Genomic DNA, 65,734 nt, shown 5'->3' with positions numbered 1-65,734 from the left:
TTTTTTAGGGAATTAAGAAGCTAGGAGCTTTTAGCTCATCATGTTTTTAGATAAGAAAGCATTTAAAAGTAGCTATTTTTATGGCATTCGAACTCGTGATCTTGAAGATGCTCTCTTCTATAATGTTAGTTAGTAAGCGAGATTTGGTTTTAAGCCGACCATCGTCTTGATGCAACCAATACCACCTAAGAACAACCTAGCACCAAGGTTAGGCTCTCTAATCTTCTGCTGCAAAGCTTCATGGTAATCATTAGCCAACAAGCTACCAGCATTGCTCAACACAGCAATCACAGAGCTAATGTTCGAAGTCGAAATGGCTCTCCTCAGACAGCTCTGCAACACGTAGAACACATCGTCCACCATTGATGTGGTAAGGCTGTCCGGTACATGCTCATTAATCCTTTTGGCTTTCCTCACATTCTCAACCATAAAGAACCCTTCTAGTATCACATAGAATCCCGTCACGTCCTGAATCACTTTGCTAAAGCTACCATTTCTAAACGCTTTCGTAGCTCTTGGTAACAACTCAGCATCAACTGACGTCAAAGACTTGATCTTTGACACCATGAACTCTGTATAATCCTCACCTAACTGCATCAGAGACAGTATCTCCTCCACGTAGAGCTCTACTTCTCTCGGGTCTGGTCTTTCAGAAGCACCACCAGCAAGCAGATTCAAATTGGAGAGTTGTTGATATCAGAAGCCAACCTAGCTAGCTTCCTAAACTCCATGTACTTCTTCAAGATCAACGAACCTCTAGAATCACATTCCTCTTGCAACTCACATATAGCATAAACAACACCGTCTTCTCCCGCATAGACCTCTCAAGATCTCATCGTTCTCTTCAATAGCCATGACAATGTCCTTAAACAAATTAGTTAAACTTCCAACGAAGTTCACTTGCTCGACTCCTTGCTCCATGAGCTCAACCACATTCTCATATTCCATCCTCCCTCTCATCGCAATCACCTAAAATTATATGAAAAGAAAACTAAAATTTCATAGAAACTGCGGATGTCGTCTCCTAAAAGGTGTGAAAGTTTCCCACAAAATTGACCTTCTAACTAAATTGAATAATATTTACAAATTGTACACACGTACGAGTGTGTTAGAAACTTGTGAAAGTTTCAATATATATGTAAGAACGTTTACACATTTATCTCCAGTAATCTCACGTCATGTACAATATGTCAATGTCTATCTATATAATTATTTAAACTATTATTTTATGAAGTAATTTTCCGCATTCGAGCTTTCACATTAAAAATTAGAGTGGTTAAAATAATTGTTAGAGCGGTTAAAGTCATTGTTACCTCTAAACATTAATGTATTTGTGGAAGCACTGAGACATGGTGGTCAAAGTTTAAAGTCTTCTACACCCAAGTATGGGGTACGAACCCCAGACAACGCAATTTCTACAGGAAGGAGTCTAGGTTTCAATTCCCAGAGAATGTGAATTATGCAAAAAATTAGAGAAAATGCTTACAGGAGATCTTCAGCATGGTGCAAGGAGTACCGTCAGGAATGGATCTTATAGGGCTACTCAGAATGATGCAGTCAGGCGTGAATCTTCATAAAACAGGTAGAATTTTCGGCTGTAATATCGTCTATGTAATGTTTCTCATAATTTGTAATAACATAATTAACGAGACAAAAAAAATTAATGTATTTTAAAAAAAGGATAATTCTTATATATTTTGTGTTGTTATCCGAAGAATATATATTTTAATACATTTTAAAAATAGATGAAAAAATTTAAAAATTTAAGATTTAAAGGAAAATTGCCAAAAATAGTATTTTCAAAGTACCACTTCATATGTTTACACTAACCACTTTTATCATTATCTTTAACGAAGAGTAAAAGACATTTATAACCCTTTGATTAACTATGACAAAAAAAACTTATCGTTAACTAATTTAAACTTAAAACATCAACTCTAAACCCTAAATCATCAACTCTAAACTCTAAACCTTAAAACATCAACTCTAAACCCTAAACCCCGAAACATCAACTGTAACCCTAAACCCTAAATCCTAAACCTTCAAATCTAAACCCTAAAACATCAACTCTAAACCCTAAACCCCGAAACATAAACTCTAACTCTAAACCCTAAAACATCAACTCTAAACGTAAACCCTAAACACTATGTTTTTTCTGAAATTCAAACCCTAAAACCTTAAACATTCAAATCTAAACCTTAAAACATCAACTCTTAACCCTAAAAGTAAACCCAAAAACCCTAAACCTTCAAATCTAAACCTTAAAACATCAACTCTAGGTTTTAGGGTTTAGGGTTTAGGGTTTAGAGTTGATGTTTTAGGGTTTATGGTTAATTTTTTAGGGTTTAGGGTTTAGAGTTTACTTTTTAGGGTTTAGGGTTTAGTGTTGATAGTTTAGGGTTTAATGTTTATGGTTTAGGGTTTAGAGTTGAAGGTTTAGGGTTTAGGGTTTAGAGTTGATGTTTCTGGGTTTAAGGTTTAGAGTTGATGTTTCAGGGTTTACGGTTTGGTTTTCAAAAAAAAAGTAGGTTTTAGGATTGATGGTTTAGGGTTTAGGGTTCATATTTCAAAAGAAAAGGGTTTATGATTGATGTTTTAGGGTTTAGAGTTGAGTTTTAGGGTTTAGAGTTTGAATTTCAAAATAGTATAATTCGAAAAAAATTTAAAAAGTTATTTTTATATTTTTAGTTTTTTTATTTATTTAATTATTTAATTATTATATATATAAAGAACAATGACATAAGAGCATGATTAACCCTGGTCTCTTAACTGGGGTTCTTATCTCATGATTTGACACTATTTTTTTTTTTTACACTTTTCGGCTAAGAGACGACTCTTATATCTCTTATTAAGAGACAGTTCTTAGTTTTTCTTAGTTAAAATCTAAGAAAAGTTAGGAACTGTCTCTTAGCCGAAGCTAAGAACCCGGTTATGAGACTGAGGTTAATCATGGTTTAAGAGTCTTTTACCACTTAATGAAGAAGATATTTTTGAAAATGTCCCTTCAGTAGTGGTAAAGATGAAAACTGGTAATATGAAAGTGGTAAAAATAAAATTTTCCCAAATTTAAAATATATTATGTTATGCAAAATATACTTCACATCATAATATTTTTAAAATAAATATAAATCTCTATTTGGAAAAAAGTTTCATGACTACACGAAATTTACTATAATATGGTGGAAACCATCCAATGTATGATAATGTGTCAACAACTACACAAAGTTTATGTCAATATATGTCACATGTACGAAATAAATAATAATATGGTGGCAACATCACAATCGGGTTTAATTGATTTTAAGCTAAGTTAATGGGGTCAATCCGTAATTTATTAAACTTAATACATTTAATAATTTATTAAGTTTAATAAACTTAATTGATTTTGATAATAAACTTAATAATTTATTAAACTTACTTAATAAACTTTATTAACTTTGTTAAACTTATTAAAATTAATAAATTTATTAAACTTAATCATTTATTAATAAAATTAATCATTTAATAAACTTAATAAATGATTAAGTTTATTAATTTTAATAAATTTATTAATTTTAATAAGTTTAATAAAATTATTAAGTTTATTAAGTAAGTTTAATAAATTATTAAGTTTATTATCAAAATCAATTAAGTTTATTAAACTTAATAAATTACGGATTGACCCCATTAACTTAGCTTAAAATCAATTAAACCTGATTGTGATGTTGCCACCATATTATTATTTACTTCGTGCATGTGACATTTATTAACATAAGCTTCGTGTAGTTGTTGACACATTATCATACATTGGATGGTTTCCTCCATACTATAGTAAATTTCGTGTAGCTAGAAAACTTTTTTCCTTATTTTTATGTATATATGAAGGTTTTCAAGTTTGTATTAATAAAAGATATTTTATTAAAGTAAAAACATTATTGTATATAAAAAATTGATATTTAATTAAATATTAAATATTTCAAAAAGCAAGACAATAATTGATTTAATGATTTTTGAACTGATAATATATTAAGTTACAATTTTTTAAAAAATATAAAATCCACTAGTGCGGTCCGCACCCCGCGATGAAACAAAAAACTTGGACTAAACTTTAATAAACAAAGACGAATTGAATGCGCCCCTATTCCATATCTTTACAAATAGAATAGGCTATGGAAAAATAATATTAAATTTTAAAATAACAATTATATCTAAAAGTATAATAAAAATGATGATACAGAAAAATGAACATTTTAACTTTAGAATATATATCTGACATTTAGGCTAAAATTAATATATTATAGAATACATAAATGAATATTGACTCATACCACTTTTTATCAATCTCTAGTAAATGTATACATTTCTAAATGAATTAAGAATTATACCATCAACTGTAAAAATGTTTTCAAACTGTTTAGGCCATTTAATATAATTAATTAATATTCAAAGTTTATATAATTGGCTAACATAAGGGTAAACATGTTAACTTAATGATTGATCAAATTGTTATAAATTATGAAAATAGATAATGATTAATCGTGCATGAACACATTTTAAAAATAATATTTTAACATTTGTCAATTTGAGGTTATACAAAATATCTTTGGAAAATGAACAACATAATTTTCTCTCTTTTTTGTGTCTTTGTATGTATCAATGTCCACAACTCTTATATAGACAAAAAATTTTAACAATTATATTTAGAAGTTTGCAATGGTTAATCATACAATGGTTGATCATCAAATATTGTAATGTTTAACTATTTCAGAGTTATAGAACATTTACACAGGCTGACAAAGAACATTTACATTGTTGCAAATATTTATCTGAGAATGCAATGATGCATTTAAATAATTACTAGATTTTGACCCGCGCAACCGCGCGGGTGTTTGTTTTTACTCTTTTTATACATAAATTATTATTTTTAAACATTAGTGGTATATTTTTTTAACATTAATCATATACTTAAATGTTTATATAACTATTTCAAATATAATAATATTATATTTTACATGTTATAATCAATCATTTGATTAAAACCGTATGTATTTTTACTTCTTATTATATATTTATCTTATTGTATTTGCATTTAGTTATTAAGCAAATTAATATATTCATGAAAAAACATATTTGAAAATATTTTGTATTTAATTTATGCTAAATTCTGACCCGTGTTTCAAAGCTGTATTTCTTTTTACTAATATTTTTAAGTTTATTCAATTTAGATAATATATTATTGTATATACAAAAGTCTAAAATATGTTACTTTTTAGACATGTATTATAAGGTTTGTTAATTTTAAGCCGTTCTATCATCATATTATATTTTTAAAATAAATAATTTATATTTATGAAAATAAAATTTATAAATTTATCAATTGAATATACTTTTATCATATTTATTTAAGTATAATAATTGTATTTTAACATGATCATGACATAAAGTGGATAAAATAGGATATAATTTATTTATTTTTTATTTTATAAACGATAACTTAAAATACATTAAATTATTGTTAAAATACTTTTACACAGATTTATTAGAATTTAAAATGAAAATATATTATGATTAAAGTAGTTACAAAGATTTTATATTATAAAGAAATACATGTTAATTTTTATACATGTATTATATATTTTGCTTAATCCATCTTACCAACATATTAGATTTTATTTTTGAACATAAATTTTTTATACTTATGAAAATAAAATTTATAAATTTAATACAGTTTTATTATACTTAGCTCAATATAATAATTTTCTTTTAATATGATTGATTATTGTTATATAATATATAAAATATTACAGAATTTTTTATTTTTTATTTTATAAACGATTACTGAATTTATTAATGTATAATAATATTTCAAACTAATTTCGAAATTAGTGAAAAATATTTAAATATAATTTCGAAAATGAAGATCCTGTAAAGATCTTTTAAAACAGATTTGTTAGATTTTTAAAATAAAAAGGATATCAAAAGATATTATGATAAAAGTATTTTAAAAATTCTATGTATTATTAGTCTTAATAAAATACATTTAATAAAATTTCTAAGTGATGGTCCAAATTAAAAAAAAAATCACACATGAAAAAAGTCATGACTTCTCTTTTAATATATAAGATAATATTTATCTGAGAATGCAATAGATCAAATTAGGTTAATTAACCACCAAATTAACCTTACTTTTATGGGCCCGCTTCTAATCGCTGAGTCAAACTTTGATCTTCGTTAAACTATTTTTTCAAATATTTTTTTATTTATATTATTGATGGACCTAACTCACATTCAAAAACTACTTCTTGAATAAATGATTGTTCATACATATATATATTGCCCAAGGAACCTCATCACAACCGATGTGAGATGTTTAATAGCCCCTCTCGAAATGTAGGTGGAAAACGGTCCATCGCAAACAACCAAAGTTCAACATCTCGGATATACCACAGTAATATAGGCCACTTGTACATGCTAAATAGGTAGGAAACGTTATGTGGAAAAATATGTTGGGCTTTAACCATTGTTTATATACTGTCCAAGGAACTTCATCACCACCTACGTGGAATGTTTAATAATTTATATTCAATCTTCCTCCGCTTCTTACAATAATCATGTGGTATACAATTCTTCGCCAAAATAGTTTATAGAAATATGGTAACGTAAATATATATAAAAAAATGGAACCAGGTGACGTTACTATATTGGTTATTTATTGTTGGAGTATTGACCAATGATGTAGTTTTACCATACTGAGTTTTACTAAATGCAATTTCATTTCTGGCAATAGCAAAATTCCTACAGCGGTTCAAAAAGGACTGTAAACTTTATCCTGGAATCTACTGGGGGAAAATAATAATGACATTAACCCACATGAATAATGTGATTTCTCATATATGGTCTGCAACTAAATGATTATGAGTTATGATATGAAATAGTAGTTGGTTGTTGATTCATTCATTAATAACTACTAATTGACTTGGTTAGAGTTTGGATTCTACCAATATCGCGTAGGATTTAATGGAAGAGCTATAAATTTAATAATTTATGCATGCTTTTGTTATTTACGACTAAAATTGGGAGACACGACTAAAATGGACCAAAGTTCATTAATTTGGAAATCATGTTAGACATGGAGTCCATACAGGCACTACGTTTCCATATAATTAAAAATGGAATCTCTATTTTGCTTGATGCTAGCTTTGCAAAATAACATCAGAAAATGAGTTTTTTTTTTTGTATAAATTGCTAATGACAATATATATATATATATAAATAAAGTTAATTATTAGCTAAATTTTGCAATATTAATAGAAAATGACAGTACAATAAAGCTTTCTTTTCATAATATATTTCATCTAACAAAGTTCCAGATATCATAATTTTATTTGGATTGCACCCAATATTCTTTTTATAAGATCGGTCATATTTCTGTTTATTTAGACATTACAAATATTTCTCTAAGCAAAAACAAAGTCATATGAGTATCTGATTGGTTCACAATTTTATCCTTTTTTTTTGTTCGAAGGTTCACAATTTTATCATTTATTCATTTGTAACATGATTGGTAAACAAAATGTTCCTGCATAAATACCATAAGATTCATGAACAGCAAGAATATGACTAGATCAAAGCTATTGATAGATAAAACGTCAATATCATATATCCATCAGAAAATCTATACACATAAATTTTTTGAATGTTCATATATAGTTTTAATATTGAGTGAATTGACTTAAAATCCAAAAAAAAAGATGAAATTAGTAAACTATTTTTGATGGAACAAGTTTTGTGTCTATCAACGAATGCATCATGGTATGGAATTTAGAACATTAATTTAATTAGAGAAAAAAATATGTATACAGAATGTAATTTCACTTTAATATTTGGCTTCCGTAATATCATTGGCATTTATAAATTACGCATCAATATACCGAATTAATTGATCAAGTCACCTCCGACATGATCGCTGAATTAACGGATGCCATTTTGAAAATCCACAAGATTTAAAAATCATTGCAGAATTCATTGTTTTAAGAATAAGACATGTAATTAACTAGTATTTAATTACTACCCCAGTAAAAATAACAAAGTTAATTCTTATATAGATCTGAGCGGTCGTATTTTTATTTGGAAATATTTCGTTCTAATATGCAATTATATCTTAGTTAAAATCCACTATTAAATCAAAGATTATACATGCCAATTGGAGAAATCATGTCTACATAGTAGATGTGCTTAGATTTTTTTTTTGTAAGAATGTTAAGTAGATGTGCTTAGATCGTTAAAGACCATACTGGATCGATAAGCCTTCACATGCTCCACAAACAGAATTGTTACGGAACTTCGATGTGTTACGTGATTAAAAATTTATGAGATTTGCATATCTCGGATGTGAATATGGGATGATTACATCAAACTACCAAGCTATGATTATAGTGATTTCTAAACCTCAAGAATGGCCGATATACCATGTTCTGCTTGAGTTATAAGTCGTCTCCACAATGGCTTTATGAACTGTGCCTTTTGAAGTAGAAGCCATTAATTTACACGTGCTTGAAACATCAACAAGAATATTACAAATGGTGATGTTTGAATTCTCTGTTCCTTCTTGACTTTTTTGTGTAAGAAACTCTCTTCTACATTTTCCATTATCTTTACTTGTATAGTTGATAGTCCAACCAGTTTTATATTTAAATTAATGAAAAATAAAGATGTAGTCCAAACTATCCAAAGAAGAAGTGTTTGTGTTATTAGTTAACATTATGAAGCATTGGTCAAGATAATGGCTAGAACCTTTGACATTATACAAAGTTATCGGGCAACATCGGCTTGAATTTCTTCAAGGGAACGACCTCGAGTCTCTGGTACCATTTTTATCACAAATAGGATGCCCATACCCGATATCATTGAATATATGAAAAACACACCTGTGATTTTACATACATCAACAAAGTATTAAATTGGTCAATAATTAAATAACTGAATTTACTTGGTTACTTGTCAAAATGAAGTGAATTACCACAAGAGCTCCACTGGAAGAGGAAGTTGAATGTGTACGAAACGAACCAATTAGAGGACCAGCTAGTTATATTGCATAGCGTCCCTGATGAACCCTTTATATTCATCGGTGTCATCTAATTATCCCACAATGAAAAATTGAAATACGGAAATTAATATTTGGTAAGTGTATATCAGTCATCAGTTATGTTTTCTAAAATTAATTCGACGGTATACATATATTGTTGTGCCTATTAAAACCTAACTATTTTGTTTAACTATTTAATTATGTAGTTACAATCATATTGAAAACCACGATTACCTCGGAGACAATGACCCATGGAATACCTCCTATTCCAATTGTGATCGAAGTTAGAAACACCTGCAATAATTTTCCGTAATTGTTTATCGAATAGTCTGTATTATATCTTAAGAAAACAAACTAAAGTTTACTTATAAATAAATTATTTGTGATTAAATATTTTTAACAATTTAAACTAATACTAGTAATTTAATAAATTTATGTTTTTAAATTTATAATTTATTATTATTAGTTAATAAAATACATTAAAATATTTGTATTTTTAAAACATTCGTTTTGAAAAATAGATGGTAGCATTAGTTAACATTAAAATTATCAAAGCAAGACTATTTAATCTCTTTGAATAGAAGAAACTTATTACGTACCAGCACTCCGATCAGTGTTGAAATCGAGGTGTAATTGTCGAGTAAAGCATAACTCTGTAAATTAGTTTGATTGCTTCAGTTATATATTGGAAAAAATATAAGCTGAATTTATATCAGACATTTTTTTTTGAACTGAACATCAGCCATATGTTAACTAATATAGTAATTCTTTTAGGTAAACAAAAACACCTGAAACAAAAACGACAGCCCTGTGATGAATGACCCCAGACACATCATGCCCGTCGCAACCTACAAGTATTTCACATAAACAAAACGACGTTAATATCTTATTTCTCGACTGTATTTAATATCGTTTTTAACATTAAACATATTTTATATAGTTTCGTTTAACACTAGGACCATTTAACAACAGGGATTAAAAATAAGCCAAAACCATTAAAAGAGGTCGTCTCCCAAATTTATCCACGATTATCAATCCGAAAATGCTCATCGTGGCTTGCACCACGGTAGCTATCGTCACTCCTACGTTGTTAGGAAACCCTGTGAAATAATTAAATTGCAGATTATTTTCCTCTATAAAAATTAATTTTTAATTAATCCTTGTTCAGTAAGGGACTTAAATTTTACTGTGTACCAGCTTTGTTAAAAATCGAGCTCATGTAAAATGTATAACCACTGAGACCTCCGAGTTGTTGCAGTACTAGCAATCCAATCCCCACCTAAAGATAACCGATTCATTCAGTAACACGTTTTTGTTAAAAGAAACTACAATTTTCATCAAACACTTACAATAACAGCACGAGAATATCGCGGTTTGAAGAGTTCAAGAAGACCATCTTCTTTGGATTCTTGAAGTTTTTCCATATATTTCTGAAAAAGAAGAAGACTATTTTATTTTTAAAACTAAAAGATGCCAATTTCGTAAACATGTTTTTTACTTTGATTTCTGCAGCTTCTTTGGTGATATTAGTGCTGTTTCCTCGTAGACGTTGGAGTGCAACTTCCGACTCTTTAACCCGACCATTTCTAGACTATAAATTACAAAACCACCAAACCTATTAAAAATGTTGCTATTCACTCACAATTAAGCATGTTGGAGCTGACCATGAAAAAACGACAAGACTAATTAATTACCAGCCACCTAGGAGACTCCGGTATAAAGACCAAACCGGCGAATTCTAGAACACAAGGAACTGTACCTGCACAACTCGTATCAACTTGATTTAGAGTACATTTAAAATTATAAGAACATGGTGCTAAATTTAATTAAATCGTTTTATAATTTTTGGTAGAAAAAGTAAAAACAAATTACTGAAGAGAGCTAAGTTCTGCCATGAAATTACTGATCCAACAAGGAAACTGAAGGCCATGCTAGCACACATCACAAGCTGTAAGAAAAAAATATTAGAAACTTTTAAAATATATTAGTAGTAACGACATCGTATTTAGCGGTATTACCATGCTAACCGCAGAGAACGCGCCTCTGATTCTTTTGGGTGCAATTTCTACAATGTAGACGGGCACCTGTAGATCGAGATTACATATATTTGGAGTTAATAATTAACTCAAACGTTGCTTATATCCTTATAGGTTACTAGACCCTACTTAACTCAAACTTTGCTTCTAGCCTTTTAGGTCACTAAACCCTAATTATCAATTACTCCGTTTTATAAAGTTACATGTTTTAAAAAACAAAATTGGTTAAAAATACATTTGTGTAATACTCCCTCTGTTTTTAAAAGATGCATATTCTAAACTTTTTAAATATATTAAGAAAACTCATTAAATATGCATTGTTTTTTGTGAATAATAGTTTTTCATAACTTTTAACCAATAGAAATTCAATAAACACCATTAATTTTTTTGAAACTTACAATTTTTCATAAAATCATACATTGAAAAAGTAAAAATATATCTTTTTGAAACAATTTTTTTCTCCAATACATACATTTTTTAGGAACGGAGAGACTACATGTTTTATCAACTAATAATGATAGTTGCAAACTTAAAAAAAAACTTAATTAAAATTATTAAATTCTTACTCTCTCCGTTTCATACTAAGTGTTGTTTTAACTTTTAAATTTTATTTTATTATAAGTGTTATTTTACATTTTCAAAACAAATATGAATAATTTCATTTTCTAATTTTTATTCTTACTTTAACTCATTAATTAAAAAATCAACTAAAATAAAAAATTATATAGGAGCAAAACAAAATAATATTTAAATGATACTTATAATGAAACATATAGATAGAGTATTAGTTAGAATTATGGAAAGTATAATTATAAAATTTATGCATTTATTATATATATTTTTATTAATGTGTAAAAGTTTTAAAATATGTATTATATTGAAACCGAAAGAGTATTAAATTAGTGAACATACCACATAAGAAGTTACGCCAGATGCAACTCCGAGAAGAAATCGTCCAATATCAAGTGACCAAGTCGCCTAGCATATTATTATATTAAACCATTTATTAGTAGATACATAAAGCTTTAAGAAAACATGTTAGCAAATGTACTTCGTCTGTTTTTATTTTCTAAAACTAGTCTAGACTTTTGATTCAAGATATATTTTGTTTTATATACATTAATGTCAGGCGTTGAAACTCCAAACCGGAGATGTAAGTTTTCTCATCAATTAAGAAAACATGTTAGCAAATGTACTTCCTCTGTTTTTAAATATAAGATTTTTTAGGTAAAACACATTTATTAAGAAAATTATTTTTTATTTAAAAAATATCATTAAAATTTTAAATTAAAAACTATTCAACCAATTACAAAATAAAACTGTTAAATTTGATTGGTTACACAGTTTTTGATAAACTTAAAAATACTTAAAAATATGAAAACATCCTACATATTGAAACACAAAAACTATTCTAAACATTTTTTATTTAGGAACAGAGAGAATATTATTTTGTGATTAACTATTTCTTATAATTTTTAGCTAATCAAAATTCAGTAAACATAATTAATGTCTTCAAAATTTATAATTTACTATTTATATTGAAAATGTGAAATAGGTATTTTTTACAAACAAATTATTTTTCTAAAATATGGATTATATTGAAACAAATGGAGTATTTCATAAACATTAACACCAATATGCGAAAAAATACATTATATATAAGAAATTAAGAAATTTTGACTTTGCTGACAAAAAGAATTTGACTGATTTTTAGAAACCTGAGAGAAGGCTATCATAAGCCAGCCGGCCATGCAAAATGAATTTGACACCCACAATGCCTGCACATTGAATCACTCATCAAAACCTAGTTTTCTTGGAATATAAATGTATAAACATGGGATTGTAAATTAGTTTTAGGAAAATGAGTAAATGGGCTTACGCCTCTCCGACCAAAAAGATCGGCGAATCTTCCCGACAACGCGGCTCCCACGAGTCCACCAATTGTTAATACAGATCCAAAGAATGAAAACTGCATCCGTATAAAGAACAATAATTTTGATTACTTTTTTTATTTGTTATTCAACGTAATAATATATTCTCTCTTTTTTTGTAATAATAATCTTTTAAAAATCACTGAATATCAGCAAGCCGGCAAGTAAAATCAACAATTCAACACTGACCTCAGCCAACGAGAGATTTAGTCCTTCCATCATCCCAGTTTGAGCTGGTGACGTAAAGCCGGCCTGCCAAAAGAAAAAACAAATTAAAAGCTAAAAAGTCTTGTAAAATTATACAAAAAATGTCAGCTATCGTGTGACAGCAAAAATCTACATCAAATGATAAACAGTTTTCTTGAAAATTGACACTCCAAGAGAAATAGAAACAGAAGAAAACATGTAAGTCAGAAATCTTCCAAACATAAATGATTTGTCATTGGATATCTAACCTACTTAGTACTATACTACATGACATAACCAAATCAACAAATTAAGTTATTATAATATAACATACAATTATGTATGAAACATACGTCAATAGTTTTTGTTCTTTATCTATTCTATTAGCTAGCACCCGGTTTATAACCCTAGCAAACACAAGAGAGAAAGCATGAAAAGTGAAGATGTGGAAACTTACGGCAGTGCCATAGGAGAAAGTGCCCCAGAGAGCAGTTACGGTTGTGAGGAGTAAAACAAACGTGACGGGGCCGTCATCGTCTCCGCCATTGACACGAGTCTTCTTATCTGACTCGATGTCTTCTTGAATCCTCACTTTCTGAAGCAGTGGTTCTTTCCCCATGGCTGTGATCACCAGTTTGAGAGACAATTTACTGAGAGCTATCGCTTTTTCTTACAAGAAAAGAGAACTTAAGTAGAACGATTATTGGGCTAATTCCATTTAACGTGTATGAGAAATGACAGATTACGAGGAGTTTTTTTTTTTTTTTTTTTGACGTCTACGAGGAGTTTTTTTAAAGTATAAACAAACTTGAACATATATAGAACCATTCAAATGACCCAAGTTGTGGAAAAATGAGAGATAAATAACACGTGTTTTATCATTTATGGGTCTACATGACTACATCAAATGGTAATATAATATTATTTCGTATATTAATATTTAATTGACCGGGTATAAATTTGGATTTAGAACAATTAATTGCGTAGGATTAGTTGTGCAATTATTATGCTTCTGCATACTTTTCTCAGATTTATGAAATTGAACAATTGGGGAGACATAGTTTTTTGTTATTTAGTACGACTAACGATGGCAAAGTTAGTTTAATTTGGAAATCATCCCGGACGTGGAGGCCACAAAGTAGATAGACACTAAGACATCTTACGCTTCCAATGTCGCACAGTTTTATAACATTTAGTTTTGTTTTTAAACATCAATAAAATCTCAATATATAATAGCAAGAAACCATTTTGCTTCTTCAAATAACACACATATGATTTTATTTTGTTATTATTTATGTAGATCACCTACAGGAAAGTTAGTTATTTTTAGCTGATATTCTTTTGGTAATTATGATATAAATTAATACTGTATAATAGATTTTAATCTTACAAAGTGTTAAATATTACAATTTGTATTTCTCAAGCAAATAAATAAAGTTACAACACATACCTGATGCTCAAGGTTTTTCACGGTTATATATAATAAAATTGGTAAACAAGATGTTCAAGCGTATAAAGATATCAGAAGATTTCTTAAGCAAGTAACAAAAGTTACAACACATACTTGATGTTCATAGTTTTTCTCAGTGTTATATATAATGAAATTAGTAAAGAAAATGTTCATGCGTAAATATAAGATATCAAGAATTCTGAAGAGCGTGAATGTGACCGGCTCGATATCATAGACAGATAAAATGTTAATTCCATCCATCTATCTATCGAATCTATGTACAACCATGCATTGAATGTTCAAATATGATTTTAATATATAGCTTATGCAAAGCATTTGCATTATTAGATTTGCGATTTATAAATCCAAACCATATAATATTACAGAATTAACTGATTTTCTTTTTATCAAACCACATACGATATTATATTTGGGTGATGAGATGCCAACATTCCACAACAGTGATGATTTTAATGTCTTAATTCAAAACATCTGAAAAATTCAACCAACCAAATTTTGTTAATTCAAGTAAAAAAGTACTCGAAGCATTCGCCAAAAAAGTACTCAAAGCAAAACCTAAAAATCGTATAATCAAATAATGTTTTAGATGAAACTAATATTACATGAGGTTTTAGGTTAGAGATTATGAACTTCATCCGAAAACTTTATGATAATCTAAAAAGTCTTCAAAAGTTTGAATCTTCTAGTATATATGGCAAAATGATCGCAAGATAAATATACAAATAAAGATTACAAAACCAAAGTCGAACGTTTCTTGACAGCATAACCTATACAATATCATTTGATTCCAAAGGCTTGGCATCAAGTAACTTTATATTCTTTATACTCAACAACAAGTTCTCTTTCAATATTGTTTATAACAAACTTAAGCAAATTTGTATTTGATTCATGTTAAACTACCTATCCGTGTTACAAAAATAATGTTCATAGAGATGTTTCAGCTATTGTTCACGATCGTGGCGGTTGAAGCCGCCCTGATCTTAACACTCGGGTTTGGGACTCCAGTAAGAAGAGTGGTGGTGAAATTGCTTGACCTGCTGAAGCAAGGCCGAGGACCACTGGTTACAAAGACGGTTGCAGCCACTATGCTTGTGTTGTTTGGATCGGTTCTGTTCAGCACGATTCAGATCAACACAAGAGTCTCCGAGTCTGGTGGTGTAGCTAACCCGACTGATCAAGTCATGTTTGCGAATCGCCTCCTCGAATCTTTCCTCATGGGTAAATAATATTTTATTTTTGAAAAGCGTGGGTAGATAATATAAACTCTTTTTTTTGGAATACAAGTATTATACACAACTTACATTTAATATACAACTAAATTTTGACCCGCACGTACGTGCAGATATTTTTTCATTTTATAAATGTATTTGATTTTATTACAAATTTTTTAAATATATGATTTCCATTTTAGTGTTATATATTGTGTTATTCTATAATATTATTGTTTTTATTTCTTTTTCTATATTATTAATATATAGTGATTTGTTTAATACATTTTACTTTGCTATTATTTTTATTACTTACGAATATATTTTCAAGATAGGTACAATAAAATAACAATATGAAATAGTCAAATAGAGAACACCCTCCAAAATTTGTTTTTTTTTCTTTAATTTATACATTTTCTATATAATCAATTTTAAAATTTATTTATTTATATTATAAAAATATGTTTAAGATAATTTATATTTACATGTTTTATTTTAAAAAATATACTTTAACATATATCATTTTAGTATTTTACAGGAATTATGAGTAAAAAATACTGTTTTGTTTAAATAATATAGACCTATTATTTTAGTGAATTTTGTACATAGTAGCATCTATCAATTTATTTTAGGCAATTTCATTGTGTATATGATAATTTTTTGTATGTTATGATATTAATTTTTTAAATTAAGATTTCAAAATATTATATCACTTTAATTTTTAAAACATATTTAGCTTATTTATTCGTAATGCATTTCAAAAAGTTATTCTTTATTATCTCTGATTTTATCATTTAAAAATTTTGAAATATTATCATTTTGAGTTTGAATATTTATTTTTAAAAATTGTATATTTTGTCAAGAAAACTTTGAAAAATTAACTATTTTTGAGTTTGGAAGATTACTTGAATTTTGAATTTGTTTTATAACTATATTAATACATTATTTTATTTAAAATAAAATTGAAATTTTGGTAATATTTTCTAAATTTTTCTAAATTTCATAGTTTTCTAATAACATATTTTTAAATTTGTATATGAGCTAAATATTATATACCATTATTTATATGTATAAACAATTTTAAACAACATATTGTTGAGAGTTTCAAAATAAATAAAAAGATAACATATAGTTGTAGATATAAAAGTTTAAACTATGTTACTAAATTTATTTTTTGTATAAAATTATTATATTGTTTACGAATTTTAACTCATTTTAATGATGAGTGATAATTTATTTAAATATAACGATTTAAAAAGATAAATTTGTTAATTTACCTATTTAATATAATTTTGTCAAATATATTTTGTTAAATATAATTCATAAATTAATAGATTAGTTTTTAAAATATTAGATTACTTTAATTTTTTACAACATATAGTTTGTTTTTCGTGGTGCATTTCAAAAAGTTATTCTTTATTATCTATGATTATATTTTGTAAAATTTTAAATATTTATTTTATATTACCATTTTGTGTTTATATATTTATTTTTAAAATTTAATATTTTGTCAAGAAAAAATTTGGAAAATTACACAACTATTTTTGAGTTTGGAAGATTACATGAATTTTGAATTTGTTTTTCTTACTACATTAATACATTATTTTATTAAAACAAATTTGAACTTTTGGTAATTTTTTCTCAACAAATTTGATTATAATTATAAAAATCTATTAATTAAAATTTGATTTCTGATTATTATTTTAAATGAATTATTACTTTCATAGTTTTCTAATAACATATTTTTAAAATAGTATATGCGATAAAGCTTATTATATACCATTATATTTTGTGTATAAAACATTTTTAAACAACATATTGTTGAGAATTTCAAAATAAATAAAAACATAACATATAGTTGTAGATATAAAATTTTAACCTATGTTACTAAATTTATGTTTGTATAGAAATATTATATAGTTTACGAATTTTAACCCATTTTAATGATGAGTGATAATTTATTTAAATGAAACAACTTTTAAAAATAAAATTTGTTAATTTACCTATTTAATATATTATTTTTCATATGTAATTCATAATTCAGTTCTATTTTTATATAATACAGAATATAATTATAAAATTTATAAAAATAGTATATAATTTTTTTTCTTCTTTTAGAATAAAATTATAATTGACGTTGATTTATAATAATATTATATTACTAATTACGAAATTAATTAGTGTGTTATTTTAGAAAACTATTTAAAATTTTAGTAAGATTTTGTTAGATTATTTATCAACATATTTTGTTATAATTAAAAAATAAAATTCTAAGTAATGTTGGTTTATTATAAATGTAAATAATCAAATATGTCACATTAACTAATTCTTTAAGTGGTTCTACTATGACTTGTTAATAGTAGATAAAAAATAGAACCATAAATTAATGTTTATTGTTGTAAAAAACATTTAAGGATTTTTAATGTTCAAAACCCTCAACTAAGTTTGTTTTGGGTAAAAACCCTCCAAACTAAGTATTTAACGAAAGAATTCACAAACTAACTTTATTTAGTGAATTAAACCCTCATAGGTCATAATTACCTCTACTACCGGTAATTTTTATTTTAGGAGTTTCTACATTAAGTAAACATAGTTGAGGGGTTTTACCATTAAAAATAAAAAAAATTCAAAATTTATAATATTATCTAAAAATTTGTAGCTTAAATTTTTAAAATTAGTAACTTAAATTTTTAATTTAAAATTAGTAACTTAAATTTTAAAATTAGCGTTTTTAATTTTTTTTGTAAATATATGAGTTTGATGTGTTTTTAACATCAGTATTATATATGTAAAACCCATAAAATAAATACATAACAGCAACATTAGTTTAATTTTTATTTTATTTTCTGGGTTTTTACATTTTAAATTTATACATATATAATGTTGATGTTAAAGACACATCAAACTCATATATTTACAAAACAATTAAAAATGCTAATTTTGAAAATTGAAGTCACTAATTTTTAGATAATATTATAAAATTTTGATTTTTTTTAATGGTAAGACCCCTCAACTATGTTTATTTAATGTAGAAACTCATAAACTAAAGACTTACCGGTAGTAATGATAATTATGACGTGCTAGGGTTTAATTCATTAAATAAAGTTAGTTTAGAATTTTTTTCGTTAAATACTTAGTTTGAGAGGTTTTACCTAAAACAAACTTAGTTGAGTGGTTTTAACGTTAAAAATCTAAAAATTAATAGATTAGATTTCTTGCGTTTTATTTGATTGTTTTAAAAAAAACAAAATCTTGTGTGTGTGTGTGTGTGAAAAGGGACTGTGTTGTTCTTGGCATTGGTGATGGACAGAATGCATTACTACACAAGAGAGCTTCAAATCACAAGAAGAAACTTGGAGGTTGCAGTAAAGAAGACCAAAACAGCTGCTTAATGCAAACAAATTGAGATCTAGAATTCAACTATAAATTTGTAAATAATTATCAAAATTGATTTGAATTTCAAATCACACATGTACATCTCTATAAAACCCATATCGATAAACTCAATTATGTATCTGATCCGATCTATCAACGCATTCGAACTGATCTTGTAGGACGGTATTTCAAGTATAAAGCATTATCCTAATTTGATCAGAATTCAAGTTTATATAAAAAAAAAACTCAAAAAAAAAAAAATCCAAAAATCAATTTCAAAGAAGTTTTCGAAACCTAAACAAAACAATTTAAATACCTAATTTCATATTCATTTTGATTTAATTTCTAAAAAAAACTGAATCAAAACATTATTAACTAGTTGATATCCGCACCTTGTGCGGATTATTATATCTATACATCTAACATTTTTTAATTCTAAAATGTATTTTTATAAAATAATAATAATTAAATTAGATACAAATTTTAAATTATTATAAATTATAAAATTTCAATATTCATATTGGTAATCAATGTATTAAATTGTATTATTTTGTTTCATATTTTTATTTATGTGATGTAGATTTTGGATCAAAATTTTTTATAGTAATAACTAAATTAGGAAATTTTGTATGTGAAATTAACACATTAACACATATTGTATTTGGACTGAAAAGAAATCATGTGGTACTAAAAAGATTATAAAAAAATCACAAATATAAAACAGTAACAAATAGAAATAGTTTAGTAATGTTCAATCTGATAAAACCAAACTATTCAAAATCAAACCAAACAGAAATAGAGGAAATAGTCTGGATTTGGAAGTACTGAGGATGTTATTTTTAGAAAACAGGAGTATATGAATATTGATCAGTATATTAAGGGATCAAACCAAATAAACAAAAGAAAACGATTAATTTGGATATATTAGTATACTTATATATAAATTTTATAATAATATGTATTTGATCAATATTTTCAGTAAACATCAGAGAAATTGGCTATAATATTAGTCATTAAAATTATAAAATAAGAGAAAAGTAATGATGATATTATCGGTAGATATTGTTAATATATATTTATTAATTCCTAAATATCATGAAAATTATATATTAAAATATATTTTAAAAAAATATTAGTATATATATATTGGTAAAATAGGTTAATGTTTATTAATTATTTTAAATATCATGATAAATATATAGATATCAAAATAAACAAATTAAGTAATAATATTAATTAAACTGAGGATTTATCCAAACATTATGGAAAAGATGAAAAATAAGCAAATTAACTAAAAAAACTGATTAATTCAAATATATTAGTATACTTATATATAAATGTTATCATAATCTGTATTTGATCAATATTTTCAGTAAAAATCAAAGAAATTAGCTATAATATTAGTCACTAAAATTATAAAATGAGAGAAAAGTAATGATGATATTATCGGTATATATTATTAATATCTATTTATTAATTAAATATCCTAAATATCATGTTTATCATATATTAAAATATATTTTTAAAAAATATAAGTATATATTTATGGAAAATTGCACCCTATATACATGAAAAAAAAAATGCATTAACTAACCAAAATTTCCCCCTCTCTCTTACTTTCTCTTCCTATCTCTCTCTACTCTCTCTCCCAAAATCTAATTTTTCATTTTTTTTTGGTTATTTGGCAAATAAGCCCTATATTTATCGGTACAATAGGTTCTTGTTTATCATGATTTTAAATATCATGATAAATATATATATCAAAAAAAAATTAATAAAACTAATGATTTATACTAAAATCATAGAAGAGATGACAAGTAAGCAAATTAACTAAAATCATGAAAAAATGATAAATAAGACAAATCACTTCATAAATAGTAGTATAGATAGATAGATTGAATAGGCCGGCGTTGAAACCTTTATGTTCAAGATTTTTGAAATTCTTGAACAATCGGTTCTAAGATTGGACCGGTTTTTATTTGCGCTCGGTTTGGTTCAAGTTCAAATCCAAGAAAAAAAATCCAAAGGGAGAGTGAACTCGTTCACATCACGAGTTGACTCAAAAAACCTCTTATCTTAAACCCTCCTGACTGTCTATTAAACAAATCCTGCTGTAGAGTAGAGAGCTCTCTCTGGCACCAACGAGAAAAAATGGTTTCCCTCTCTAACCAAACCTCGTTTTCTTTCTACCCAAACAACCTTTTCGTTTCCGACAAGACCCGCCTGGGCATCCCCGGAATCAACTTCCCCAGAAAAATCAAGGTGAAAGTGACATGCTTCGCCGCCGACCAACCGCGCCAGCAAAAGCAACAGAAGAAGAAGAAGAGTCAGAGCACTAATAGCGATGCCGATTCCGGAGTCGACCCAGTTGGGTTTCTCACCAAACTCGGAATCGCCGACAGAATCTTCGCTCAGTTTCTCCGTGAAAGGTTAAAAAAATCTCATCTTTGATCAGAAAATGGTAGAACAAAGAGTTCAAAGTTGTAATCTTTCTACACGAGTTACACTCTAAAACACATCTTACACTACATTCGAAGTTATAAAGTTCGAAACTTTAGCTCTTTAGCTACACTTATCTGTATAAAACGGTAGAACAAAGAGTTTAAAGTTGTAATCTTTGCTACAGTTATGTATATAAAGCGTGTTCCTTTTGTTAAACCCTGTAGGCATAAAGCTATAAAAGACCTTAAAGATGAGCTTCTCAAACGTCACTTCGATCTCAGAGATCTTGCTTCAGGGTATGTATCCCAGTATCCTAGTATCTCACTCACTATATTAGCTAGCAAAATGGTTTTGTCTAATGTATTGAATCCTTCTCCGTGTAGGTTTGAGTTACTAGGGATGCATAGACACATGGAACACCGTGTTGATTTCATAGACTGGGGTCCAGGTGCTCGTTACGGTGCTATAATCGGAGACTTCAACGGATGGTCTCCAACAGAAAACTCTGCTAGAGAAGGATTATTTGGCCATGATGACTTTGGCTATTGGTTCATTATTCTTGAAGATAAGTTAAGAGAAGGCGAAGAACCAGAAGAACTATACTTCCAGCAGTACAACTACGTGGATGACTATGATAAAGGAGACAGCGGTGTAACAGCGGAAGAGGTTTTCCAGAGAGCCAATGATGAGTATTGGGAGCCTGGCGAGGACCGGTTTATCAAGAACCGGTACGAAGTTCCTGCAAAACTATACGAGCAGCTGTTTGGTCCCAACAGTCCACAGACGTTAGAAGATCTAGGTGAGATACCAGACGCAGAGACGAGGTATAAGCAGTACAAGGAGGAGCATAAGAATGATCCACCGAGTAATCTACCTCCATGCGACATCATTGATGACGGTCGAGGGAAACCATATGATATCTATAACGTCGTGACATCTCCGGAATGGACAAAGAAGTTTTATGAGAAGTCACCTCCGATTCCGTATTGGTTAGAGACGCGTAAAGGAAGGAAGGCGTGGTTGGAAAAGTACATTCCTGCTGTTCCACATGGAAGCAAGTATAGATTGTATTTCAACACTCCTGATGGACCGCTTGAACGGGTGCCTGCTTGGGCTACATATGTGCAACCAGGTATAGATAGCATCTGCTTATCTTTTATTTGTTATGTTGATGTTTTCATGGTAATGTATCAAGCATTTAGTCACTGATCTCTAAACAGAGGACGAGGGGAAGCAAGCTTATGCAATTCACTGGGAACCTTCTCCTGAGTCTGCATACAAGTGGAAACACTCCAAGCCAGACAAACCAAAGTCATTGCGCATATACGAATGTCATGTTGGAATCAGTGGGTCTGAGGCAAAGATTTCATCTTTCGAGGAATTTACCAAGAAGGTACCTTACCTCCTAATGCGTCCATTGTATTCTTGTTATGCACATATCTTACTCTTTCTTTGGCTTATGAAACATCAGGTCCTTCCTCATGTGAAAAGAGCAGGATACAATGCAATCCAGTTGATTGGTATCCCTGAGCACAAGGATTATTACACTGTCGGTTATAGGGTCAGCATGCTAAAACTCCTCTCTTTAAAGTTTGTATTTCTTTCCTCATTTGCCATAATTCGTATCCATCACCATTTCAGGTTACTAATTTCTTTGCTGTCAGTAGCCGATATGGAACGCCAGATGACTTCAAACGCTTAGTTGATGAAGCACATGGTAAGTGTTTCTGGTGTCTCTTTTAATGTTGCCAGAGGCTTTGAGTCAAACTTGTTGTTAATGAAGCATATAATAAGTTGAACTAATCTACATACAGGCCTAGGACTCCTTGTCTTCTTAGACATTGTGCAGTCTTATGCAGCAGCTGATCAAATGGTTGGGCTTTCGCTTTTTGATGGTTCAAACGATTGCTATTTTCATCATGGTAATGTTCCATAATTATCAATTTACTTTAAATATCTTTCATGCTTTTGGATGTTCAAACAGTGTTCCTTTATTTTAATTTGTTGATGGCCTAGTCATCGCTATGTAACTGGAAAATAAGCAACATAGTTATTGTGCTACAACCAACGTATATTCATAGCCTTTTGAAGTCTAAAGATGGCCTCAAATATGTTCGACATAGTTGAATATGACCGAGCGTTTCTTAAACACCATGTTCCATTATTCATCTTGCAAACAGGTAAAAGGGGGCATCACAAACACTGGGGCACACGGATGTTCAAATACGGCGACTTGGATGTTTTTCATTTTCTCATTTCAAATCTGAACTGGTAAAGGCAACCACATTGTTATGTGGTTTGTGAATAATGTATTGGGTGTACTCACTCTTTGGTCTAGTAGAAAAGTATCTTGCACTTCGTTGGGATAAGGAATCTGATGCTGTGGCAATTGGATTTTGTAGGTGGATTACAGAGTATCAAGTTGATGGTTACCAATTTCACTCGCTTGCCTCGATGATCTACACGCACAATGGTTTTGCTCCTTTTAACAGCGGTTTTGATGAGTAAGACATCTCCATTCTTTAGATGCTTTGTGTAATTCGGATTTTGGTGACAGTTTGGTCAAATTGTTGATGCTTGTCCTGCTGCAGCTATTGCAATCAGTATGTTGACCGAGATGCTCTGATGTACCTCATTTTGGCCAATGAAATCTTGCACGATTTGCATCCAGATATAATAACCATTGCTGAGGATGTAAGCTACACATCCTTCTTCCTTTGTCAATAAGTTGCACATCATTTTAATGTTCCTTAATTAAAGCATAGTTAGGTTGGGCATATGGCGCTTATGCATTGCTTTCAGTTAAGCCATATTTTGTTTAAATTATACTAGTTTAATGAAAATCAATGAGTAACAGATAACATGCATATATGCATTTTCTCATGTACAACCCATAACAGCAACCACTGTGTCGACTGGCTTGTGTAATGCCAATTAAGTTGACCATAGGTACTGAAAAAAGTTTTCTGACAAATTCTCTTTTATGAATCCCAGCTGTATCAGTGGTTAAAAAATAGAATTTTTTGTTGATTTTCTACATACATTCAGATTTTTTCTGCATCGTTGGGGTTAGTTACATTATGCAGTCACTGTGGAACTTAATGAAGTTTCTTTTTGCAATTAGGCAACATATTACCCTGGGTTGTGTGAGCCAGTTTCTCAAGGTGGGCTAGGATTTGATTATTATGTGAACCTTTCTGCGACAGAAATGTGGGTTTCTCTCCTTGACACCGTACCGGATAGCGAATGGAGCATGAGCAAGGTCTTAGCTTTTCAAATTTAATTGTTAGATATGACAGAACAAGACTTTGGTCCCTTTCTCTGATGTTTTGCCAGTGCTGCAGATTGTCAGTACATTGGTGGCTAACAAAGAGTATGCAGACAAGATGCTCAGCTATGCCGAAAGTCACAACCAAGTATTTACTCTGTGACTTTAGATGTCTAAACCTTTATGCTATCTACCATACCACTTTACTTATAGGTTTCCTTGACATTGTTGTGTGTTCTATTTTCCCCACTAGTCCATATCAGGAGGGCGTTCATTTGCTGAAATCTTGTTTGGTGGAGTCCAAAATGAGATTAAGTTGCTAGACAGGGGCGTTTCATTACATAAGGTACCCCTTTCGTTAGATATCTTCTACGCCTTTACACACTACATACATAACTTAGGATAATTCTTATTCTACAACTTGTGGGAGGAAACAAATACAAAATTCATTTAGCTGGACCCAGTTCCTTAGGTGCTTTTTCGTGCTTTTATTTCACTTGGTTTCTGAAAGTCTTTGTTTCTTGTCTTTGTTTAAACCAGATGATTAGACTTCTTACGTTTACAATTGGTGGCCGTGCTTACCTCAACTTCATGGGAAATGAATTTGGACATCCTGAGGTAACTCCATGTTCTCACTGTTCTAAAGACATCATTTTCATATTTCTGACATGTTGTCCTTGTGTCAGAGGGTTGAGTTTCCTACACAGAGCAATAAATTCTCGTTTTCGCTGGCTAACCGCCGCTGGGACCTGCTGGAAAGTGGAATCCATCATCAGCTGTTTTCCTTTGACAAGGTATCTGCCGTGACATTTATTTATACAACTACTGCTTCCATATCCATCAATTTGGTAGCCTCTCCGGAAAACTGCTTGTGCTTGTAAACTGTCGTAGCAGTTAGTACTGTACTAGTCTATGAAGGAGGCGAATGAATGTTACCATGAATACTCGAGAACTTGACCTTAAAAAGATTTACTGCCAATGATACTCAGTGGCAACTAATTGTATATTTTTATCTTGCTGTCTTATAAACGTACACATCCTTATTAAAATTGTACATCTTTACATGTAATGTAAGGAGTAGAAACTGTTGCAACCCTTATTTACTCTTGGATCAGAAGAAATGCTTGTAGTTACTGATCTTATTATTATATTTGTAGGACCTAATGGACTTGGATAAAAGCAAGGGCATCCTTTCAAGAGGTCTTCCCAGCATCCACCATGTGAATGATGCAAATATGGTATTTGACTCCCGTTGCTTGCTTTTTTCAACTTAAAATTGTTTGGGTTCACGGTATGAACCAGAAGATATATATTCAAAGTGCCCACTGGCATGCTAAGCAGTGTTTGCAAATTGCCTTTATATGCAATATTTTCTAGGTTTGTAAAGAAAGAAATAGAACCAGTTGCCCTCTCTCATCATAATGATGATATCTCTAAACACATGTACAGATACGAGATCAGAAATTAACAGTATATCAAACATATGCATCAGGAATAAAAGGGTTTGGACAATGTACTTACAACTTATTGTTCATCATCTACAGGTAATTTCATTCTCGAGGGGTCCTTTCTTGTTTATCTTTAACTTCCACCCATCGAATTCATATGAAAAGTATGGTGTCGGCGTAGAGGAAGCTGGTGAATATACCGTAAGTTTTTTTCCCTTTCTGTGTATATATATATATATATATTCTACCCTTCAACCATCATGATAAAAGCCTATAATTACTGTAAAGGCTTTCTTATGCATTTAACCTGGGAATATTACCTGGATTCTGCAGATGATACTGAACTCTGATGAAGCGAAATATGGGGGTCAGGGACTTCTAAAGGAGGACCAGTATCTTCAACGGTCGATTAGCAAGAGGTCTATAATTTTCACATAGTTTTTTTTTTTGGATCAAACACAGTTTTTTTTTAAAGTGCTAGTTCTCATTGAAATAAAGATGTGGCCTGTTCATCATTCTGAACCAAATCCACGTTTTTGCAGGATTGATGGTCAAAGAAATTGCTTAGAGGTGTTTTTGCCAAGCAGGACTGCACAAGTCAGTTCTCTCTCTCTATAATATCTATGTTGCTTCCCATTTACAACTTCATACATTGATTCAAGCTCCATTTTTATATTTCCAGGTTTACAAGTTGACCCGGATTCTCCGAATATGATCCGCTCCCTATGTATGACGTATACATGCACCAAACATGTTTTTTATGCGAAACTAGCTCTGAATCCAAGGTCAGTACGAGAGTGCTACATAGACATGTCTCTTGCAAGCACTGATGGGAATAGAGAAGATTGTCAGTCATGGCATTAACAGATGAGCGTTGAAGAAACAAGAAGTTCGTGCCTCCTTGTGTACATCAAAAGAAAACAAATCTGTTGAACCAGCTGCATGTAATGGAAAGTTTAACATATGAACATTTTTTTATGGCTTTCACTGATGCAATGTAATGAAGTTCTAGGTACTTTGAGCCTTTGGTAATGGGTATATAGATGGGTTAACTATATTTCTCAACAAAACCTTTGCTTTCCGCAAGTAACCCAGCTTCTTAGTTATATAAACTTATAATTGTTTACCAAGTCAAAAAAAAAAAATTCCAAGGCAAACATGTTATAAATGTTTAAACAGAAGAGTCTTGTGCTTGTGCTTCTGAAGCATCCACAGGTACTTCTCCGAAAAGGTCATCATACGAAACAGGTACTCTGATCCTCTCATGAACAGATTTCCTTTCTTTTTGCGGGTTGGATTCAGTCTGCTCAACTACCGGCATAGCACACATATCAGGGATCAGAGCTTCATCAGAAGATGCATTTGCGGAGGCAAGTCCTTCGGAGGAGCTACCCTCATCTTTTTTTGGCCCTAACTTGGGTCTTGTGTTAGGATACCTGAATTGCTTCTGCAAAGTATCAAAAGTGTAAGAAACAGAGATAAGAGAGGCGTAAAAAAGAAAACATGGCATCACATAATCTCCATGATGACATTTCTTCAATTAAGCTAAAGAAACAGGATATATCAAAGCATGTTGTGATAAGAAAATAGGCAAGAACAAACCTCAAAATCCTTGGTCTTTTTCATTATCTCTCTGTAAGATGCGGGTTGTCTCGCTTTGATGATGTTCCACAACACACCACCTCCTGATCGTTTCCTACTACCATCAGCAGTCACCTGACCTCCACATGTCTCGATTGCTTCCACCTGAGACAAACATATAGGCCTATTCATCACCAATCATATCTAAATAACGTTAGCAGGACTCTTGCAAACCGGAGCAGAAATGTTTAGAACCAAATTCAAGCAAATTGAACGAGCAACATAGGGAACAATCCACAAAGCGTGGTTTGATAGACAGTCACCTCTCGATCACGACAATATGTTTGACACTGTTGATTTCACTCATAGATGAAATGAAACACACTATGCGATTGTTATAGAACTTCATCTATCTACTCATGGTTTGGTTCAAATTTTCTAATCAATAGAAACAGAGAAAAACACCAGTGTGTACAAAAGAGGGGAAAAAAATATCAACCTAATATACGAAGTTTTCACCAGCTATATCTCAGGACAATGCATTATCTGAAACAGCAGAGAAGGCTCCAAGAAACATCTAATCTTGGACGGCAGATGAAACAATATAGCTAACACAAGATTGCCACTCATGCTGGTTAAACACTTATACTTAGCCTCAATTCCCATAAAAAACAAAACAGATTAAACAGAATTCCAATTGAAATAGCAATAGAAAGCATCCTGAAGTAAGTTAAAACGTTTTAAAATACCTCATTGACAAGATCACTTAAGGCAGGAATTCCAAGACAGCCAACAGCAGTGTATACCATGTAAGACTTCTTCTCCTTGAGGCGTCTACAAGTATCCCTCACAAACCTGCCACAACAGAATCATGATTCAACCACATTCAATACACAACAACAAAAGCTTAGCCAAAAAAGGATTCAGAAATACCTGTCTAAATCCATGGGTTTCCCCATCACAGGACCGTTTCTTCTCTTCTTCTTCTTATTCTTCTTCCTCTTGTTCTTGTTCGGCTGATTCTGCCCATCCTTCTTACCCAAGATCCCATCTTTATCCTTGTCTCCATCCATGCCACCATTCTGTCCCTCTCCAGAATGTAAATCATGCTCACCAGCAATCTCCCCTTCTTCCACATCAACCATGTCAACATCTTCCATGGTTTCAAACCCGTCTTCATCTTCATATATAGCATCCAACACACTCTCTTCTCCTTCCATTATCAAACACCTACCACTCCAACAACTACACAAATCAAACACAGTCTCACATACACCAAATCAAAATAATCTCAAAAAATCAATACTTGTACATTGATCGCGAGATAAACAGAGACGGAGCGAACCTTGGATTCACCTACGATCTTCTCTGACGTATACTCGAGTTATCATCAAAGAGCGCACCTCATACTGAGAGGTAGACAACCATCAGTTTAGGGTTCAAGGCTAATTTTATTTCTTGCCCTCTTAATGACTGACGACCAGAAGGGTTTTTAAATCCGACGGTCCACGTAACCGGCGGGTCAGATCGGGTTAAACTGTAAATCGGAACATATTTGGATTCGATGAATTTTCCTTTTTTTTTGTTCAACATTTGGATTGGATAGATATAAATCGAATTCATTTGTAATTTACTATTTTTGATTTTTTTTTTTTTGAATTTTCATAACTTGTAGTAATTTATAAAATGTAAAATAAAATATATCGAGTTTATATTTTGTTTTTGATTTTATTTTATTTGGTTTGTATTTAAAATTTATTTCATAATTATTTATATTGAAAATTTTAATAATTTGAAATTTAAAAAAGACATTTTAATAATTAAACTTCTTATGAGTAGTGTTTTCTCATTTTTGGTGACACCACATCATCAAATAGGAAAAATAGTAAGTGACATGTGTCATATTCTAACTAAGTTTCATTGTTTTTCGATACGATTATATATGGATTTTTCATTTAAGATGAGCTAATTCATACTCTCTTTAAGATTGATATTGGGCTATTGCATTTATTGGGCTAATTATTAGCAAACCCATATCATCATCGTTATTTCTTAGACGTTATTGAAACGTCTATATTCAATATATATAATAAAACTTCATAATTATGAAGCCAAACATTTACCTCCTACTATTTAGCATTTAATTATTCAACCCAACTAACTTTTCAATTTTTGGAACTGTACCTATGAATACGGATGCCCAATTCCATGATTTTCACCATTTCATCTCGTTCTTCACTTTTTGTTTCTCTGAATTTCTATTTATAGCAATGAAATCCTTTCAATTCCTACTCTCTCAATTGAAAGATGGTTGTTGTTATCAAAACGTAGTGACCCTTCTTCTTCTGGAGGCGTGTAAGATTAAAAAATGTTGTGAACTCATCAGCCTCAAAATGGCGATTTGAGATGATCCAGGATACACCGTCATGGTTGACTTCTCTAATAAAGTGTTTGGTTGAGTTGGTGATGAAACCGTTGTCATTTTAAACAACCATCGCATCATTTAAACATCATTGAAGATGTCTTTGTTGTCTTCGGGCAGAGACAAGGGAGGAGATGGATAGATCTGACGGCCGTGGTTTGCAGAGATCCTAGGCGGCTAGGGCAATGCAGGGAAAACAAGGTGTTAACCAGTGGATCATTGCAAAATACGGAAAATTAGAATTTGTTCAATGCATGCGTCGAAAATGAAGTGGATTGTGCGGTTTTGGAAGGTATCGACTATGAGGTTAGTCTCTCCAGGAAGAGACTGGCAACAGAAAGTTGATTACATGGTGTTATGTGCAGAGAAAGTTACAAAATTGAGAGGCTAAATATGATTGTATTCGGCTGGATAACATGTTTGCTTTATTTTGATTTTCTTTAAAATTTTAGAAAATGCTCTGATTAAAATCTTACACAGAACAACTAATGGGCCACTTATGTCACCAATGAATTTCATATTGTGTAAATTTTGCGATTGTCTCAAACCCATTCTCCGATTTACTTCCATTTATATGTAATACACTGTATTATGTTTGGACATTAAGATTTTATGACTAGATTCAGGAAATCAGATTTAAAAATAAATAAAGTATCCTTATATTTCCAAATTTAACATTTAGATTTTACGGACAACTTGAAAGTATAATAAATAGGTCTACAATTAAAAATATACATACGAAAAAAACAATCTCTCTTTTTATGAAGCCATGAAACCACAACATCAATTGAAACAACATAGATTGACACATTATTATCACAATCCTTTAAATTTTATGAATTTCTTCATATCTCATACTCCTATAAGAAAGTATTTACACAATATCAAATAGTCTGTAAACTTTTTTATAAACAATTGAACGTTTTCATCTTAACTCAATTGTAATTTTAAAAGTAGAAATAAATTGTCTCAACATTGTTTTTAACAAATAGTAAAATTAATTAATTAGGTTATATAAATATATTTATTTTAATACTTTTATGACTTTAATTTAATTTTAAACAAAAAGAAAAATAAGATAATCAGTATTATCATCAACATGTATGTCACATATTTTAATATTTTATTTTAATAATTTATATATATATATATATATATATATATATACATGTTATATATTATCTAAATGTAAATTAATTGACTTGAAATTAATATTAAATTTATTTATCATGTTTTGTAATTTAGACGCATTGAATCAATTGAAAAGATTACGAAAAGATATTTACTGTTTCCTATTAAAAATAAAAAAATAACATAGTTTATTTTAAATAAATGTAGTTATACTAATATAACTATATAATATTTTCAGTTTTCAATTGAAAAGAAATAATTTGATGACTAATGTTATTTAGTCAAAATTTATAGTATAATAAATTTAACATTTTATATATATAAGAAACTACTTTGTAATAAAACCATAATAACTAATAAATAAAAATATTTACATTTAACGATAGGTTATAGTAGATTGTTAATATATAATTAAAAAGTTGATATAAGAAAACAAATGTTAAAAATCACATTTTGAAAATTAATCATCACCTTTATCTTTAAAACCTTAATTATTTATTCAGATAACATATTATACTTGATATTAAATTAATATTTTATATAAAATTCAAATGTACTCTAATTGATAACAACCAGCATTATGTTATCATATTGCAGACATAACTAAAAATAATTTTTGACATAGACCCATAGTAAATTTGCTATTTTTGTGTCGAGTAAATGATTGATGAAAAGTGGGTTAAACCCATCTTACCCGGCCCGTCCCGATGAGGTTGAATCAATTTTCAATTTTATATTTTAAAATTTTGATCCGCCTAACCTGTATGGAGAAAATATTACACCGTACTTGCATCTCTTAATTTCGCGGGTGATCTGGATAACAATTTACATATTATACAAAACAAATACAAATCATTCCGAACTACGCAGATCGACCCTAGTAATTATATATGTAAAACTTATCCAAAGTAACTAACAAACTATCTAGATTTAATTCTATAATCTACTTTATTAAAACAGAAGTACACATAAAGAATATTCTTATAGTTGCACAATATTTACAATCCAATACCACTGAGAATTTAATTAACTTATCGTTAAAAAATACTTGTCTTTTCCAGGTATTATATGTTTTCCTAAAATGATAAATCGTACCTAAAACGAAGCTAACTCCTCCACGTAAAAAATTATTTCCTTTATTGCCAAATAATTTCTCTTTCTACTATCAATAATAAAGCATAGTTTATACGTCGATAATCCTTTCTTTTACTTTATTTAACCTGAACCAAAGAAATATTATGTAAATTTTATAAATAATTCAACACGTTGGAAAATATGAGCTCATGGTTAGATCGATTTCAGTAAGGTCTTACTTCTATATCTCAAAGTAAGAAACTTATTATATGCTAATTCATATGTACAATTCATTGCTTTTCTATATAAATTCACCTCCCAAAATATTATACTTTTAATTTATTTGTGTGCAAATTTGGAAGATCACAACTCAATTACACCTACAATCAGAGATTCTAAGTAATCACAAAATCTTAGCCTTTATCGATTTCAAACAGAAGTACATACAAAATGTTAACTGGATCCCAAAGTCAAGCATAAAAAAGCTAGCAAATCTTAGCATTTCCTATCTCTTTGGTTCAAATCAAAACATACCATAAACAATATCATTTTCATTTTTTTTTCTTTTTTCAATTTTGTGTTATAGGTTTGCTTTTTATTTATTTATAAATTCATGATTATTAGGGAAATTATGTTACAGCATATTTGTGTTATAATTTATTTTTTGTCAGCATTTGTATTATAATTTATATAAAGTGTATAATGGTGTAAAAACGTTTAATTACATTATGAAAACAAATATAAACAAATATCTGCGGGACCGCGCATCCAGCTCTAGTTGAACACTTCAACTTGATTGAATTTCAGTCAGAAAAAGGAATTTCTAGTTCAGTTACCAAGACCGATTTTGAAAACATTGACCAGGAGTCAAATTTAATATCTTTTTATTGTTTTGTTTAGTGTTTTTCTGTTAATCAAAAAAAAGTCAAAGAGAGTCAAAACTCAAAAGTAATGAAATTGGGAAATAAACTTTTTAAATGTAGAGAAAACGAAAGAACTCGCGTCACTTGGACTTCGCTTAAAGATTCTCTCTCTCTCTCTCCGTGGATCGCTTCTTCTCGCCGGACTTCAACTCTCCGACGATCACTCCCTCTAACCCATCCGATTCCTTTCCTTCAGTCAATTCTCAGGCGATCACCCGCCCTCCTATATCGCCGGAGAAGATGGAATCTCTGCAAGCCGTGGAGAAGATCGTCAACTACAGTTTCGCCAACAAGAGCCTTCTCGAGGAAGCGCTTACGCACACATCTTGCGTCGACTTTCCTTCGTACGAAAGGCTTGAGTTCGTAGGAGACAGCGCCGTAGGTCTTGCCCTGACGAACTACTTGTACCTCACTTACCCTAACGCCGAACCGCACGAGCTGTCTCAGTTGAGAGCTGCTAATGTTAGCACCGAGAAATTCGCCCGTGTCGCACTCAAACACGGTCTCTACCGCTTTCTTCGTCGCAATGCTCCTTCTTTAGATGAAAAGGTAACCAAATCTTGTTCGGTTTTTGAATCTGGACTTTGGTCGGAACAGAGTGATTATTTGGTCGGAACGTGACATCATCAAGTTTTTGTACTTTTGGTGTCGTTTTGATAGGTTACAGAGTTCTCAGAGGCGGTGTGCAAAGAAGACGATTCAGTTTACTATGGTGGATTAGTGAAAGCTCCCAAAGTTCTCGCTGACCTCCTAGAGTCTGTAGCCGGAGCTGTTTACATAGATGTCAACTTTGATCTCCAAAGATTCTGGGTGGTCTGTCTCTTGTCTCTTGTCTCTCTTTATATCATGCTTAAACAGATGTCAAATAATTGCTAGGCCATATAGTTTGCGCTTTATATGAGATTATTGATTAGGCGGAGGCCTACGCCAATTTTTATTGTTCTAGAAAAATCGTTTTGTTTAAACTCCGCTTAGACCGATTTTTAGAACACATTGCTTGTTAATGTAAAGGCTTACCTATTTTTCGATTTGCAGATCTTCAGGGGTCTTTTGGAACCTATATTTACACTGGATGATCTCCAGCAGCAACCTCAGCCTATTAGTATGCTTTTCCAGTTATGTCATAAACACAACAAGAGACTCGCCATCAGGTATCTGAAAGAGGGCAAAAGAATTATCGCTGGTGTATATCTCGATGACGAGTTGTTTGCTTCTGGGAGTGCTGAGAACAAAGATAGCGCCAAGCTGTTAGCTGCTAAGGAAGCACTAGGGAAGTTTTCAGAATGTACGCCTATTGCAATGGTGGTTGATGAGGGTAGTGTAGAGGTTGAAGTTGAAGATGCCAAAAGGAAGTTGTATGAGATTTGCTCCAAGAAAAAGTGGCCTAAACCAATTTACAGGTATAAATCTTATCATGATCCAAAGTCTAATATTGATTCGAATCTTTCATTAGTTCTAGAGTGTTATATATTTGGGAAGCAGAACAGGTTAGCTAGTTAATAAGAGTTTGCTTTGCTTAAACCATTTAGTTACTGTGGCTGACTTTTTTTCTCAGTGTTGAGGAAGAAAGAGGGTCGGCAAATGAGAAGAGATTTGTGTGTTCAGCTAGAATAAAGATCCCTAGTGAAGAGAGTCCGTTATATATGAAGGGGGATGAGGAATCCAAGAAAAAAAAAGCTGAAAACTCCTCAGCTTACCACATGATAATAGCTCTAAGGAAATCTAATTATCTCTAGTGGGTTCTTGAATGATGTTGTTGTTAAGTTACAAAAGTGACTCATTCAGGAAAAAAATACCTGTCTGTGTGTGTTGTGGAGAAGAAGAGAACTCTTGTCTTGTGTCAGGCAAATGTCTGTATGTGTTGTAGTAGTCGGTATTAGTTTGGTTTTTGTTACTGTTATGGGGTTTTTTAGTTTACACAAGTAATTGATGGGAATGTCCTCCTCCTCTAAGTGTTGTCGTCCGAGGATTGGAGTTTTGTTTGTGTTTCAAATCTTCCTTAAAGGTTAATAATCACTGTTACAACCGTAATCTTATAAGAAGAATGCAACCTTTCTCTCTTTATAACACAGAACACAAGAAAGTACAAAAGACGAGCAATCAAAGTTTTGAGTATCGTCCTGTTCTTATCTACTGTTTCTCCTGAATAAATATCAATATAGCTCCTGATTTTCTGGATTGGATACAAACCGTCCTGGTTTTACAAGAAAAAAACAAGCAAAAAAGATTTGAACCACACTGAGCAATGGTCCCATCAACATCAGCTTTGTTCAATCACAATCATGGTTATATGAGTTCTTACTTTTTACTTACTTGGAATTCATTTTTCAACCAACTTACATCATCCATGAGCTACTTTACGTCGGCTTCTGTAAATTTAGATCCCAATTTAGCTAAACCTTCTTTCAGTTCTTCATATGTATGTGATTGTGCCACTGTTATCTGTGTCTATGTTAGCAAACATTGCCTTCAATCCTGGATATCTACCGTGTTAATATTCTCCGTAATGATCTATTCAGACTGTTATTTAGCACAAACGAAAAGGACAAAGACACATACATTTCATATTCCAGTGTCTTGGAAGTCATTCTCACCTTTAGAGCAAGTTTCTTTAACTTATTCATCGCTCTTCTCCAAGCCATGGATGCTCTGTACAAAACAATCAAGCTTCAAGCAAGTCTCATGATCAAGAAAGAACAGATAATGGAAAGTAACCTAACAATAATGTACCAACCTAAAAAAAAAACCTAACAATGTCAATAATGTTTCACGATTATATATCCTTCACAGGGTTACTTACGAAGAACTGCAGCAGAAATCCGCATTTTTTAGATCAGCAGTCAACATTCTAGGCAACAAATCTTTGGCACTATTGGAGATTGACGGCCAAGGCTGGCCTTCCACTAAAGCATCAAATATTCCTTTCTTGGTTTCTGTATATTTACATATCAGCTGTTTTATGCAATCAATAGGGAACGCACAAGAGACAGATAGAGAGATAGAATATCCTATTACCTTCCCAAAATGGGGGCAAGCCATGTAAAATATGATTCCACCACTCCATATATCAACTTCTATCTCGTATCTACGACGTAAGACTTCAGGAGCAACATAGTATGCACTACCAACTATATCTCTATATACAGTGCCGTGCGAAGGTTTTCGGAGGTCCGAGGCAAATTCAAAAATATATTTTACATGATATATTTTTAATAATATATATATATATATATATATATAACACTCAAAAGTTTTGAAGTATTACATAAACGTTTTCTAAATTTTCTTTACCAAAATTTTATAAAATAAAATTTTAAATCATGAACAAAAAGTATGAATTTGTAATATAAATACAAAGATATAAATTTTTGATTGAAATGTTGGTAGCTGTCAAAAATATAAATCTTAGCATTTAAATTAACTATAATAAACTATATATTGAAAATATTATATTTTCTTTATCAAATTCTCATAAATATATAAAATAAATCTAACTCATAGCATATAAAAAAAGAGCAATGTGATCAAATATTTACAGTTTTTTAGAAGTAGAATCTTTATAGTTTTATTTAAAATATAGCAAAAATGATTGCAAACCTAGTTACTTTAAACAGAAGTCCAATTTAAATTTAAATAAAAATAAAAATATAACTAATAGAATATGTTAACTACCATGTAAAAGTATTTTTTTTATAATTTGAGGTCCTAAAATTTCTACAAAATTTGGGGGCCCTAGACGAATGCCTTTTTTAAAAGGCTCTAAGCACGGCTCTGCCTATATACTTTTCCTGTAGATAATAACATGAAGAAACAACCAAATGATGACATCAAACTTTATCAGACAATTACTTATATATACTGCGGTTAATCAGGTTCATGTTGTCTCTAGCTCTAGCCAGTAGCCAGGCAACAAAAAAGATTATGGGTGTGACTGAATAACACAAATAACGAAAATGTTACGGATGAAAAAACATTTACTCCGGTTTCAGCTGAAGTTTTACTAATTAGGGTTTTGATTGAATGGTATGTTTAGCGCAATTTGCATTTTTCTACAATTATTCTAATTACTATTCAAACAAAAAAAATCTTACTCACGTTTTAGTGGGTATAACTTATTTTTTAGTCATACTCTAAATAAAACAAAATTTAATTATTTTTAGGGACAAATATGTCACTTTTTTCTCTTTCAGGCTTTGATTGAATGATATGTTTAGCAGAACTTTTATCGGTGGAAAAATTATTATTCTGAGCTACGTTATGAAGTAGCCAATCAAGTAAATTTGCCTTTTTTTTTTATTTAGTTACTATTTTTCTACAATTACTCTAATTACTATTCAGACAAAAGAAATCTTACTCAAATTGTTGCGCTAGGTTTTAGTGGATGTAACTCTTTTTTTTTGCTTTTCCTCATTTTCTCACTTTTTTTTTCCATTTTCATCTTATTTATTTCTTTCATTTACTCTAAAAATTGCCAGCCACACTCTCAGTTTTGGAAGAGTAAAACTAATAACTAGGCATAAACGTTCGGATATTTGGGTATAGTTTGGACATGTTCCTTTCGGGTTTGGGTCCTTCGGATCCTAGACATTTGGACCCAATAGTTACTTGTGAATTGTTGGTTCAGATTCGGGTTCGGATCGGTTTTCTTGGATTAGCGATTTGGGTCAATAATTAAAATACCTATAAAATATGCGTAATTTTGGTTATATATCGAGTCTGGGTCGGATTCAGATATTTATGATGTGAAAAGGACACGAAATACTCAAAACCCATCAAATTTAATCAAAACATGTCATATATATCTAAAATTTTACAATAACTTAAAATAAACTATTAATAATTACAAAAAATATTTTTAAACTTTAATTTTTAAATTTAAAGCTTTATATTACTTCAAAATGCTAAAAATGATAACAAAGATTGTTAACAAAAATACATTTCAATTAAATCATAAAATAAAATATAGAAAATTGAACACAAAAATCATATAGTTTTAGATATTTATGTTTTTAAGTTGGGTATAAATCGGTTTTTATCGGATCGGATCTATTCGGGTCAATTTTTTTTGGTTTTAGTTATTTTGGACAGAAGAATTTTGGACCTCAAAAATATTTAGTAAATTTTCAGTTCGATTGCGGATCGGGTATTTTTTGTTCAGCTTGTTTCCACTTTTGTTATTTTATTATTATTTTGTTTACTCTACACTTTTCCTTTCATTTACTCGAAATTAATTCATCCCTTTTACTCTACTAGTTACTAATCAAACCCATATAAAAATCAGAATGTATCATGAGAAACATGATTTGAAAACAAGTGGTGGAATTTTTAATTAGTTTTGCTGTGAATTGTTCCATCGCTGGTTAGATTAAGACAAAAGTTCTGAATATATTTTTTGTTAGATATTGTGTCTGAGAAATTTTTGTGGCATTCTGACATGTACGTTGTAGATGAAAGAAAAATAAAACTGATGTTTGGATTTGGCATTTTTTTTGTTTTGCTAAACTGTAAATATCATTAATTTTAATGAAATGTTTGTCCTAAACAAGTTAAGACTTTTACACATTTATTTCTTGGCAAAAATTAGATAAAAAACAAGAAAGTCAGTAGATTTTGGACTAGCGATGGTGGTCATCTAATCCAAAGGGTCATTAGTCCTAAGAAGTTCCTCTTTTGCTGTCTCGCAGTGATGGCATTCTTGATATCTCGGTCTATGAGCTTGAACACCTTCTGCGGGGAGAGATGCACACTGTTATGAAGGACGTTGTTACGATGTCTCCATATGTGATAAATGGTCCCGTGACAGAGCAGCTTCCTGAGTGTTGGCATATTTTGGCATATTTTGCTTACCGTTCTAAACCTCTTGTTGTTTTGTACTTGTATAGTACGCAGTGGGTAACATCTTTAACTTGGTGTGTATAAGATTTTTAGTTGGTATTAGATACATGCAATGTCATAAAAATAAACTTATATTCATAAGAGTATCAATATTCAAAATGTTTTGGAGATATATATATGTTCTTTTACAATTTTTACTCTTGTTACATTACATTTTGAAAAATAAAATAAAAATTAGTATAATAAGATTGACTAATGCCAATTTCAAAACCCATTGGTAAAAAACTTTATTTTTTCTTTTATACATGCAACAGCACTGTAAGAATTTAACAATGATTTTTTTTTAAAGGAGGACCCTTGATCTGATTTGGCAAAGTAAAAAACAACAACTGATTTTCACATCTATCCCCTTATTATTAAAGGATAAATATTTTTAAAAACAACCTTAAATTTATGTATTATTAACAAGTTTGTCATTATGTTTATGTGTCAACACCTCAAGCCTTCTCACACCACATTTTAAACAATATTTATTTACTAGAAAATTTACAACATATGCCATTAATCCCTATTCATTATATCATTATCATTTATTATATCATTTATAAAAAAATATTAGTTTAAATGTATTTCCCATATCAGATTCGTAACTATACATATAGAAACCAACTAATATATCGTGTATGAAATTTCTGATTCCTTAAATGACAATTACATATATTGTCATGTGTATAAGCTTCGTTTGCAAAATACAATAATTTTTTTTTGGTAATCAAAATATACAATAACCAACTAATATATCTTCTATGAAATTTCTGATTCTTTAAATATTAATTACATACATTGTCATGTGTGTAAACTTCGTTTGTAAAATACAATAATTTTTTTTGTAATCAAAATATACAATAATCAAAATACAATAATTTTGTATGTACGAAGTTACACAAATTATATAAGTTTAATTTTTTGCATTTTACTCACTATTTTCTGTAAAACAAATTTGTATATATATCACCCCGAGCATGCCAAGCTTATCCCATACCTTCCCATTCATTTTTCAAAAGCTGCATTAACTTCTCCATTTAATTCTCTTATTTAAACTTTAAGACTCTGTGGGCGAATTCATGCATGCACCAATAGATACGCTCTATGCAATGTAGATTATGAGTATGGGTAGGTTAGCTTCTTAAATGCAAATCCTTCTCCTTCTTCCTTTTTTAATCACTATAAATTGCTCTTCTTCTCACTATCCACTCCACTCTCACCCCATAAACTAGTTCACATAAAATAAAAATAAATAAAAAGTTAGTTCTTCATGTGCATTGCTCAGATGATTCTTCTAAAGTTCACAGACGATGTTCCCTTTTGTATTCTTAGCACGGTTTGCATCATGTTAATTAGAGCGATAAAAAGAGCTTTCTTGGGGTTATTCATCCTCATTCTTGCGTCTGGTAATTTTACAAGTTATCTTAATTTGATATATTTTAATTCAGCTTAGCTTCATTTTATGGTTTGTTCTATTTTTGTTCTTCGGCATATATGCCCATTAGTTTAACATACTTATAAAGATAAAACGTAAAAATCATTTCATTAGGTACATTATAAGGTTACATCCTTTTGCTTAACTACATTATAAGATTTATTTACTAAACTACATTATAAGATTACGTGCAAAAAAAAAATATTAACAGTACTCCTGTGATAAAAGCATTAATTATTAAAGAGAAGGTTCATGGATCTTCATCTTCTCAAGCTTTCTAGAGCGTTCAATAGTAAAGCAATTTTATATCTTTCCAGAAGCTATCTGAAAGTCGGCATTTTTGTTTTCATTTCCGTCGCTTTAAAGTTTTCACCTAAATGACTTGTTGTCGAGGCAGACAAGACAACCTATTTGAGAGCATCTCCTTGTAAAATTTCATTCTTTTTTTCAAAATAGAACAAAAGTAAAATATGAAGTAAAAATGCTTTAATCTTATTCTATTTTTTACTCCATAATGGAGTGATGAACAGAAAAATAATAGATTACTCCATTTATTGAGTAAATTTTATTATAGAGTGAGATATGAAGTTGGATTGGAGCATTTCTTACTTCATATTTACTTTTACACTATTTTTGGAGAAAAAAATGGAGTGGGGTTAGAGATGCCCTGAAATTTGATTTAATAAGATTTCAGTTGACAGAAAAACAAACAAACACCAGAATGTACAGTACAATAAGCTTATTAATTCATAGTGTACATAAGATGGTGGGGGTCCAAATTTTGTGTGATATGGCCACACCCACTATGTATTCATGCCTACCTTAATTGAATTCAATAAGTTATCTCCTCTATGGATTCCCTACATCTTAAATTATATACATTCTTTTACAAAGGACACTTTCCTTTTTAGTAGTGTATTGTTTAACATATCACATGGCATGATTTTATCCACATTCTTATGTCTAACAATTTTATAAGACCACTAATTGCCGCTATTTTTCTTTTTGATGCAGTTAGTGTTGTGGTTGCCGCCATTGCAGGAGCCACGGAAGGTCACACCACAGATATTGGATTTATTCGAGGCGGTTTGCTAGGAGTTGTAGTTGGAGTTATCACCGCGGTCCAACTCTTTGGACTGATGCTACATGGTGATCAGTCTTTGTCCAAGGTTATTGTCATTCTATATATAACCAATTAAAAGCTAATCAATCATATGCTTTGGTAACACTAGTTTGGTGACAATAATAAGAAAATCTGAGCAGGTTAGTGCTTTAATGAGGAGAATAATGAATGGGAAAGCCATCATGGGATTGGTTAGACCAGCTGTGCTCAAAGCATATCAATGGCAAGTAAGTAGTCCATTTTCTATTCTTCTAATATTTTCATCTCGTTTTAATTAACATTTTAGTTTTAATTTCGGCTGTGAAACTTGACCATGTCTAATATAATAGTTTGTACTCGTTCATTGTGTCACCATCTCAATTTATTTCCAAGAAAGTTGAGTTTTTGATATTATTTTAAACAAGATTAAAAGATCAAAACAACTATTGCAGATAATGGGAGTGGACACAAGTTATTGGAGATATCAGACATGTACCACTATGACCAAGAACCAAAAGGGTTATCGGTGAACTCTATCAAGAACATCCCCACGTTTTACTTCAGTTGTTCAGGTGATCATCAAACAACTTCGAGTTGTTCGATTTGCTTACAGGTAATGAATTGTAACCAAAATCATTTACAAATGAGGACGTACGGTATTAAATGTAATCATAACGCCATCATCATACGTACTTATATTAATTGATTGGTGCGTAGGATTGGGAAGAAGGACAAGTGGGAAGAAAGCTAGAGAGATGTGGCCACACGTTTCATATGAAATGCATAGATGAGTGGTTCCTTAGGCAAGTCAGTTGCCCCATTTGTAGAGACCATCTTTCATAACATTTTTACATAATTAAAGATGTATTTTCCTAAGCAATTCCATGTAAAAATATGCTAAAACATTTCTCACATCATTTCTCTTGGACCTTAGTAACATGCGATACTGCTATTCCTTAATATTAATCGGGAATTTTTTAAACTAAGATCAGACAATTTAGTGGTCTAATCCAACGCTATAATACCAAATGCGTTTCGTGTCAGAGTTAACATGCCAAATGAACAAAAATTCCATGTAAGATGTTTTTAAAAATTGGACGTAAATAACACGTTATAGATAAGCTCATGGGATTGATATGGGCTTCATGGTCTAGTGGGTCCAAACTCCATAATTTAAAAATTATTATCCAGTTATATTAATAAAAAGCCTTTGTATTATTCTCAGTAATACGTGTACCTAACTAAGGGTAAAGTCGGAAATGTAAAAAAATTGTCTTCGAAGACACAAGGAGGAGACACCACCAGGAGCACGAGTATCATCTGCTTAAAGTCCCCCATCGCTTCGGACAATAGCTTAAAGTCTTTCTCCTTCACCTACCATTCTCTCTCTCTCTCTCTCCCCTTTCGTACCTCTCGACAGAGAGAGTGAAATGACTTGGTCCGTCTTCAGATCCATAAACTCTCCAACTCTCGACCTCTCCGCCGCACTTCGCTCCACCCGCAGCCCTTTGTTCGCCGCCGGTGCAGGCTGCGCTACACTCGCTGGTGTTTCTCTCTTCCGAATGTCTTCCAGATCTCCTCCTTTCGCTTCTCTCAGTGTCTCAGCTTCTGCTTCTGGTATCTCTCTCTCTCTCTTCTCTTCTCTCCGATTTGGCTTCAAAGTTTCCAATTCTTGGTGGCATTTGCTAAAGTTTTGATTTTGATGATTGCCCGGAACGAAAGTTTTGATTTTGATATCGATTTTGCTGAACTCATCTGTTTATTAGTATTGGGTCTTAAAGCTTTTCATTGTTTTAGTTTGTATCTCTTATATCAAGTGTGATAACTATAGACAGTGTGTGGGTTTTGAGGAGGATAATGAGAGTTATTGACAGTGTTGAATTTTGTAAAAAAAAAATGCAGAGAAGAAGGAAGTTGTGGCGACAGAGAAAGCACCAGCTGCTTTGGGACCATACTCTCAGGCCATCAAAGCCAACAATCTCGTTTTCGTTTCCGGTGTTCTTGGTCTTATACCTGAGGTTTTGTTTCACGGCTTTGAATTATATTTACCTGCAAAATGAAAATTAACCAATACTATGGGTTCTAACTTCTCTTTTTGTTCTTTGTGTGTTTACTAGACTGGAAAGTTTGTTTCGGACAACGTTGAAGATCAGACTGAGCAGGTGAAGTTGCTTCTAAACTGTCATCATTGTCTTTACAAATATTGCTTTTGTTTACACTAATTTTTTTTGTGTTTGGGTGATCTATCCAGAGTAAAGGAGATGTTAGGTTGTCTTAGATGTTTTTTGTTTGACAAATTGAAGTGTGAAAATATGAATGAAAAGTAACTAGTGTGCCTAACTTAACCTCAGTTTAATCTTTACCTTCGCCACACTGGAAGAAGCCTCTGGAACTTATGAGCTTGTTTACTTTTGAACTGTTTCATTTGGTATATTTTAGTCTTCAGAGTAACTGCTAGTGTATATCTGTAGCAAGGTTTAAATTGCTCTGTTTACTTACCTTTCCTGATACTGTCTGAATTCTGATTGCTTTATTATTGTTTTTTTTGGGTAATATCGAAGATACTCAAGAACATGGGTGAGATACTGAAAGCTAGTGGTGTTGATTACTCCTCCGTGGTGAAGACAACGATCATGTACGTCCTACTCAACAGAATCATCCATCCGTATGAGTTGATGAATCTTGAATAGAAACTGATCTCTTTGGTTTTCTTCCACAGGCTTGCTGACTTAGGTGACTTCAAGAAAGTGAACGAGATTTACGCCAAATGTGAGTTCATTGATAAGAATCATTAGTGTTCTTACTTTACTTTTAAAAAATGCATTATAACTAGTTTTAATGTTAGTGGGAAGTATTTTGAACCAATTTTTCCTTTGTCTGGTGCAGACTTCCCAGCTCCTTCACCAGCGCGATCGACATATCAAGTCGCAGCTTTGCCACTAAACGCCAAGATTGAGATTGAATGTATTGCAGCACTCTAGAGCACCATCAAATCTCATCCAGGAAGAGTTTTAGATTCGGAAAATGTCAGAACAAATAAGAGGGGCTTATCATATCAACCATTAGGTTGGTTGTAAAACCCATACCCCTATCAAGAATAACTGAATAAGTGATTCTATTTTAGGACCAGCATGTTGTGTTGACTTGATATTTATTGAGTACAATATTAAATTTGAAACCCTTTATGATTTGAGGTTCATAGCTGGTGTTTAGTTTACTAAGAAGTAAATAACTCCAGTTTGAAAAGATGACTTGAAACTAAACAAAGTTTATTTTGCTCAAAACAAAAACTAAACCAAATTTATCTGTTTGGGCTTTTTTTCTGGCTTTTCTTCTTGCTGCCAATTTGCTATTAATATTTGTGCACATGATTTATGTTTGTCATTCAAATCAGCAGAAACTCTATAAATTAATATTCGATAGATTACCGTACACTATAATTCAATAAATTTTTCCGATTCCGAATTAGACCGAATCAAAATAAGATACAAATCGATAAAATAATAAAATAGTTTTTTAGAAATCCTATGTAAATAAATATATGGTCCCGTTGAAATCATAAACTTATCTGTATATATTTGTATTATTTGCTTTATTTCACAATATAATTATCTCTATATTTTCTTAACATTTCAATATATTTTGCTTATATTTAGTAAAATTATATCTAAATAGCATTTAAATTTTATAAATCATATTTTATCTACACCAAATAATATAATAAATTTGTGAAATCGAATTTCAAAATTTTAATTAGTGTATATGCGGTAAAATCAATTACTTTGTATGTTATAAAAATATATTCTAAAATTTTAAAAAATCTAGAAATGTAAACTTTTTGTAAATTAATAACTCAACTAGGATAAAACTTGCGCCGTGTGCATGGTGAGTTTATTTGTATATATTATTCGACAATTGTTTTATATATTTGATCATTTTATTTATACGGTTGCTCAAAAAAAAAGTTATACATATACAATGCTTTTTTGTTGTTATTATATAATTTATTTCATATGGACCAGATCAATTTTTATTAAAAATTATGGAACTAAACTATAATTAATATATTATGGGTTGATCGAATTGGACATTAAACAAAATATGACACAAAAACGTTATTTTTTTTCACCGAACACATTCTTGAAAAAATTGAACAGTATTGTTTGCACACTTGAATTATTTTGACATTTTATCTTCCATATGGTTTTGAAAGGTTTCAGGTCAATCATCGAATTGATACATGTCATTTTAATGATTTTAGTCGTATGTTTAAGGAAAACTTACATTTTCTAATTTAAAGTCGTTCAAAAAAATTCAAAATATAACATATAAGAAAAAATCTAACATATAAGGTTTCCTCATTTTTGTAATTTAAAGTCATTTTAAATTTTTTAAAATATAACATATAATATTTCTTCATTTTTGTAATTTAAAGTCATTTTAAAAATTCAAAATATAACATATAAGAAAAAATCTAATTTTTTATTATATGGTTAATGTGGTTGTTTAAATTTTTAAATAATAGAAAATTAAACAAAAATGAATAAGGATGCAAAATTGTTATCAAATCTTTTTTATTCATAATAATTAATTGTCATATATATGTAAATTATATTTGGTAATTCCGTAGTTTTTATTTAAGAAAATAATACATGGTTCTTATATTTTGGGTTAATATAATATTCTTTAGTAATTGGATTTGTACCAACATTTTTTCAATTGATTATTATGCTGCCACGTACGCTAAATTGACATCTTAATTAAGTGATGCCTAAACATATTTTTTTTAATTTGTACAAATTTAATGTTATAATTTTTTAAATGTTTCTCAATTAATATATAGGGGATTGGTTTAGTGGTTTACTAACGTGGTTGGTAATTATCATTGACTTTTGATTCTATTGATACTGGAATTTGAAGTTTTGGTTGAAACATCTCATAGTTTTTTTGTTATTTATATAAAAGTGGAAGTGTCTCCTGATTAAAGCCAAAAACAAAAAAAGCGTCTCTCCCACGTTAAACATAGACGATTGTGCACTGTTGGAAAGCCTTTGGATAATATTATTAGATTCTCCAATAAGAGAAATCATTCAGATTTTCTAGAATCGGATTCGAGCTATTGTCACCATTTTTATGTATATTTTGTAACAATCTTTTCTTAAACACAAGTAATACGTGGAAGCTCCTTGATCCAATTGTTTGACTAAAGGTTCATTAATGCTTCTACGCTATCAGATCCATGTTTCAATTCCCGGAAAAATCGATTCATTAAACAATTATGCAGGTTACGGAGGAAAAACTTACAAGAGATCTTCAACATGGTGCAAGTAAATTCGCTGAAGCGTGATCTTCGTAGGATAGCTCAGGTGATGCAGTTAGACGTAGATCCTTATAAGGCATGTAGTGTTATCGGTTGTCAGATCGTCTATGTAATATTTCTCATAATTGTAATATCATAATAAATCAGCATTAAAAAAAACACAAGTAATATTTTTAAGAAATATATATAGTATTTTTCAGTTTTATATTTTTTTTTTGACATCAAGTACTTTTCAGTTTTGTAACTATCTATGTATATTATTATTTGAGATGTGATTTTGATTATGTGTCATAATCCCCATAATTTTAGGATAAGTTAAAAAAATTAATTTTTTTAATAATAATATTGTTTAAACTTTATATTAATTAATTTATATTTATCATAAAATTTAAAATAATTAACTAATAAATATTAACTAATTCTAATGATAACATCATAGTCAGGTTTATTTTATATTCAACTTGTATGTTATTAGTTTTCTCTAATTTTAAGGTGAGTTATTAGTTTTAATAATACAATTATTTAAATTATATCTTAATGAAATAAGTAATAAATTAGTTAATCATTGAATATATACACATATATGTCGTAAAATATAAATTTTATAATTATGTTAAATATTTATATATATATTTATATTTAATATTAAACAATTATATTCCTAACTAAAGTATTTATATATGACGAAGATTAAATAATTGTTTTTATCTTAAAAGTCACAAATGTATTCACAATAAGATATATATTTAAAAAGTAAATTATCCGACAAAATAAAATTGATTAAAATGTTAAAAATATAAAGAAACATGCAAAATAAAATAAAAATATTAAATAACATAAAATGATTTGATGTTAATCAATTATTTGTAAATTTCTTTTTTCAGGGTTTATGTCTTTTCGATAAAAAAAATTTTTTTAATAACTTTCAGTCTAAATTATCTCAAAGTGATTCTTTTGTTCTGAATAATTTACCATCATTGACTATACCACATAATGTATAATGAAATCGACTACGGCTTAAAACCATCAAAATAACCTTTGTGATGATTTCCTGAAAGAGTTGGAAATAATTACTTCAAAAATTCAAAAGCAATATTTAGATGCCAGTATAAAAAGGAAGCCTTAGCCCATGAATTTCTATATCAGAGTATTTTTCTAATTGGTGTATCCTAGTATTAATCTATGTTCTATTGGTGTATCCTAATATTTAGATGCCAGTATAAAAAGGAAGCCTTATTCTAATAATTTGTATTGTAGACATTATTGATCAGATTGTGAATTGTTAGACCTCCGAAAGATATCATCACAAAATAAAGATATTCCACTAAGTTAGAATTAACTATTTGTGAGATAAAATAGTTTTATTAAGCATTTAATTTTATATTATATTTAATCTCATAGGTGATAAATTAGTTAACAGATCATTGCAAATATATACTATATTGTAAAATATAAATTGTATACTTATGCTAAATATTTGTATATTTTGAATATAAAATCAGATTCCTAACTAATATAAATTAATTTGCATTTATACATATGAACATCAAATTAATTTTTGATCCATAAAATCATTATCACAATAATATAATCATTACCGAAATAATAAATAACCTATAAAATACAAAATGAAACTTATTAAAGAATATTAAAAATACAAAGAAACATGAAAACTATGATAAAAATATTAAATAACATAGAAAAAATTAACAAATAATAAACATAATATAAATATAATCTAAGAGAATGAATAGGTAATGTATTATATTTTTTTCTCAAAGTTTAAGATCTAAATTATTGATAGTATATGATGTTTATTGGCCATTGCTATTATGTTGGTGATTTATGAGTAGTGTCTCTAATGCTTACAATGCCGTTGAAATTATTTTCAATCACAACTACAATAAATGTTTGATTTCAACTTCAAGTTGCCTAATGATAACTTAATTATTAGAGAAGAATTTTATCCAAAATTTAAACTCCATGAATAAAACAAATAGAACTTAATACATTGATGGTCAATATAAATATTAAATTTGAATCATTTATAAGATTAATTTAATGTTTTATCAAATTTATTAATGTAAATAAAATTCATATTAAATCATGATTTTTTGAATATCTACATATTAATCTGCACATGGTGCAGGATATCATCTAATTTTTATATAATTAACACAATTTTATACCAGGTGTTGCTAGTTTAAGTCGTCCCTTCATGTTTTGTATTTTTTTTATGCTTTAAGAGAGTCTTATTTTTAACTAACCTGAGGGTATTCCAGACTTATGAGAATGCACATACTAATCTTTAAGGTAAGGTGCATTTCATGGATAAATCATATTTCAGGATATTCAAATGGGCTGAAAGCAAAAGCTCATATCATGTGTACTAGGTGATTTTCCCGTGCTCATGCACGGATATAAATATTTTTAAAGTAAATATATTATAATAATTGATTGCTACTTACATTTAATATTAAATTAATTTATAATTTATATGCATCATTTATATTAATAATATTATACTACTTTAATTTTTATATATATTATATCTAATTGGTTTTGTTATTTTTTAGTCGATTTAGTTGTCATTTGGGTATATTAGATTTGCATATATGAATTCAACTGTAATATTTTTTATTCTATATATTAAAATTTTGATTAATTTCTCATTTACATTTAGATGGTTGTTATCTTAGATATGTAAATATATTTTATGAAGATTATGTATAACTTAAGATATATTGTACTTAGAATGAAATAAAAAAAACAAACTAAAGTGTATGATTCCAAATTAAATAAATTAATACAACGAAATGATAATATTCTGAAGTCTCATTTATATATATAAATTTTACAAAAGAACTAAATTGTAACAGTTGGTTAATATTTTATTTTCATTTTTAATATTTTTTTAGTTGTCCTATGATTTATATTTATAAAATAAATTACTATTCTTATAAAATTATATAATCTTATCGTAGTTAAATCTATGATTTTAGATATAATTTGGATTAGTCGAATCATTCATGTTGTGAGTATATTGAGTTACATATATTCTTTCAAATAAAAAATGAAGTATAATTATTTTTTTATTATAATTAAGTCAAATATGCATGTATTTTCATAACATTTATCAAAATTATATGTTGATGTTTTTTTAAAAAAATATTTGAAAATAAAGATGATCAATATGAAGTTACATGCGTAAGTAGCTGATACATTTTCGAAAGCTTATGTACACATATCAATATTTACAATAATTAAAATATTTTAAAAATTCTAAATAACTTTATGCCTTTGATTTATTGAATGGAAACTAAAATTTATTTGAATAATCTTTAAAATGAGAATTCAGATTTGCTTTGGTATTTTGATTATGGTTCTATTAAGTTCCACAAATACAAAAACATAAAATTTAAAAGCATATTTAATATTAAGAAAAAATAACTTTAATAATAATAAAATATAATATATCTACCTCATTAAACTATTTTGTAACTATTTGATCAAACGTTATTTATTTTAGAATTTTCTTTTTAGTTTTTTTTTTTAATATCTCTTAAAAATAAGCAGTAAAAAAATTGTGACTGTATTTAAACTAATATTATATAAGTAAAATATAATTTATCGATATTTTTTGCTTTAATTGGAAGATATTATAGTCAACTAAATTTATGAAACTCTTAAAAATAAACAGTAAAAAATTGTGAGTGTATTTAAAATAATATTATATAAGTAAAATATAATTTATCGATATTTTTTTGCTGTAATTGAAAGATATTATAGTCAACTAAATTTAGGAAAAATAAATAAAACATTTCAATATTACTAATTCTAAAATATTTTTAGATAATTAAACATATATTAGTTTATGTTACTTAATTATTTTATGTAATCATCTAAGAAAATATATAGGTATATAAAAATATTTTTATTAATTTGAACTTTATGAAAAATAAATAAAACATTTCAATATTACTAATTATAAAATATTTTTAGATAATTAAACATATATTAGTTTATGTTACTTAATTATTTTATGTAATCATCTAAGAAAATATATAGCACTACAAGAAAACGTAACCTTAACGAGGAAATTTAACGAGGAAAAAGAATCCTCGTAAAAAAACGTTGATTTTGCGAAGAAAGTACGTGGAAAAAGAAAAGCATCGTTATTTCGTCGTAAGATAACGACAAAACATATTCGTCGTAAAGACGATGTAAATTGACGTGGCTTTTACGAGGAAAAACTATTTCCTCGTAAAAGCCACGTAAATTTCGCGAGTTCTTTACGACGAAATATTTTACGTGTACTTAACGAGGAAATTTTGAATCCACCAACTTGGTAGGTGGCTCACGTTTTTTTTTTGGTCATCCAATTAATTTTCGTCGTAATTTCATAGTAAAATTACAACTACCAGATTCGAAATTTTCTATAAATATGGATGTTTGAACATCATTTTAAACACACCAACAACAAAAAACGTGAAAGAAAAAAAATGGCTGGCTCTGGGACTATTTACGAGTTGCGGAATTGGATGTATATGCATAGAGATGCTAACGGGAGAGTGACGAAAGAATACCTTGCGGGGCTGGAGACATTTATGCACCAAGCAGATTCAACACCGCTCGCCCAAGAAAGTGGTAAGATGTTCTGTCCTTGTCGGAAATGCAACAATTCGAAATTGGCAAACCGTGAAAATGTTTGGAAGCATTTAATAAATAGAGGTTTCACGCCAAATTACTATATCTGGTTTCAACATGGGGAAGGTTATAATTATGATCAGAATGAAGCTAGTAGTAGTAATAGCAATTTTCAGGAAGAACCGGTTAATCATCATTTGCATAATGAACATAGTTACCATCAGGAGGAGATGGTAGATTATGATAGGGTTCATGATATGGTAGCTGATGCATTCGTAGCTCATGATGAAGATGAAGAACCTAATATAGATGCAAAAAAGTTTTACGGAATGTTAAACGCGGCGAATCAACCACTTTACAGTGGTTGTAGAGAAGGTCTCTCTAAATTGTCGTTGGCTGCTAGAATGATGAATATTAAAACTGATCACAATCTACCTGAAAGTTGCATGAACGAATGGGCGGACTTGTTTAAAGAGTATTTGCCGGAAGACAATGTGTCTGCTGATTCTTATTATGAGATTCAGAAATTAGTTTATAGTCTTGGGTTGCCTTCGGAGATGATAGATGTCTGCATCGACAACTGCATGATCTATTGGGGAGATGATGAGAAGCTAGAAGTATGTCGATTCTGCAAGAAGCCACGATTCAAGCCGCAAGGACGGGGACGTAATAGGGTACCGTACCAAAGGATGTGGTACCTACCAATTACAGACAGATTGAAAAGATTGTATCAATCAGAGCAGACTGCTGCAAAGATGAGATGGCATGCCGAGCATACTCAGACGGATGGTGAGATGACTCATCCATCAGATGCAAGAGCCTGGAAACATTTCAACAAAGTACATCCGGATTTTGCTAGCAATAGCCGGAATGTGTATCTCGGATTATGCACAGATGGATTTAGTCCGTTCGGAATGTCAGGGAGACAATATTCATTGTGGCCAGTCTTTCTTACGCCATACAACCTGCCACCGGAGATGTGCATGCAACGGGAGTTGCTATTCTTGACGATATTGATACCTGGTCCGAACCATCCAAAAAGGTCCCTGGATGTTTTCCTACAACCACTGATAAAAGAGTTGAAGGATTTGTGGTCAACAGGGGTGAGGACGTATGACTGTTCAACGAAGACGAATTTTACGATGCGAGCTATGCTTTTGTGGACCATAAGTGACTTTCCTGCATATGGGATGTTGTCTGGATGGACTACACATGGGAGATTAGCTTGTCCATATTGTAATGGAACGACAGATGCGTTTCAACTGAAGAATGGTAGGAAGACAAGTTGGTTTGATTGTCATCGTCGATTTCTTCCCATTGGCCATCCTTACCGAAGAAACAAGAATTTGTTTAGGCACAAAAGGGTTGTGAGAGACACTCCTCCACCATATCTAACTGGAGAACAAATTGAAGCACAAATCGACTACTACGGAGCTAACGAAACAGTTCGTTGGGGTGGTAATTGGCATGTCCCTCGTAATATGCCTGATTCTTACGGTGTTCATCACAACTGGCACAAGAAGAGTATATTTTGGGAGTTGCCATATTGGAAGGATCTTCTTCTGCGCCACAACCTCGATGTGATGCATATAGAGAAGAATTTCTTTGAGAACATCATGAATACAATATTGAATGTCCCAGGGAAGACAAAAGACAACATAAAATCGAGGTTGGACTTGCCGGATATTTGCTCAAGAAGCGAGTTACATATTAAAAGCAATGGACAAGTTCCCGTTCCGATATTCAGACTGTCTTCAGAAAAAAAGTCGGTGTTGTTCAACTGGGTGGCATCAGAAGTGAAGTTCCCCGATGGGTATGTTTCAAATCTCTCTAGATGTGTTGAAAAGGGTCAAAAGTTCTCTGGGATGAAGAGTCATGATTGTCATGTCTTTATGCAACGACTACTGCCCTTTGCATTTGCGGAGCTACTTCCAACAAACGTACATGAAGCACTTGCAGGTTCGTAGTGTTTTATATCACAATAATTTTATAACGGTCTAGTTTGCAAAATAATATACGACTAACAATGTGTTTAATTGTTTTTGGAATATAAAAGGCATTGGAGCATTTTTCAGGGATCTGAGCACACGCACTCTTAAAGAAGAAGTTGTGGAACAGCTTCAGGAGAACATTCCCATCTTATTGTGCAACTTGGAGAAGATATTTCCTCCTGGATTTTTTGACGTCATGGAGCATCTAGCTGTCCACCTCCCATATGAAGCATTGCTTCGTGGACCTGTACATTACGGATGGATGTATCAGTATGAGCGAGCCATGAAATATTTGAAGGGAAAAGCAAAGAACCTCGCCAAAGTTGAAGGTTCTATAATTGCTGGAAGTTTGACGGAAGAAGTTTCTCACTTCACATCGTACTACTTTGCGTCAAAAGTACGTACTCGTAGAAGAGCTCCAAGAAGATATGATGATGGTGGAGTTGCGCCAACATATGCAGTTGCTGGTGTTCCAGACATCTTTAGCCAGATTGGACGACTCGGTGGGAAGTCTAAAGAGGTTTGGTGGTCGAGTGAACAAGACGCTCATAGTGCACACACCTATATTCTACTCAATTGCGAGGATCCATTGATGCGTTATTTTGAAAGGTAACATATATGGACACTTCAAAACACATAATTAATTATATAATTGCAAGAGATTCATTCCTATGAAATGTGATTAATTTTACAGCCTATTTGTTTCTCAAGTCGAAGAAACATTTCCTGGTATATCCACAAGTGACGTAGACAAAAGGAAAGATCAGCACTTCATTAAGTGGTTGCGGAATCAGGTATTATAACTCAAACTATTTTTTCATACATGATTTGTATTTTAATGTTCTCTTTATTTTTGCAGGTTGATTATGACGACGATGCAGATTATCCTAAGTGGTTACACGAAGTAATTCAATCTCCACTTGTAAAGGTCACCACATCACAGATGTATTTCACACGAGGCTACACTTTTCACACATATGAGTATGGTAGACAGCGGGCGACCAGTAACTATGGAATATGTGTGAAAGGGGAAACAGATTTCTACGGGATCTTGACGGAGATTATTGAAGTCGAATTTCCAGGGATACTGAAGCTGAAATGCGTCATCTTCAAATGTGAATGGTTCGACCCCGTCGTCAACAGAGGTGTTCGGTCTAACAAATTTGGTGTAGTTGATGTCAACGGTGGACGTCGGTACAACAAATTCGAGCCTTTCATCTTAGCTTCACAAGCAGACCAAGTTAGCTTCCTTCCATACCCTCGGATGAGAGATTCGGGTATAAATTGGTTAGCAGTGATCAAAGTTACACCTCGAGGACGAATCATCAGTGGAGAAGAACCACCATTGCAAGAAGAACAGATAAATGAAGTCGAGGAACCTGAACAAGAAATTGATGACATCCTTCTCATTGATCCGCATAATCACGAATACGAAGATCTTACCGATGATGCCACAGACGAAGCTGTAGAAGACGAGTTTAATGAAAATGATGATATTTCTAGTGATGACGAGAATGTCGATGTATCCGATTGATGTATTTGATTTTGTGTAGTTTGTTTTATGAATAAGGTAATGTGAGAGTTTGTTTTATGAATAAGAAATTGTGGGAGTTTGTTTTATAAATAAGTAAATGTGGGAATTGTGGTTTGGAATAGAAATAAAGATGGGGTTTGGAATATATGAAGTAGAAGATAAGGAATATGGGGTTTTGGGGTTTGGGGTTTCGGATTTTAGTGATTTAAACGTAATACTCGTTAATTCCTCGTAAGTTGACGTCGAATGTACGACGTAATCCTCGTTTATTCCACGTAGGACAGAATCGTCGTAAAGAACTCGTTAGCTTACGTGGAAATAACGACGAAACTAAAAAAAATAAAGAAAGCGAAACCCGTTAATTCCACGTAGGACAGAATCGTCGTAAAGACCTCGTAAGGTAAATAGACGTAAATACCGAAGGAGGCACTCTTTAATTCCACGTAGGATGATTTCGTCGTAAACACCTCGTAACAAAAATCGTCGTAAAAACCTCGTAGACTAAAAACTAGAAAAAAAAAAGGAAAAGAAGAGAGACACCAGATTTACATGTGGCAAGACTTCCAGCAATTATAATACTTAAGTCTCGCCCACATAAATTCTAATATCTTCTTCTCTTTCTTTTTTTCCAAATATTTCTAATTTGGTGAAAAGCGGGACTAGCTACTTCCTCATAGTATAAAAACTAGTAAAAAGGAAAAAAAGTAAGATACTGAAATTATATGTGGCGAGACTTAAGTCTCACCCACATAAATTCTAATATCTTCTTTTCTTCTTTTTTTTTTCAAATATTTCTAATTTGAAAAGTATTTTGGTGAGGAGTGTGATTTGAGATAGGGTGTGTTTTGTGAGTTTGTGTGTGGTTTGAGAAGGAAAGTTGTGGGTATTTATAGAAAATAAAGGCTCGCTAATTCCTCGTAACTGGTTAACTCGTTAATTCCACGTAACCTTTTCGTCGTAAAAACGTCGTTAACGAAAACGCGGGCCTTTGTATTTCGTCGCTATTTCGTCGTAAATGAAAACGCGGGCCTCTGTAATTCCTCGTAAGTTTACGAGGAAATTACGAGGACAAGTAATCTTATATATATCCCGAGCGAGCTCGCTCCGTCTTTCCTCTCCACTTCCTCTCCACTTCCTCCCTAATTCGTAGCAATGGTAAGTCTCTCTAATTCCTCTCTAGTTTGATTAGTTTAGGATAGATTAGGTGGTTAGTATAGGGAATTTAGATAGGTTTACGGATCTTATGTTATTTAGTGTTGATTAGGTGGATAATGTTGGGAAGTATATTGTTCACGAAAATTTAAAAAATTAATTTTTTTCTCAGGTTCGAAAAGGTAGACTTACTGCCCATTACAGAGAGATGTTCGGTGAGCCGGGTAGTCGTTTAGACCCGTCGTCTTCTTCAGCTCCCGGTTCTTCGGGTCAGGAGACTGTCCCCGAGACTCAGTACACTCAGAGAGTCATTGGATCTCCTTCTTCTAGTGCACCATCGGTTCCTCACGTGCCTCCCCAGATGGCTCCTCCTCCTGTGCCTCCTCCGATGCCGGCACCTCCGATGCCCGCCGAGATTCATCCCGATTTGATGGTGCCTCCGAGTGCTCCTTACTCGCAGTACACCGTAGAGGACATTCTCCGTCTGCCAGGCAGAGAAGGTTTACCAGTCATCGACCCCGACCGACCGGACGGAACTTTATGGTATGTTTCATTATTTTTTTATTCTTTTTAAATTCTTTTATAACTTTAAAAAATAATTTATATTTTAAATTTGTATTTTTCAGGTGGGGGATTGACGGATGTCTTGCATCGGACGTAACCGACACGATAAAAGGTTACTTCTCCATGCCACATCCGAACTGGAAAACGACGCCCCACTACGTCAGAAAGACGTGGTTCAAAATTTACGCTGTAAGTTCTATTAATTAAATATATATCTTTAAATTTTTTATTATTTATATATATATTTTTTTCTGAAAAACTAATTATAAATTATTTTTTCCAACAGCAAAAATATAATTGGGCCTTGGGGATCACTGAGAGGGTGAGGAAGAAGTTTGTCGCGAAGGCGAAAGTTCGCTTGTTGGACACGGTCTCCAACTGGAAGGGTGACTGGATCGTGAAGGGGTATGAGCGTGGCAAACCCGCTGAGCTCACCACGGATGTCTGGGATGGCCTCATCCGATATTGGCGTCTTCCTGATTCCATTAGAATCGCCCAGTCTTGCTCTAACTCCCGTAACACAGTCGATGAGCACGGGAACGGGCCGATGCTTCACACTACGGGCCAAAAACCCCACGCCGGTGTCCGTTTGGAAATGGTAATTAAAAATTTAATTATATTAAATTTTTAGTATATTTTTATATATATTCTAACAACTTTCTTAAATGTTTTTTTAGGCCAAAGAGACGGGAGAATTCCCGTCTCTTATGCAACTTTACGAGAGGACCCACAAGAACAAGGCGGGCCGATTTATAGATGGCAAGTCCGAGCAAATCTACAACGATTTGGCTGCTCGGGTTGAAGAACGCCAGACCCAGCTGACCCAACAGTCCACCGATGGATTACCCGTCACCTTATCCACACCTGAAGTGGATAAGCTTTACGAGGAGGTAAATTTTCTAAAATTTTAATTTTTTAAATATTCATTTAATTTAACTTTAAATTTTTACTAACAAAATTTATTTTTTGTTTTTAAGGTTGTCCCTAAAAAAAGGGACGGACGTTGGGGATTGGTTCCGTCAACGATGTTCCGAGAGCGACATCGTCTTATGTTCAGCGACGGGATGATGAAGTCTCTCAGCTGCGTAGGGAGTCCGAAGAGCTGCGTAGAGAGTCTACTCAGCTGCGATCTCGTATGGGTGGACTCGAGGGCTTCTTGGACGTTGTAGCGGCCACAAATCCGGAATGGGCGACTTTGTTGAGGACCATGCGACAACAAAATCCTATCCCAGGCCAGTCACCGACCGACGACTCACATGCCGAGGCGGATGTTCAGGCGAGGAGTGATGAATTCTACGAGGCGATTAACGACCACCCTTAGTTCTTTTTAATTTCGGTTCTTGTATTATGAATTCAAAACTTATTTATATATAAAATATTTTGGTTTTGATTTTTTAGAATTTTAATTTTATTAATAATTTAAATAATTTAAATTATATTTATAATTATAATTTTTTATATTTCTATAAAATAATGAAACGAAGTAAATTCGTAGCTAATTTTGCGGCTTCTTTACGTGGAAGCTTAACGTGGTTTTTACGAGGAAACATTTACAAGGAAATAACGTGGAAATCTATCAAGGTTTTTACGTTTTCTTTACGTGGAAAGCTGTCAAGGTATTTACGTTTATTTTACGAGTATTTATTTACGTGGGTTTTACGAGGAAAGTTTTTCGTGGTATTTACGAGGAAACTTAGCGACGTCCTTACGTGGAATCTTTACGTGGTCTTTACGACGAAATATCCTCCTTCGCTTTTACGACGAAATTATTTCCTCGCTACCTTACGACGAATTAGCGAGGATATATGCGTTACGACAAACGTATAACGACGAAACGGGTTTCCTCGCTAATTCCTCGTAACACTGCTTTTACGACGAAGTAACGAGGAAAACTGCCCTCGTAAAACTTGTGTTTTCTTGTAGTGTAGGTATATAAAATATTTTTATTAATTTGAACTTTTTTTTATTGTTTAAATTATGTTTTAGAAGAAATAATATTTATGTTTCTAATATCAAGATTATATGTGTAAATTGTTTTTAATGATATCATGTTATATAGAAATTTATAATTTTCATCTAAGAAAATATAGATATAAAAAAGTATTTTATTAGTTCAAAATTATATTTTATCTTATTTAAAAATATTTTTTAAATGTAATATTACCATTTTGTGAACTTTCCTTTTTTATGAAATCATATTATATATACATATATTTTCGTTTTTCAATTCTTCTTTTTTTAAAGGGTGAATTTGCGAGATAGCCAAAATCTAGAGTATAATTAGGAAAATGACTATGATTATGAAGTTATTGAGTGAATAACATTTTGCCTTCTCCCAAGCCGGTTATACCCCCAATGGAAACAAGTTACCGGTCAAAACAAAAAGAGAGATGACATCGATGACTTAATAGATGGATCACATTCACTGTGTACTGTTAACTCACGAATGAAACAAATATATCCACGTCACATGCTTTCTTACCACGTATATGTTAACTGTGGTATATAAATGTTTTATTCCATTTATAAAAGTACTATGTTTGATAGAAACAAACAGAACACCTTCATATGAAACATAACTAGAAACCTTAAGCTCAACTCCACACCTAAATACGAAACCCTAAACTTGAATCTCTAACCAAAACCCAAATATTAAATCTAATTTCTAATTATAATATATTTTAAAAATAAAATAAAATAAAAATAAATAAAATTTAAACTATTATTTTATACTATCTAAAATGGAATGGAGACTATTTTTCTGAACTAATGCATTTGTGTTCAACCTTAACCCACCTCCAACCAAAATAGTATATAACACCAACCCCATCCCAACCCCTCAATAATAAACCATATAACAACTCCACCATAAACCCCTAAATACTTAACCTAAAACCATAATCATTATACCCTAAACTCAAATATAAACCCTAAACTCAAATATAAACCCTCAACCTAAATAGAATAGAACTAAATAAATAGCATAGTACATATTGGTGAAAATATGAAATGTCTATGATATTATCGAAGAAGTTAATGCTAACTCTATCTTTACCTCCTCCACCTACAAAATAGTATTCCCTAAAATTTAATCACTAAAACCTAAACCTAAATATAAACCATAAACCAAAATATTAAAAGTTTATAAAGCATTACCATTCTACATGAGGCATATAAAATAGAAAATCTGAAAATGTAGTTACAATAGTATAAGAGGATGCAACAATCCTTTAATCTAAACAATACTCGAACCCCAATTCATAAATATGAAACTCTAAACTGTAATTATTGAAACCTAATCACTAAATTACAAACCCAAATATAAATCATAAACCTAAGTATAGACTCTAACCCCAAATAGAATGGAACAAAATACATAACATAGTATATATTGGTGAAATTTATGAAAGATATATGATTTCATGGAATAAGTGAATGTTGACTCCAACCATACTTCTCACCTACTAAATACTAAACCCAAAATCATAATCACTAAACTTTAAACCCAAATATAAACTCTAAACCCAAATAAAATGAAACTTTAAACCCAAATATGAACCCTAAACTCAAGTATAAACCAATTTTAATCACTAAACCCTTATTCAAATATAAACCTAACCCAAATATAAATCCTAAACCCGAATAGAATGGAACAAAATAAATGACATAGTATTTACTGGTGAAGTTATGAAATATTTATGATTGCATGGAAGAAGTTAATGTTAACTCCAACTATATACCCCTTCGCCTTCTAAATACTAAACACTAAACTATAATCACTAAACCCTAACCTAAATATAAAATCTAAACTCAAATATCAAAATATAAAAAGTACACAATATTATGTAATATTAAATTATATTATGTAATATTAAACTATACAATATAGATCATAGTGTGATTTTGCGGGTTCAAAAACATGTAACGAAATTTTTTAAAAATTAAAAACTATATTTCTAAACATAGTATATCACTTTTTAGTAATCATCAAATGGAATGGAATGTAATAAAATAGTATAGTAACATAATACATACACTTCATCTTCTCCGATCAACTTTGTTGCAGACGCCACACGAGTCTTTGAAACTCTATTATCCACCACAATCCTTCACCATCAACATAGACAATCTAATTTCATCAACAATCCCACAAATCTGAAAAGGAAAAGAGGCTCGGGTTGCTTTTTCTCGCCACTTCAACTATAACAACGTCATCTCGCAAGCGATTTCAGAAGCGGAGATGATGTCTCCTTTGCAACACACTTCGAGAAGGGGAATAAATTATGTGAGGGTATATGATTCTGTAATGGATACGGAGAATTTTTTTGGAACCTAACATTATTATTTTAATTTTTTTTTTACTTGCAGGTTTTACCGGTTGCAAGCAAGGGTAATATGGCAATATTATATAAAAAACACAGGAAACAGTGAAAAAGTAGGGTAATTGGTTTAGTCAATGAATTATTAATTGTTTGAAGGTTATACACCCCAATTTCTCTTTTTCTAACTTTATAAAAAATTTCCTTTTTTATTATATGTGTACATTTTTAGAAATTTTTTAAAAAGGAAACTAAATAAAATAATAAATAATAGTATTTTAAATGTAAGTTAATTCATTAAGGGTATCAGTGTAATCAACCATTGTGAAAGTTAACGTGAGAGCGACACATAGAAAACTGACTTCTCAAATAATATTATAGAGATATCCAAGATAATGTGACTTAGTTTCGCGCATCAGATGGATCGAACCTTAAACGTGTTTGCGTCCCAAGCTATTCTCTTTACCACTCGACCGCAAGATTCCGAGCAATGCTTAAAGAGAGTCAAGACACAAAACATTTTATATAGTTATGAATGACAACGAAAGCTAGAAGGTTTTGGGTTGCAGTAATAAACTCCTTGGTGCTAAAAGGAAGAGAAATGATAAAAATCCTTGGTGCTAAAAGGAAGAGAAATGATGTTTTGATGATAGAAGGTTTTGGGTTGCAGTAATAAAACTCCTTGGTGCTAAAAGGAAGAAAATGATGTTTTGATGATAGATGCATGAGAATACAAACTCACTGACTTATTGAAACACTCAAACACATACACGTACAACTTATTTATTGAAACCCATACACGGTCTTATTATAACTTAAGTGGCCGATAGCAAAGCAAGCACATGTAGTGGCAGGCCCGTACGTGGTTAGAGAAACTCTAACTAGGAAAGTACTTGGTTGTAGAAACGGCTTCAATTTCGACTTGAACAGTCAACTTATCATCCACAAGAAACCCCTTTGATGAATCTTTGAGATTAGAGAGAGGGACAAATTCACTAGAACCCCAACCATAAGCACGTCCAGTTTCCCAACGACTGAACCAGTTATCAACTACCAAAATATCACATAAAAAGCACTCATTAGTAGTCCATAGCTATTAATATGTGTAGATATATATAAATGTAATATCTGCTTACTTTGCCTTTCAACGTTTCTGAATTTGAATTTGTTAAGAACCCGAAGCTTAGCACGAACATAAATCCTCTCAAAAGGTCTGAGTTCCTCGTTATGATTAACGATAAGATACATGGACAAAGCTTTTCCCTTTCCCTTGTCACGACCACTTGGATTCACTTGTATATTCCTGATCATCAGCATATCGAAGAAGACTTGTTACTGTACCACAGTATACTTCAACTAAGCATATCAAACGAGATTATTTGGACTCACCAACGTCTTCCTCCGATGGAGAAAGTATCAGACAAGTAAGTATCTTCGAGCAACGTGGAGAACTTCAGAAGTCTCCAGGTAAATGTCGGGGTTTTGAAATTGTTAGCAACAGTGAAAAGTTCTGATGTTTGAAAGACAGTGGGAGTGGTCACATCAACACCAAACTCGCAGTGATCTCCATCATAGAGGTATCCATTATAGGGGCTTTTAAATGTATAACCAGGGAGAACCTGAGAGAACCCCCACATCGTTTTGAAATTATTATATCTCCAAACATCTGTATCTGCAGTAACAAAACATAATTGGATAGTACATATTAGTTCATATAATTAATAGCATCTTTTCTTGTTAAAATATCATATTTTTTAGGTTTTAAATTAGCAAAGAACCTTGGATGGTAAAGTACTTCTTCTCTTTCTTGTTGAAGACGTAAAACCTGAGATCAACGTAAACCTCTTCATGTGGAGCGAGAGTGGAGTTGTCTATGGCTGCGTAAAGCGAGAGGTACCCTGAACCTTTATCATTCTTGTTCCCGTTCGGGTACACAACAAGTGTTCCTGTTTTGTTTTTTTTGAGATGGTTTTAAGTATATACAATTTAGTTTTGAGTGAATAATTAAATTAAGATCATACTATCAAAAGTATATACCAGTTATAGCCAGCGGCTGAGAAAGGACGAGATACATATCTCTCTGAGTATTTTGACTTAAGTAGGGTGTTGAACGACTCCATCTTTAGAGAGTAAGAAGATGGAGGACGACTTCTGAGACCCTTCACTACTGCGTTTGAAGCTGAGACTTTATAGTCACGTGATGAGACCTCTTGGTCATGGTTATGTAAGTAATGGGCTTCTCCCTGGATTGGATCTGGTCCATCTCCATCTTGAACATGTGTGTGAAAGTAATGCGCTTCTCCCTGGATTGGGTCTGGTCCATCTCCATCGTCCACTGTTTTGAATATGTGTGACAATTTAAAAAAAAAGACAGTCTAGAGACTCAAACACACACAGACTATAAGATATATAAGATAAGATTTTTCTTGAATACTGGATAGATCTAAGAGAAAAGGCGTCTCCGTACATTGCAAGTGTGGTGAAGTCATCAGTGACTTGCTGTATGAAGGAACTTGAAGAGGCAGAGGTGATGATGAATAGACAAAACAAGAGAATTACAGCAGAACCGGTCTTTGTGTAACGACTCTTCATCTTTAATGTTGTATATGTGAGTGAAGTGCAGAGAGCAGAGATTAGTGAGACTTAAATAGCTGAAAGGGAGATGCTAGGAAGACTCCAGATGGTATGAAAGTATTGCATGACAGCACTGTTGATTCTATATTCTTAATACCTAACTGTTGTGTTTTGTTGCCTCGTGTTTGAAATGTAAAACCAAAAGTTGAAGCATCTTTGTTTGGTTGATAAGCTGGTGGTGGTGGTGGTTACATTTATCATGGGAATATTGCAAAAGACCTCTCAAAGCATATGTTTGTTTCTTCAAGATTATCTTTCCATTTAGGGAAAAAAAATGCAAAACAACCAATCATAGCTATCGGAGAAGATGACTACAATGTCAAAATATGAGGCTTTAGATGATTGCTGTCGATGACTGGAGATTGGTATAATTAAATGTAACTACTGTCCATGCTCATTGCCTCACTGGATCAGGTGCTTATTGTTGCTTAGTGAAAAGGTTGATGTGAACAATTCCTGATTTTGGCTGCTTGCTTCTATAGTTTTGGGAGTATCTAAGATAATAATATAAAGGGGAGAGGGCTGACTAGTCCTCTTCATATTTAAACAAACAATATTCAACCAAAATCATAATGAAGCTGACACAGACTGAAAAGAACATGCATGCAACTTGGTTCCACTCCTATCTGAGAACAGCACAACAACATATATAGCTAAAAGGAAGAAGAAACAAGTGGATAGATAAGTAGATAACAGTATCAAAATAACAGAATGTGTTTATCTTCATCAATAGGGTTTGGAAATTCAACATTATCACAAGATCTGTACCACACAATGCCAAAAAGAGTTTCAACGTTGGCTTGAGTTGAAGTACCATTCCACTTATAGTCGTGGTGAGAGGTCTTAGTTAAAGACTGCATGAAAGAATAACAGATAGTACCAAACGTTTCTGTTAATTGAACCGGGATTACTTTCCACAATACAAAAACATTTTTAGTCATATATATCACTAATTTCCTCTATTTTCTCTAAAAGTAATATTTTGAGCTTTACTTTTTTTATCTTCTGACAATTTTGAGCTTTATTTCAAAAGAAAATTCTGATATAAAGTGTTCTTTTCAGGGGTAGAGCATCTAGGTCTGCCAATGCTACCACAGTCCAAAACACTAAATGCAAAAATCCACTGGGAAAGGATTATAGGGTTTGACGGTTTGTGGTCCGTGAATTTCTTTCAGGAGATGAAATCTTCTTGCCTTCTCTGTGTTTAAACTATATGACGGTAGAATTTGTACCTCAACAGTAAATATATCTCTCTTAATTATTGTGAATGGTAAAGTTATTGCTAGAAACATGCACCATACAGTTTACAAGTATATAGACAATGTGGTAGTAAAATATAAGAAGATATCATTGACCTAACATCTCAATTTGGGCTAGATAGCCACAAAATTGGTCAAAGAAAAACTACCATTATTAGGTCTTGCTCCCTAGCAAACCAACAAGTGGTTGGCCCAGACAGGCTATGGCAGTAATCAAACACAAAGATCATTTCGCATTTCGCTACCAACATATACCGCGTGATTGGCTTGACCGGCTAGATCACGAAACAATGGCAATAGCATCTCAAGCTACAAAGACTAGTTCTGAACCAAGTTC

At 31.1% G+C, this 65,734-nt stretch overlaps 7 protein-coding genes and 1 pseudogene across 9 annotated transcripts; 5 read left to right on the top strand and 3 right to left on the bottom strand.

The window, feature by feature from the left end:
* Positions 1-8,377: 8,377 nt before the first annotated feature.
* LOC125598465 (putative sugar transporter ERD6-like 13) lies at positions 8,378-14,430 on the bottom strand. The gene is made up of 17 exons (XM_048772524.1): positions 13,675-14,430; positions 13,221-13,283; positions 12,980-13,069; positions 12,819-12,878; positions 12,013-12,078; positions 11,083-11,148; positions 10,937-11,012; positions 10,759-10,823; positions 10,563-10,655; positions 10,414-10,494; positions 10,259-10,343; positions 10,058-10,164; positions 9,853-9,912; positions 9,664-9,717; positions 9,299-9,358; positions 8,999-9,113; positions 8,378-8,906 (listed from the first exon to the last, which is right to left on the bottom strand). The coding sequence occupies exons 1-17, from the start codon at positions 13,834-13,836 to the stop codon at positions 8,791-8,793; spliced, it is 1,419 nt and encodes a 472-aa protein (XP_048628481.1). The 5' UTR covers positions 13,837-14,430; the 3' UTR covers positions 8,378-8,790.
* Positions 14,431-15,471: 1,041 nt separating this feature from the next.
* On the top strand, positions 15,472-19,442 carry LOC125598466. Its single transcript, XM_048772525.1, has 2 exons — positions 15,472-15,906; positions 19,173-19,442. The coding sequence occupies exons 1-2, from the start codon at positions 15,609-15,611 to the stop codon at positions 19,286-19,288; spliced, it is 414 nt and encodes a 137-aa protein (XP_048628482.1). The 5' UTR covers positions 15,472-15,608; the 3' UTR covers positions 19,289-19,442.
* Positions 19,443-21,340: 1,898 nt separating this feature from the next.
* LOC106382010 (1,4-alpha-glucan-branching enzyme 3, chloroplastic/amyloplastic) lies at positions 21,341-27,453 on the top strand. The gene is made up of 20 exons (XM_048772523.1): positions 21,341-21,700; positions 21,938-22,009; positions 22,097-22,845; positions 22,934-23,106; positions 23,185-23,274; positions 23,355-23,430; positions 23,528-23,635; positions 23,894-23,984; positions 24,116-24,217; positions 24,305-24,407; positions 24,838-24,975; positions 25,058-25,129; positions 25,235-25,327; positions 25,522-25,599; positions 25,668-25,775; positions 26,139-26,219; positions 26,526-26,630; positions 26,763-26,848; positions 26,972-27,026; positions 27,112-27,453. The coding sequence occupies exons 1-20, from the start codon at positions 21,423-21,425 to the stop codon at positions 27,142-27,144; spliced, it is 2,691 nt and encodes an 896-aa protein (XP_048628480.1). The 5' UTR covers positions 21,341-21,422; the 3' UTR covers positions 27,145-27,453.
* A 16-nt stretch (positions 27,454-27,469) lies between these two features.
* Positions 27,470-29,585, bottom strand: LOC106357496. 3 transcript variants are annotated; one of them, XM_022693775.2, is made up of 5 exons: positions 29,356-29,585; positions 28,944-29,246; positions 28,760-28,865; positions 28,032-28,175; positions 27,470-27,876 (listed from the first exon to the last, which is right to left on the bottom strand). In XM_022693775.2, the coding sequence occupies exons 2-5, from the start codon at positions 29,228-29,230 to the stop codon at positions 27,601-27,603; spliced, it is 813 nt and encodes a 270-aa protein (XP_022549496.1). In that variant the 5' UTR covers positions 29,231-29,246; positions 29,356-29,585; the 3' UTR covers positions 27,470-27,600. The 3 variants fall into 3 exon arrangements, with proteins under 3 accessions (XP_022549496.1, XP_013652613.1, XP_013652612.1); XM_013797159.3 differs by having other exon boundaries at positions 28,944-29,240; XM_013797158.3 differs by having other exon boundaries at positions 28,944-29,255; positions 29,356-29,533.
* A 4,044-nt stretch (positions 29,586-33,629) lies between these two features.
* Positions 33,630-35,591, top strand: LOC106354874 (ribonuclease 3-like protein 2). The gene is made up of 4 exons (XM_022693774.2): positions 33,630-34,109; positions 34,221-34,373; positions 34,596-34,960; positions 35,116-35,591. Exons 1-4 carry the CDS (start codon positions 33,801-33,803, stop codon positions 35,294-35,296), a joined length of 1,008 nt encoding a protein of 335 aa, XP_022549495.1. The 5' UTR covers positions 33,630-33,800; the 3' UTR covers positions 35,297-35,591.
* Positions 35,592-40,456: 4,865 nt separating this feature from the next.
* On the top strand, positions 40,457-42,963 carry LOC106356085 (annotated as a pseudogene).
* A 252-nt stretch (positions 42,964-43,215) lies between these two features.
* LOC125598464 (reactive Intermediate Deaminase A, chloroplastic-like) lies at positions 43,216-45,174 on the top strand. The gene is made up of 6 exons (XM_048772522.1): positions 43,216-43,594; positions 43,880-43,995; positions 44,095-44,139; positions 44,539-44,612; positions 44,697-44,746; positions 44,864-45,174. The coding sequence occupies exons 1-6, from the start codon at positions 43,408-43,410 to the stop codon at positions 44,956-44,958; spliced, it is 567 nt and encodes a 188-aa protein (XP_048628479.1). The 5' UTR covers positions 43,216-43,407; the 3' UTR covers positions 44,959-45,174.
* Positions 45,175-62,193: 17,019 nt separating this feature from the next.
* Positions 62,194-64,112, bottom strand: LOC125598463. Its single transcript, XM_048772521.1, has 6 exons — positions 63,972-64,112; positions 63,541-63,839; positions 63,283-63,448; positions 62,894-63,176; positions 62,641-62,807; positions 62,194-62,554 (listed from the first exon to the last, which is right to left on the bottom strand). Exons 1-6 carry the CDS (start codon positions 63,991-63,993, stop codon positions 62,382-62,384), a joined length of 1,110 nt encoding a protein of 369 aa, XP_048628478.1. The 5' UTR covers positions 63,994-64,112; the 3' UTR covers positions 62,194-62,381.
* Between the last annotated feature and the right edge of the window lie 1,622 nt (positions 64,113-65,734).

Source organism: Brassica napus, unplaced genomic scaffold (genome assembly GCF_020379485.1).
Source record: "Brassica napus cultivar Da-Ae unplaced genomic scaffold, Da-Ae ScsIHWf_170;HRSCAF=307, whole genome shotgun sequence".
NCBI lineage: Eukaryota > Viridiplantae > Streptophyta > Magnoliopsida > Brassicales > Brassicaceae > Brassica > Brassica napus.
This window is presented reverse-complemented; position numbering and strand designations above follow the sequence as displayed.

Bases quoted from the DNA above. Each gene is read 5' to 3' on its own strand.
- LOC125598463 (XM_048772521.1), bottom strand. From the start codon at position 63,993: ATGACTTCACCACACTTGCAAT. The intron at 63,177-63,282 runs GTTCTTTGCTAA...TTGTTACTGCAG, and splicing joins GAAGTACTTTACCATCCAAG to ATACAGATGTTTGGAGATAT. The intron at 62,555-62,640 runs GTAAGCAGATAT...ATATTTTGGTAG, and splicing joins CAGAAACGTTGAAAGGCAAA to TTGATAACTGGTTCAGTCGT.
- LOC106354874 (XM_022693774.2), top strand. From the start codon at position 33,801: ATGGAATCTCTGCAAGCCGTGGAGAAGATCGTCAACTACAGTTTCGCC. The intron at 34,110-34,220 runs GTAACCAAATCT...TCGTTTTGATAG, and splicing joins CTCCTTCTTTAGATGAAAAG to GTTACAGAGTTCTCAGAGGC. The intron at 34,374-34,595 runs GTCTGTCTCTTG...TTCGATTTGCAG, and splicing joins ATCTCCAAAGATTCTGGGTG to ATCTTCAGGGGTCTTTTGGA.
- LOC125598466 (XM_048772525.1), top strand. From the start codon at position 15,609: ATGTTCATAGAGATGTTTCAGCTATTGTTCACGATCGTGGCGGTTGAA. The intron at 15,907-19,172 runs GTAAATAATATT...GTGTGTGAAAAG, and splicing joins CCTCGAATCTTTCCTCATGG to GGACTGTGTTGTTCTTGGCA.
- LOC106382010 (XM_048772523.1), top strand. From the start codon at position 21,423: ATGGTTTCCCTCTCTAACCAAACCTCGTTTTCTTTCTACCCAAACAAC. The intron at 23,636-23,893 runs GTAATGTTCCAT...TCTTGCAAACAG, and splicing joins CGATTGCTATTTTCATCATG to GTAAAAGGGGGCATCACAAA. The intron at 24,218-24,304 runs GTAAGACATCTC...GTCCTGCTGCAG, and splicing joins TTTAACAGCGGTTTTGATGA to CTATTGCAATCAGTATGTTG.
- LOC106357496 (XM_022693775.2), bottom strand. From the start codon at position 29,230: ATGGAAGGAGAAGAGAGTGTGTTGGATGCTATATATGAAGATGAAGAC. The intron at 28,866-28,943 runs GTATTTCTGAAT...CTGTTGTGGCAG, and splicing joins AAACCCATGGATTTAGACAG to GTTTGTGAGGGATACTTGTA. The intron at 28,176-28,759 runs GTATTTTAAAAC...TGTTTGTCTCAG, and splicing joins TAAGTGATCTTGTCAATGAG to GTGGAAGCAATCGAGACATG.
- LOC125598465 (XM_048772524.1), bottom strand. From the start codon at position 13,836: ATGGGGAAAGAACCACTGCTTCAGAAAGTGAGGATTCAAGAAGACATC. The intron at 11,149-12,012 runs GTATGTTCACTA...CTCGATCTACAG, and splicing joins CTGGCGTAACTTCTTATGTG to GTGCCCGTCTACATTGTAGA. The intron at 10,165-10,258 runs GTACACAGTAAA...ATTATTTCACAG, and splicing joins CTCGATTTTTAACAAAGCTG to GGTTTCCTAACAACGTAGGA.
- LOC125598464 (XM_048772522.1), top strand. From the start codon at position 43,408: ATGACTTGGTCCGTCTTCAGATCCATAAACTCTCCAACTCTCGACCTC. The intron at 44,140-44,538 runs GTGAAGTTGCTT...GTAATATCGAAG, and splicing joins TTGAAGATCAGACTGAGCAG to ATACTCAAGAACATGGGTGA. The intron at 44,613-44,696 runs GTACGTCCTACT...TTTCTTCCACAG, and splicing joins GTGGTGAAGACAACGATCAT to GCTTGCTGACTTAGGTGACT.